This window comes from Calidris pugnax, unplaced genomic scaffold (assembly GCF_001431845.1).
Source record: "Calidris pugnax isolate Ruff unplaced genomic scaffold, ASM143184v1 scaffold41, whole genome shotgun sequence".
Classification (NCBI taxonomy): Eukaryota; Metazoa; Chordata; class Aves; order Charadriiformes; family Scolopacidae; genus Calidris; species Calidris pugnax.
This window is the reverse complement of record NW_015094509.1, coordinates 19,571,419-19,641,106: the sequence shown is the minus strand read 5'-3', so window position 1 is coordinate 19,641,106 and position 69,688 is coordinate 19,571,419. Positions and strand designations below refer to the sequence as shown.

At 43.5% G+C, this 69,688-nt stretch overlaps 4 protein-coding genes and 1 non-coding gene across 7 annotated transcripts in view; 3 read left to right on the top strand and 2 right to left on the bottom strand.

Moving 5' to 3' along the window:
* Positions 1-4,307, top strand: part of LOC106902049 (uncharacterized protein C8orf76-like) — a 14,675-nt gene extending 10,368 nt beyond the window's left edge. The window contains exons 9-11 of the mRNA XM_014965216.1: positions 1-405; positions 2,767-2,899; positions 4,020-4,307. The exon at positions 1-405 is cut by the window's left edge and continues 83 nt beyond it. Coding sequence (XP_014820702.1) covers positions 1-405; positions 2,767-2,899; positions 4,020-4,226 — 745 coding nt within the window. The 3' untranslated portion in view covers positions 4,227-4,307. The remainder of the gene's footprint in view (positions 406-2,766; positions 2,900-4,019) is intronic.
* An 8,187-nt stretch (positions 4,308-12,494) lies between these two features.
* FAM83A (family with sequence similarity 83 member A) lies at positions 12,495-23,217 on the bottom strand. Its single transcript, XM_014965289.1, has 4 exons — positions 22,726-23,217; positions 19,619-19,786; positions 18,024-18,148; positions 12,495-13,041 (listed from the first exon to the last, which is right to left on the bottom strand). Exons 1-4 carry the CDS (start codon positions 23,200-23,202, stop codon positions 12,495-12,497), a joined length of 1,317 nt encoding a protein of 438 aa, XP_014820775.1. The 5' UTR covers positions 23,203-23,217.
* A 2,320-nt stretch (positions 23,218-25,537) lies between these two features.
* On the top strand, positions 25,538-25,610 carry TRNAM-CAU. Its single transcript has one exon. It is a non-coding gene; the product is annotated as a tRNA-Met (tRNA).
* A 937-nt stretch (positions 25,611-26,547) lies between these two features.
* On the bottom strand, positions 26,548-48,767 carry TBC1D31 (TBC1 domain family member 31). 3 transcript variants are annotated; one of them, XM_014965372.1, is made up of 22 exons: positions 48,627-48,767; positions 46,678-46,824; positions 45,985-46,100; positions 43,977-44,155; positions 42,393-42,544; positions 41,808-41,967; positions 41,371-41,571; positions 39,988-40,164; positions 39,094-39,173; positions 38,845-38,991; positions 38,441-38,574; positions 37,298-37,431; positions 36,509-36,688; positions 35,259-35,491; positions 34,500-34,652; positions 33,202-33,337; positions 32,176-32,268; positions 30,301-30,441; positions 29,093-29,287; positions 28,542-28,692; positions 27,525-27,635; positions 26,548-26,845 (listed from the first exon to the last, which is right to left on the bottom strand). In XM_014965372.1, exons 1-22 carry the CDS (start codon positions 48,701-48,703, stop codon positions 26,700-26,702), a joined length of 3,243 nt encoding a protein of 1,080 aa, XP_014820858.1. In that variant the 5' UTR covers positions 48,704-48,767; the 3' UTR covers positions 26,548-26,699. The 3 variants fall into 3 exon arrangements, with proteins under 3 accessions (XP_014820858.1, XP_014820859.1, XP_014820860.1); XM_014965373.1 differs by lacking the exon at positions 48,627-48,767 and adding an exon at positions 47,021-48,141; XM_014965374.1 differs by lacking the exons at positions 45,985-46,100; positions 46,678-46,824; positions 48,627-48,767 and having other exon boundaries at positions 42,393-42,543; positions 43,975-44,089.
* Positions 48,768-49,056: 289 nt separating this feature from the next.
* On the top strand, positions 49,057-63,632 carry DERL1 (derlin 1). The gene is made up of 8 exons (XM_014965375.1): positions 49,057-49,385; positions 50,984-51,095; positions 54,245-54,309; positions 56,618-56,644; positions 58,634-58,729; positions 59,486-59,538; positions 60,695-60,805; positions 60,934-63,632. Exons 1-8 carry the CDS (start codon positions 49,233-49,235, stop codon positions 61,070-61,072), a joined length of 756 nt encoding a protein of 251 aa, XP_014820861.1. The 5' UTR covers positions 49,057-49,232; the 3' UTR covers positions 61,073-63,632.
* The last annotated feature ends 6,056 nt before the right edge of the window (positions 63,633-69,688 follow it).

The following is a 69,688-nucleotide window of genomic DNA, read 5'->3' as shown; positions in this document are numbered from 1 at the left end:
AAAAAAGATCACGTGTCTGCAGCAACTGATCTGCTTACATCCCTTCAACCCCTGGTACTGGAAGTCACTCGCTGAAGCTTATATGAGCCTTTTACAGAGTTTGTCTCCATTAGTCATTCCAGAAACAAATGTAAATCAGTCCGAAGAGGTTACTGTAAGTGATAGTAGTTTCAAAACATCAACTGAAAGAGAGATTAATTTGCAGCCTCGCAGATCAGATGGCCAGAATGAAGGGCCTCGGCCCAGCCTTGCTACAGAAACAAAGAGGGAGAATGCAGTGACTTGTAGCAGCGGCCAAGAACCGGAGAGGATGAATGAAGGAAAAAGCTCAGCCTCCGAGTCCTGGGAGCAGAACACGTCGAAGAAAGTTGGAATAAAGGCATGTGCCTCGTTTATTAGAGCAAGGTAACTAAACATAGTCTTAGAATAATGTTAACTTCTCCTAATCAAGAACAATTTAAAGCATATTTTTCTTAATATTTTCAGTTTACATTTTCAATTGAAGTGTTTGTTTCAGTGTTGGCAACGCTAGCTGAGAAGCACCCTGCTATTCCTTCAGATCTAAAAAGCAAAACCCACTGGTATGGTAGCTGTGAACAGCCTAAATCTGAGTGGAAAGAGTAAACCAGTGTCATGCACTGTTGAGAAATAAAGCATTTTTTAATTACCTTATTATATGAATCTTTTCCAGTAATTATATACAAAAGGGCTTGTTCTTCAACAAATGCTCCTGTTGGAGCTTGGCAGTTTCCTGGTTTGGTATTAAGGATGCAGCAGCAGAAGTGCCCCAAAGGGAAGGCTGGCCAGTCTTCCTTCTGCAACTGCCACCTGCCTTATTTGCTTGAAGCCTCGTGCTTGAGCGAAAATGTATTTTATAATAATACCCCCATCCTGCATAATGGATGAGGTTGAAAAATGAACTCTGTGACAGCTGATTGACAGGGCTGCATTAAAATGCTCTTTCCTTTTCTTCCCTCTCTTCCTAAAACTCTTGCACACAACAAAAATCCCCAAAACATAATCTTTGAAAAAGATAATTAGGAACTGGTTTTGTTAAAATTTTTTCCCCCTTGGATTTTTTTCCCCCTCTTACCTCTCAGTAATGTATTCGTCACCAAATGTATTTAAAGCCATTTTAGGAACTTCCAAAAATATTTACAGAGAACATGTTATAACTGCCCTGTTAAGGGCAGTTATAACTGCCCTGTTAAGGGCAAGATTTAAGAAATGTAAAAAAAGATAGTAGCTTGTAATTGTCCTCAGATTAAGAGATGGTGACTTTAATTGCTACTTGGGATGAGTTACTAGATTTAGTACTGATATTGAATATTAAAGCTACATTTATACTCAGATAATTTGTGTCGCTTGTGTTGGTGTGTATGGTTCAGCTTGGAGACAGTTGCTGGCTGCAGAGTTTCACAATGTGTTATTGTGGTTTATATTTTGAGATACACTTGTCCAGGCAAGCTTCTTCCCTCTCCAGAGCTTAGGCATTAAATAGGTTGTCTAATATTTTCAGGTCTGTTGGATTTTAAGTGAGGTGTGGATGTTGCATAAACATAGTGCAGGGTAAAGTGCACCTGGAAAAGGGATGTTAGGGATTAATATTGCTTTTTGTAGGAAAGAGGGTTCTGTGTTAAAACATCATCAATCATCAATAATTGACTCTTCTAGTTTTGATTAAAAAAAAAAATATTCGGGGGAATGGGTTTGTTTCACTTTCATTGAGGTTTCATTCTTTCTTACATTATGTTGATGCAAATTTGGAAACAAAAATGCTTTACAAATTAAAAATACTTTCAATTTTACCTTTAATTTCCCCATCAAAACTTTACTGAATTTCAAAAGGGTTTGTTGGCTCAGCCTTGTAAATTTTTATGTTTATAATGCTCAAATGAAAACTTTCATCTAACATCTTAAGTGTTCTCTTCATAAAAATACACACCTCTATTATAACACCTGCTTCATTTAACTTCGGTAAATGTGAGTGAGAAAATAAATTGTTCTTTATGTATAAAGCTTGAATTAAACAGTTTCGGTAGCAATACTGCTAAGTCCCAGCAGTTCCTTGGTTGAATATACTTAGGTATTTCCTCAGCTGACATGTTTTACAGTCCTTGCGTGAGGAGGACCCTGGAAACTGCCGTGGCTCTCTCTGGTCAAGTGGTTGGTGATGTGGTCCCTCATCCCCATAAAGCCACGTTGTCAGCACAACTTCTAACCTTCACTGAATCGCAGTGGTGACTTCTGGGGCACTGCCTTGAACAGGAAACTGTGGTGAAAGGTTTTAGAAAATATGCCAGGGTTGGCCTATGTGGGAAGGAATATTTTTCATATTTGTCTAAAACCCCCAAATTTCTAGCTTTTCAGGTAACAAAGATAATCGCTGCCATAGGCAAAAATGCGTTGGTGTCTGTTAGGACTTAATAAGCGTGTGGGACACCTGATGTACTGCAGTTACTGCTGCACACCTGAGCTTCACTGCTGAATTGGGTGATGAATACATGGGGAGGAAAATATTTGTGCAGAGCAAGCAGAGGTACTTGGCGTGTTGTTCTTTCAAAAGCAATTCTCAGTACTTCTGTCACAGCACGGGGGTACCCTGCCCTTAGTCTATTGATAGGGATGTATTCATTTCTTTGCATTTTTTGCTGTTGGCAAAAGGAAGAAGAGGTGTTTTAGAGTATTGTATTTTGGTTGGTTTTAGGTTTGCTGACTTACTCTTTCACCAGCTGTGCCTTTCTTTAACTGCCTTTTTCATTTCAGGCTTTTACTTCAGCTCACCCAGTCGCAACAGTCGTCCTTTGCGCTGGAGAGTAACATAAAAAGTCAGAAAGAAATTGATGACAAAGTGGCTCCACTTGGTTTCAGTGAAAACTCCTTGCTGCTGATGACCAAGGTAAGGGGATGTTTCACAGTGTGAGTTCTCAGGTGGACAGCAGCTGGTTGAGGCACCTTAGCCAGCTCAGGCACAAAGTCATGGACGTGTGACACTCCCCTCGGCTAATTAACTGTGCCAGGAAGCAAGGTAAATTAGCAGGGGTGGGTTGCCCTGGTGGTGCGTTACCCGGAACTGAGTGTGATGCCTGTGTAGTGTGGCTTGTGTCATGCAGGTGTATCTCTGTTCTGCTGACACTATCCTTCCAGGAAGGTTCAGGGTTGTTAAGTTTCTCATGGGACTTGTATTTGCATCATTGCTGTGTGTTTCCTGGGATGCAGATTTTATCTTGGGAATTTTAGATGCTACAACGTGAATCACAAGCATGAAATGGAAGTGGAGGTTACTTTGGTGGCCACAGCAGTATTAAACCCTTCCAGAAAAAAAGTATTAAACATCTTCAGAAAAAGCCAGATACATCCTTTTACATTATTTCTTCGTTCGGTTTTGATGTTTTAGTTTAGTTTCATTTTAAAGAAATACAAAGGAGGAGAAGTTAAACATTGTTAGTGCTATTTGTAGAGTTTCTGACTTTTGTCTTAAGGAACAAAACAGTGATATTCTCACTTTGCTGTCGGTATTGCAGCTTTAAGTTAGTGGCAGCCAAGCCGTTGCCCTACTGGCAGGCAGTCTAGCGGGATTTCATCCATCAGAGGGCAGTAGCACCCAGACTATCTCGGGTTTTGAAAAGGTTGGGGAAAAAAAACTCCTCTCCTTGTTTCCCTCGGTCCGATACCCCCCAGGAGGAGGTCAGAGTGTTGGTGCTGTTGCAAGGTGAGCACTGAATGCGGAGCTGGCGCTGAGATTTCCGCTGCTGCTCGGAGAGTACACATCCCCCTGCAGGAGCGCAGCCAGAAGCCGGGTGGGGGTTGCAGCTGTGGAGCCTGGGCTCTCAGTTCTCCTGCTCGCTGCAGAGTGCAACAGGCAGACAGCTTGAGCGTGACTTGGAGACTTCTCCTGATGGCCTGTGGTTCATGTGTCAAGGGCTTTTCTTGTAAAGCTCTGTTATTAATGTCGTATTTGCTGTTTTCTCTGCAAGTTACGTTCTTGTTTCCCATCTTCTTTCTTACTCTGTTCGCAGGTTATGGGGCAGGATCTTATACCAGAAAAACTAAAAGAGGAATTTCAGGGTGAAGTGAAATGCATAGGCCCTTCAGCGCTGTCATCGTTGGTAACTGCATCAGCTGCAGAGTTTGAAATGAAATGGTTCGGTAATCTCCACGATGATTTATGTCACTTTGATAGTCAATTCTCTTCAGATATATATCTCACACCTTTGGTAACTTAAAGGTTTTGCTGTATTTATTCTCATGTTTCCAAATGACTATAAAATTATATATGCAATAAAGTTTCATATTATATTTTTAAAGAATTCTTATTGTATTTCTTTTAAGAATATATATAAATCTCTGCATTTAAATTCTTAACATCTCATAATTTTCTTTGTTCACTTATTTGTTTGTATTTAAAGTAATAAGGAATCCAGTATAAGTGGTTTTTGCAGGTGTAGAAGTAGCTGTAGTCTTGTCTTCAGGGTGCTTAGACAAGGGAGGAGAAAAACTGTCAACGTTGTTTGTTTGTACTGAGGAGTGTTTAGTCAGATCATATCCTTTGTAAAACCCTACGAGGAGGAAGCTCTTTGCTGTGAAAACTGGCAGTGTTGTTTCTGCATCAAAAAGCTCCTTCTGTTACGCGTTCAGTCGATAATGACACCACTTTGCTTTACTTTCGGAAGCATCAATGCTACGGGCTTGGGGCTTCTACAGAAAAAGGCAGAGATTATCCTGTAGTCTCTTTTGCTCAAAATCATTTATGTTTGAGGCAGACGGGATGAGCTCTTCCCCCATCTTTGCTTAAACTGTGAGAATCAATTTCTTTGTAGCTTTTTGTAAAAACATTCTTTAACCGATATAGTTTAAAAAACAAGAATCTCTTGGCCATAATTTGCTGTGGCTTTTCTTCATGTTTTCTTTCTGAAGTACTAAAGAGTGCTGAAACTTTAAATAACTCAGAATTGAATGGTCATTCACCGCATGTGAACACACTTTGTATCTGCTACTTTAAGATCCTGATTAGGGAATGTGTCACTAGCCCTCAGTAAGGGTAGAGCCCTCTGCTAAGTTGACTGTGAAACCTCTCCAGAAAAATGGAATATCGCCTTCAGCCACGTCAAATTATCTTTGATAGTTTGGTGGCTTAATGCGATTAAACCACATCCTGGTCAGCTCATTACGAAAGATGATGACTTGGCAAGTACACTTGGGTGAGCATTAATGCACTCACAAAGTATTACAGAATATTTGGCTTAGTCATGCATGTGCTTTGCTAGGTGGAAATTTTTGTGTGCGTGTGTGGAACATGATATTGGGGTGGCAGTGAAGCTGCCTGAAGGGCTGGGCATGCTTTTAAAACTCACTGGTGTCAAAAGTTTTCAGTAGAGACTGTCCACAACGTGCTGTAAATTAATTATGACGTTGGCATCAGGGGTAGAATGTCTTACAGCAAAGACAAAGCAAACATGGAAAGCTTAATGCCAAATAGATCAGCAAAAAATTAGAACAGGGACTTCTCCTGGTTTCTTCTTAAACTTAAGGTCATGATTAGCCACATAAAAAGGCGCTAATTGTTTTAGCCACAGCTCTGGAGTAGGGTCAGTAGTTAGGACACCAGAACCAGGTCTGTATAGATATTTAATGGGAACTCACCAAATGATTTGGCTCCACAGTTTAGGAGGTGGAAATAGCATTGGAGCTGTTTTAACAGCAAATGAAATACTTGCCAAATGTTGTCATTTTGTGAGTGAAATGTCCAAAATACACAGCGGGTAGCCAAGGTGATTTGGAACGTTTTTTTGTGTGTGTGCAGGTTGTTTGAATTGAGGTTGTCTCTGAGACTGGGAGTGGAAGGCAAGTGGCAGATCTTAGGAACAGGCAGTGTTTGCTCAAACGTGACAATAAAGCAAAAATGTTGTTTTTAACTACTGCAAAGAAAACAACACAAATGTTGTTCTGAACATGTCGCATAGTTACTGTTCCAAATAACCAGTGTTTATTGCACTGGGGCTAGGAAATATTCCTTTGTCCCACTTGTGCCTGGCTATCTTTCATCTCAGCTACTCCCATTCCTCCTTTTTTGGCCCGCTCCTCGCTTTTTTGGCATGCCCACCTCCAACTCCAGTTTTGTTTCTGATCATATCTCACGGGGGGCTTTGCGTTTCCATCTTGCATTTATTTGAATATCTCATCGTTGTTCCTCCGTTCTGCATAATTCTACATCTGCCTGTAAAAGGTTTATTCATGTTTTGGCTCTTAGGATGTTATTATTGGTATTAGTACATGGCACCAGTGTTCCACGCTGAGTTAAACAGCAAATTTTAGTATTGCAAACTGCAAGTGAGAATCCCTTAACAGTTACTGAGGTTTGATTTTGTTATTTTAACACTTGCTCGTGTTACAGGTGCTTTGGAAAGGATCCTCTGACCCTGGTTCTGAAATGATTGCTGTCTGCAAACACAATCTGATTGTGTGTCTTGCTAATGAGTGTTTGAATACCACTGGTCTTGAGGTGAGAGAACGTGTTAGTGCTGTAACTAGTGACATTAACACGAGTTTCTCCGTCACAGAATTGTAGAATGGTTTGGGTTGGAAGAGACCTTCAAAGATCATCTAATCCAAACCCCACCCGCCACCATGGGCAGGGACACCTCCCACTAGACCAGGTTGCTCAAAGCCCTGTCCAACCTGACCTTGAACTCTGATGATGATGGGGCATCCACAGCTTCTCTGTGACACCTGCTTCAGCGTCTCACCACCCTCATCTTAAAAAATGTTTTCCTTATGTCCAATCTAAATCTATCCTCTTTTCAGTTTAAAACCATTTCCCCTCCTGTCAGTGTGTGGTGGGTGGCATTAGCTGGCTGCCAGGTGCCCACCCAGCTGCTCTGTCACTCCCCCTCCTCAGCACAACAGGGAAAGAGGAAATAAAATGAAAAAAAAAATAATAAAAGGTGAGTTGAGATAAAGACAGTTTAATGAAGAAAGAGCAAAGGCTGTGTGTGGCAGCATAGAAAAACAAAAAACCCAAACCCTTATTCTCTATTTTCCCTCAGCAGGTGATGTCATTGTGAAATGAGTATGTGGATACTCTTTGGGTTGCTTGTAAGGAGTTGAGATGTCTAACGTGGGGTCACACTCATGCTCCCAGCCAAAAGCCACCCCTAGTGCTGGTGATCAAAGGGGTTTTGGGTAGTGCCTACTTCTCCTGCCTTTCCAGTACTTGCATACAAACTAGAAGATAAGGAAAATGCAAGCAAATCCATTTTGGTAACAATTTGGCAACCCAGGTGCAACTCTGCAGGTTTCTGACCTGCTGAGTGTGGTGATGGCGAATGACACAGCTGGTACTGGGTGAGATCACCCCGTTGTCCTGGCGGGATCCACATTCCCTGGGAAGGTGCTAAACTCCAGGGGCAGCATCAGTCATGGAGGAGTGTCAATAGGTGAGGCAAAATGGGGTTTGCTGCTGGCAGAAATTCTGGTAAAGCAGAAGAAAATTGTTGGTAGTTTAGGACTCGATAAAGCTTGAAGTGTAGTTCTCTGTTGGGATGAGTGACGGGATGGAGCTCAGGAGGGGACACACTGACCACTGGCCCCTGGGAGGTTTGTTTGCTGAGAGTGAGTGGTCCCTCCTGCCTCATGTGTGATACGGCATAAGGCAGGGCTGCCTCATGTGGTACATCCCTGGTGACTGCTCCCCATCACCTGCTTGTCCTTCACAGGACAAGTTGGGAGTTGTTTTGGGGCCCTCACTACAAGAAAGACACGGAGATGCTGGAGCGAGACCAGAGAAGGGCAATGAAGCTGGTGAAGGGTCTGGGGAATAAGTGTTACGAGGAGCAGCTGAGGGAGCTGCATGTTCAGCCTGGAGAAAAGGAGGCTGAGGGGAGTTGCTCTCTACAACTACATGAAGGAGGTCGTAGGGAAGTGGGAGTTGGTCTCTTCTCCCAAGTAACAAGTGATAGGATGAGAGGAAATGGCCTCAAGTTGTGCCAGAGGAGGTTTAGATTGGATATTAGGGAAAATTTCTTCACCAAAAGGGTTGTCAAGCACTGGAACAGGCTGCCCAGGGAAGTGATAGAATCGCCATCCCTGGAGGTATTTGAAAGGTGAGTGGACGTGGTGCTGAGGGATGTGGTTTAGTGGTGGACTTGGTCAGTGTTAGTTTGATGGTTGGAGTCAATCTGAAAGCTTCCTTCCAACCCAGACAATTGTATGAGTCTTTGATCAGCTCCCCAGGGAGGGAGGTGCGGCTGGCAGGGCCTAGCAAGGGCCATGGAAGGGGCCACGCAGGAAGAGAAACATCTGGGTGCTCCTCATTTTCTAGGAGGAGCAACAGGGGCAGAGCGGGGTGCTCCCATCTGTGGAGAAAAGCAAGCAGCCTGTGGAAGAGGCAGTTGTTGAGATGCTCCCAAGGAGCACAAGCTGTGAATACGGGGGATGTCCTTGAGCACGTGCTCCTCTGGGTGTGTGTGGGTGAGCAGCGAGGTGTGCTCCATCAGCCCTTGTATGGGCCGGCACCAAGCACTGCTCCAGAGTGCTTTAATGGGCAGCACTGGCAGGACACCAGCAGAAGCACCTCTGAGCCAGAAGAAGACCTGTGGGGCCGGTTCAGGCTGGGGAAGGGACGCGGGGACACCAGAAAGGCCCAGCCTCTTCACTCAGCGTGCTGCTGGGGAGCAAACGCAGGGCCAGCCGTGGGGTGGAGGTGCCCCAGGGACATCCTTCCCTGGCACAGGAGCCATGCCTGCGCTGTGGTCCCTTGGGCCATGCCACTTGCTGCTTCGCGTTCCCCACGGGGAGGACGTGGCACAGCATCCGGGGATGGAGGGTCCCCGTGGCTGCCAGTGCTCTGATGTGGCCCGGTTGCCCTCTGGAAAGCCCCAAGGGCCTTCTCCAGGCTCTGCAGGGGCCTGTGTGGGGCACAAGTTGCTCTCCAGCCTGCTCCAGGGCCTCATCCAGGATCTGCTGGGGCCTGTTGCAGGCCCTGCTGCTCTCCAGAAGTCCCTCCATTACACAAAAATCTAAAAGTCTAAAAGAAGTACCACTTTTACATCTGAATTCACTTCTGAAGACGTTCTGGAGGTATGTATAGGTTACGTTTATTTATGCTTTTTAGCCTCTGTCCCCCATATCTAGATCATCTTCCTCCAAAATAGGTGAGAGATGGAAAATGCAGTAACAAGGATCAGCTGTCATGTTCTAGGTGGTCATCAGAATCTTTTTGGGCAAAAGCTGAGGGGCTGAATCCTCCTGTGCCACCCAGCAGCTCTCCCACAGACCAACCATCATCATCCACCTGTCCAAAGACACGGTCACACTGCCCTGCGGTCAGAGGACGTGCTGGTTCAGGCTGCTCGGGGGGGCCATCAGAAGGATGGCAGCTCTGTGGAGCTGTGAACGCTCAAAGCTTTCCTGGCTGCTGTCCCACAGCCTGCAGGACAACTTGTTTGTCTGCTACTGGTCCTTCTGCCTCGCTTGTGAGGTCCTCCTCTGAGGGAAGGCAGGACCCAGGACTGTCCTCTGCCCAAGGAGGCCCTGAGGGGCTCTGAAGCTGATTTTCTGGGTCTTTCACCTGGGCTCAAAACAGTTCCCTGGCTCCTCCGTGTTCCTTTTTTACTTCTCTCTCAGCACTTTCTGCCTTGTCTTTTGGTTTGTGCTCTGCAGCTTCCACTTGGATTTGAAGAGGGGGCTCCTGGAGCGTAATCTGGGGCCTTTGCAGGGTGTGTCCCCAGAGCTGGACTCCAGGTGGGGTCTCACCAGAGAGAAGCAGAATCACCTCCCTTGACCTGCTGGCCATGCTGCTTTTGATGCAGCCCAGCATATGGTCGGCTTTCTGGGCTGTGAGGGCACATTGTCAGCTCGTGTCCAGCTTTTCACCCACCAGTGCCCCCAAGTCCTTCTTGGCGGGGCTGCTCTCCACCCCGTCACCCCCCCAGCCTGTATTGGTAACGGGGGTTGCCCCGACCCAGGTGCAGGACCCTGCACTTGGCCTTGTTGAACCTCATGAGGTTCACATGTGCCTCCAGCCAGTCCAGGTCCCTCTGGATGCCATCCCCTCCCTCATGTGAATCACCTGCGCTCTCATCTTGGTGTCACCTGTGGACTTGCTGAGGGTGCATGTGGCAGCAGGGTTTGTGCCAGCCCTTCCCTTGCAGCAGCAGGAGGGGGTACGTCAGCGTCCTGCCCTCACCGTCCTGCCAGGCCACTCCTGCAGCTGCCTGCAACCACACATCTCCCTCACCGCTGAGTGATCAGCCCTGAGGGGGCCTGTTGGCATTTTTGGCCGAACACGTTGCTGAAATTGTAAACTCTGATTGCTTTCTGTCAAAACTGACATTCCATTCATTTGATGTTCAGGTTCAGGTGCCGTCTGAACTAGCCCAAGCTGCAGTCTGAACTGCCCCTGATCCAGGGCTGAAATCGGCTCCTCTCTACTCACACTGCTCCTCTGAGCTATGAATCCATTAGCCCTGTTCTCCAAAACTTCTGCGGGCAAACTGTGTCGCTCCACAGACGTGAGAAGAGCTCCTTCAGGGACTCCGTGGGTCACGGCCTGAGGAAATGAAGGCTTCAGAGGTAATGGTCTACAAACTCCTCCCCATATCCCCCTCTACGCCACCCCAGCCAGGCCACAACAGCAGCAGGGAACTGAACCAAATTTAGAAGGAAAATCTTAATTAGGCTGGAGGAACACCTGTGTTTAGTTCTGTTCCCGTTGATTTCAGAAGAAACATAATGTGTTTCCTCTTCACCTGGACTCTGACTGGATGGACCTCATTTAGCTTTTAGAAGAGAAGAGAGTACGGTGCACAAGTCAAGAGAATATGGAGAAACGAAATGATTCTCAAAGGGATTTTAATGAAAATCTTCTCTTTTATTTGAAAGGTTGCCATATATTAGATAATTAAGTAGAATTGTCACAGGAATGAAAATCAACTTTCCCTTCTTCCCAAGGAATCCGAAAAATGTTGCTATGTACAGAATTTACAATTATATGCAATACTTTATTGTTATTCTGGACTCCAAAATGTGATATCACAGGTAAAAACGTCCACACTGAAGCTAGAGCAGGACGTGTCCATCCCACACCTCCCTGAATGTTTTCTGTAGACTTTACGGGTACGCTTTCAAAATGATTGCTCTTCCAAGGATGAGAAACTTTCCTCACCTGAGATCTTGCTGCCACATACAATTTTCATCAGCCACTGCCCAAAATAATTAACCTGTGTTCCTTTTTGAGCAGTTGAGAAGTCAGGCAAAAAGGGCCAGACGTGCAAATGTGTTTCGGTTTCTGTTTCCTGCTGGAGTCAGATGAAAGATGATAAAAAGTAGATGTAAAAAAATAATCTACTGATACATCAGTTAGGCGTCTAGTAACTTTGGGATTTGGATGGAAATCCTTTGTTTCATGAATTTTCTCACTATTTTTTGCCTTTCACTCACAGAAGCTTCCTTGGTTTTCATGGATTATTTGGCAAAAAAGTTTTTGTTTTGGTTCAAGCTGTTGAACCTCTGTAACTCCCTCCTGAACTGTATTAAATGGGCACTACAGACACCCGGTTTCTCTTGAAAAATCAGAAACCTCGAAGAACTCTGAATTAAAGCATCGTTATCTCTAACTTAACATTCAATCAAATGACCACTGAGAGGATTTCTGAGATCCATGTGCTATTAAATGAATTGGAACTCGGTCCTGGTGTGTTACTAGTCGGACTTTGCTTCTTTTCTCAGCTTCACTTTCCAGCCTGAATCTGCACAGCTGCTCTGCAGGAAGGAAAATTGCTTGGAGCTGGTGGGATTGGAGGTGGGTAACAAAGTGTGCTGGAACGCACTGGTGTTGCTAACGAGTAGAAGGGAGCATCCAGTGGCTGTGAGATGTCCTCCGTAACTGGACTTGTCAGTCTCTGTCCACGTTGGCAGGCCCCTTCCTAGAAACCCTGCGACCAGATGTCCTTGTGGTGCACCTCAAGCAGGCAGCTCGGAGACTGTGCTTCCCCAGCAGCTCTAAAGGAGTCCTCCTCCGTCACGATGAAGGTGCGATGGCGGCGCGAAGGCTGACTGCTGCTGCCAGCATCGCCTCCCTTTGGCAAGTGAGTAGCAGCCTTCCGTCTCCTTATGCAAATGCATAAAATGCACAGTGATAAACTGTGATTTACCCCACTTTTGGGTGCCCGGCTGTATGAAAAACAGTTAATCACCTAAACCTACTGCCGCCCAAATATGCTCCAAGGGCAGGTGACAGGCAGCAGCGGTGTTGCACTGTGAGCAGCTTTACTTCCAAGTGTTCTTCCTGGGATTGTGATGCACCCAAGGCTCACACCTTAGCAGGCTTGGCTTTGTAATTAGGGAAACGAAGCATCCGTAAGCAGCAAAACAAAACAAGAGGCTTGAAATCACCCTCATTTTGTGTTATACAGAATTTCTATATTCATCAGTACACAAGCGATTGCTAAACAGGTCCTCACTAGGTTTACTTGCCATGCCAAACAAGGTGGTTATTATGCAAACAGGTTTGCTTTGTGGAGGCATCGCCAGGGCGAGCTTAACCCTGTCCTGTTTGGTTCCTCTTGTCTGAGTCTCATGGGTCTGTAAACGTTCATGTTGTTATACATCACCGGGGAGTTGTCGGGCGCATAGTGCGGCTGGTAGTAGTTAGCTGAGATGGGCTTCTGCGGCGGCGGGGGCGTGAAGGAGACGTAGCCGTGGAAGGAGTTAACTCTGTGGAGAGGTGACTGGGGAGGGAAGGTGTTGCTGAACATGGGAGTTCTTGGGGTTTGCTTGCCCTGGTGGTTGCTGCCGGCCGAGAGGCTGCTGAAGGGATCGGAGAGAGTGTTGGCGCTTCCCTGGTCGCTGTCGGGGAGGCTGCGCTGGGGGGCCCAGCTCTTGCTGAAGAGGAAGGGCATGGTGCGCGGCGGGGACTTGGGCCCCCTCACGGGCTTGGAGAGCGCGTAAAGGTGTCGGAACTCCTCGTCAAAGAGCTCCACAACTTGGCCCGTGAACTTGGAGAGGAGGTTGCGGTGAACCTGGCCGCACAGCCAGGTGAAGCTGGAAGGAGAAACAAGGTGAGGGTTAGGCTCAACGTCAGCCATTGGGAAGCGGACGGTGTGAAAGGCAAATGTGTTTTACTGCTGGAGCTTCTTGTCCAAACACAGGATGTCGCAGCTGAATTTCAGGTCAGTTCCCATCAGTGCTCTTTGACTTGGATCGAGGTTTTGTTATTGCAGCTGCCTCTAAAACCTTCAAGAAACCTTGTGGGGTTATACAACCTCCTACAGGGAGTGGTGATCCACATCTGCTGCAGGACTAAACGGCAGAGAGAACGCCCAAGGTTTGGGTGGCTGCTCCGTGGAGAGGAGTTTAGACCCCTCTTTTGGGTACCTCTCCTCCATGCACAATGCTTAAATAATTCAGGTCGTACCACATCTTGTCTGCACACACGTAAACTGTACCCTCCCTGCAGAATGCCCTGCCAGTCGGGAATTCTCCCTCACTCAAAACTGACAGCAGAAAAACTGGTGAAAAATAACCACCCTTTATCTTCATTTTGCCATACTTTTTCTGCATTGGTCAAGAGAAACTCCCTGGCACATCCCACTCCCTCAAAGGAAACCACTGCACCTGACATATGCTTATTTTCTTCACAACAGAGAAAATGAAATTAGAAATATTTCCTACAGCCTTTCCAAAAATAAAAGTACTATTTTGCTATGAAGTAAGGGAGAAACACTGCAATAGCTTTCATTCCGGTATTCCAGAGATACCTTAGCATACCCCGTAGCTTTTAAATTATTTTTCTTTTATGTACTTCCCTAATCCACTTGGCAAACATAAATTTGTGCTCTTTTTCAAAACCACAAGCCAGGCTGACTGTGCAGTGCGGGCTGCCTTGTGTGAGCAGCAGCAGCAATAAAATGAGCATAGTTGAGAGAATGAAATGTAATTACTTCCTGAGCTGACCGGGGCTCGAGCTGTGCAGCAGAGGATACAGAGCAGCCTTGGATTTGAACCCGGGGTTATTTGGTGTTGGCAAAGCTCTGCCCCGGTTATTCCTGCGTGACTTTATTAGCTACGCTGGATTTGCACAAGGGTTGCTGAAAGCCAGATTGGGCTGTAGGTGTGCGCACTTTACATCTTGTTCTTGTCATGTTTTGACAAAGCTCCTGTGAAGCTCAGTGGGACTGACAGCCCGGGCTGGTGCTGAGGGAATAAAGGCGGGAGATTTACACCTGCCAGGTCGGAGCATTCTTAAAGAGGGCTGGGTTTGGGGCATACAGTGGTTTTATACTGTTGCTTCGGGAGCAAGAGGAGCAGGGAAGAAATCACTAGTTCAGTGCCACTGGGCAACCCTACAATATAGACTGTACATCTTATGGTTGGATCTGAAAATACACAGTAAGTTACTACAGTACAGGAACTTCTCATCCACTGTGTTCAAATCATTCTGAATATGGACAAAACCCTGGGAGCCGGGGTGACCAGCACAGCCAGGTAACTCCCTGCTGTGTGGGTAACATCTGCTGTGCTAGCTCAACATTGCCTTCATTTGCTAAGAAGTGCTCTCAAAACCTTTGCATGTCCTTCACCTAACTGTTAAGGAGATAATAAGCCAGGAACAAATACAAAAACACATGCAATTAGTCTACGATATCTATGCTGAAGGTTACCAGCTCATGAAAGGGATGAGGTTTGGAGTGGCAGGTTTAAACTTTAAGTGCTAGAGATGTATCTAGTTTATAAAAGAAAATTTAAAGAGAAATATAAATCTATTATGCTTATAAATGGCTTCTAAAATCCCAACAAAAACTGTTGCGCCTGATTTTGATAATTTACTCCCAGATGTAACTTTCTGGAGTACCTGATGGACAGATACTCATTTGTGGCTCATCAATCTTATCTGTAACCCTCATAAGCAGAGAAAGTTGGATCCAATTAACAGCCCAAAGATTCTCCATGGACTGATGGCAAATGGATCAGCTGTAAAGTAACAAGGTGAGACCTGCCTGATTTTAGACTTTGTGGACTTCATGTAGTGAGTCACAGCAATTTACTTCTGCACTTTGCTGAAGAACAAAGCAGAAAGTGACATAAAGACTTAAGAGGTTTTCATTGGCTTCATTCTAAAAGGAAAATCACTGTTTAGGTTTTAGGCCCTGCTTTGCTCCTTAGTTTACAATTCCGAGTGCTTTCCTTTTGGGAAAGGCTCAGAGAAGTCTGTTATTGTCACTGTCTGCCCAGAAGGATCATTTTTCTACCAGGCCTCTTTGAGTGAAGCACATCAGAAAGAAGAGAAGGCACAAAGAAATACTGCCTAACTTGGGGCCAGAGCTGTATCAAAATTCAGTCACTAATAGATACTTCTCAGCCATTTTTGGCTTTGTCCCAAACCCTATGTCCTGTTCTGGATGCTCTCATTTACGACTGTCTGAATCAAACCCCACTTCTCCTGTCCAACCCTCTGAGTGTACCCTCTGCGTTGCTGCAGCTGCAGATCATTAGGGATGCTCTCATCCCTCGTGCTTACAGCGTGGCAGTAACGAGCAGCATCACACACACTTAATCTGAAAGTGAAGGACTGTTTTTCAGCAGAGCCCATGTTTGAATTAACCCACACGTTTGTGTTGCCGGCTGGTGGGATAACCTCTGTAGGACAAACCTGCCCCACCTGAACCCATGCTCTCAGCAAAGCACCCCAGTGTCAGATGTCAGATCCTGGCTCTGGAAAGGCTGGTGGCTTTCTGAGTGGCAGCTGGGGAGGTGCTCCTCCACCCTGAGGATCGAGGTCTGTGCTTTCCGCTGTTTCCATTTTGCCTTTTTTAGGAGCACTGAGTTCATGCACTATCTCACTTCAAATTCATTTTAAACAAAAGGAATAACAAAGTTATCATAAGATGGGGGTAGAGTAAGAGAGACAGCAAAAAGAAATACCACATCTTAACCCCACACCACAGACATTGGCAATAAAAATTGAGAGGAAAACTGTAACTTAAAACACATACTCACACCTACCCTTGGGCAGACACATGGCTGGAACAGGCTTCAGAAGCTTCTCAGCTCCACTCTGCCCTGTGTGACCCAAGCAATGACTTTAAAACGTGGTTTTAAAAACCACTCCAGAGCAGGAGATGCCGCAGACTCGGTGGTGGTTCCTTTGCCTCTACCTACTTGCCAGCTTGAGTCCTCTTCGTTACCCATTAGAGAAACAGATGTTGTCCCCAAACACTTTGGGCAGAAGCAGTGAGCCAGGGTCCCTTTTAGAGCAGTATGTCCTGAAGGGCTATTTAATTTCCTCAGCCTCTTCCCCCACCGCTATTTCACTTAGGTGAAATTTGCAGTTGTATTAGTTTTAAGACCTCTTCCAATTTGATTTCCAACAAATACACTGCAGAAGAGTTTGAGTTTGTTTTAGTCAACATCATTCTTGTTTATACCTGCAGAGGTTTGTGGATAAGGTTTAGGGATAGCAGAAAACTTTCAGATTAATAAAGTGAGAGGTAGGAAGCCTGCAGAAGTGCCACGTACTGATAACCAGCTGTAACCCATGGGAATCTGCAAACTGGTGCTGAGCATGCTGAAGGTAAATAGTGTATAGATTTGTTCCTCACCACCCTCTCTGCGTGCTTGCTGGGCAGAGGATCATGTAGTTTGACAAGGCTCTCAGGGTTAAAAGATATTGCAACAACAGTAGAGAATGAAAGAAGTGACTCTGCACAGGACTTTGAGGGTTTCTCTTCCTTGTTTTTTTTTTTTTTTTGTAGGACTGCAAAGAGAAGCCAAAAGGAAGCTCCTGGGCTTCCTTTTGAAGGAAATAGATCTTGTTCTGCCCCTCTTCTCCCACACATCCTTCACTTCCACTCTATATAAATCTGCATTTACTGTTGCATTTCCAAACACCTTTGGTGAGGGATTAAAAAAAAAACCTGAAGGAACATGAAAACCACAGAGCGGCCAATAAAAAAGCCCTGAATGAGCATTCACTCATTTTTGTCTGATGGTTCATTTGGAAATTGAATGAACACTGGATGCCCACCTCTGTGCCGAGCTGAGCTCCTGCAGCCAACACTAACCCCACGTGTTCACCTTTGCCATCGCTTCTACGGTTATGTCATCTTCCTGGTGGCACAGTTTTCAGACTAGATGCATTTAAGCTTCCAAATCATAACCTGGGATTAAGAAAAACAATCTAATCCTTTTAATTATATAATCACCTGTTGTCTTTTTGTATCTGGATTTCTTGGGTACACTCAGTCAGTTGGGGAGCTTATCTATGCAGCCATGAGGCTTAGGAACTTTATTTATTTGATGCAAGCTCAGAGTCTCCTGAAATTCCCTGACTGGAGGATCACAGAATCAGAGAGTGGTCCAGGCCGGAAGAGACCTCCGATCTTAATAAAAAACCCAGTGGTTGAGCTGCTACATCCCATACCTGAAATAATCATAGCAGCACAAAAGCAGAGAGTTGCAGCCTCAGCTCACAAAAAGAGAAAAAAAAAATGGAAAAAAAAAGGGAAGGTACAGCAGTTGCATAGACACATACAGCCTACCTGTTAATGAAACACGAGAAAAAACAGTAAGTCTCTGAAGTATTTCTGTTTTACCTTTAATCACTAAACTTGTCATATGGAGAACAAATCCTCCGACAAGCTGAGTGACATATGATACATTAAGGGATCCCGAGGGAGGTGGAAATGTATCATGTCTCATGATCATAGCATCTGAGGACCCAAACAATGTGGAAAGCATAAAATTAAGCTGTACACATTTCTAGTTCTGCACCAGGGCTGCATGGGCAAAGTTGTTTACGTTAGTTTCTGAGCATTTAATTAAATATCATGCTCCACAAAGAACTAACAGCAGCTTTAAAGCAAGTTAAATGGATTATTGAGAGCTGGCACATATTTGAAAACATGAGGGTTTTTTTTCAAAAAAACCTTCTCACCCATAGAAAAATTTCCATAGCACTTTTTTGTGAAGTAATATTAAAAATCATAGCAGAGCACCTAGACATGAACTGTAGTGGCTTAGCTTACCTGTAAGATCCAGAGAGCACGTATTTCCAGTCAGAGATAAGAAATTTTTCTTGTATCTGTCCTGAAAATTTCCTGCCTGATTTGGCACAATAAACCTCCCCAGTAACACTGCGGACTGAAATATTCTGTAAAGAAAAAAGAATAACAGAGTGAATTACACTTTTTTAAAAATTAAAAATCAGAAGGTAATGGCCCTTTCCCTCCACTGCCTTTAGCTCTTTATGACCCAAATGTCTGCTATGATTTCTTCATGGACCCTTCAGTGTCATTTTTGAAGGTCTGAGGGAAAACCCAGTTGGGCTCTTTCACCTGTCACGGGGTTCCTTGTTTCAGTGGGGATATAAACCTGCATGGAAATTGAGGCAGTAACGTAAGGATAACTGATACTACCCCAACCGAAACGAGAGCGAAGCTGAGAGCAGGCGGTCACCTCCGCCGACGCCCCAGCCCCAACCTGCTCCAGCCGTGAGCTCTTTGGATTAACGTTGGCCGTGGCACAACACAGCAGGGCAAAACCTCTGCTCTTTCAGTCCACCTGGGCCTGCGAGGACTCACGTGCTGCTCTTCTGGTGCAGCCCAGATGAACGCTGTCCTGCAGGATCAGATGCGAGTCCAGGTGTGAGTGGAGAAGCAGGTCCACCTGGCCCATGCGATGCTCTGCACAGTTCCTGTACCTGAGCATGGCATTAAGGCAGGCTGGGCACCCAGGCCTGACGCTGCTGTCCCTACACACACTTGGCAGACTCAAGGCCTTAGTAAATGAGTGCCACCAAGGAGTTGGTTCACACATTGTCAAAGCCTGTGCACTGTAGCAGCATACTTATAAATAAATAGCAGAGGCTTGTTCTTCCTAAGGCATGGGGGGTTACAGACATGCAAAAGCTGTTATGAGCACAGTTTATTAATTTCAGTTTCTTTATAAGTTTGGGGTGGAATTCAGCTGTTGAAACACCACTGTCTGGTGCACATAAGATGCCCTCAGGTCTCCTACCAGCCCTCCAGCTGCCAATCCAGAAGGCTGCTGCCTCTGCCGTATCAGCCATCCCCAGGAAGATGCCACAGGTGCCCTACAGCATCTCAGGCCTGGGAGGTTATTTTTCAGGTCAGTTCCCTCTGGCAGAGATGAAGGCAGCCTAAGCCAACATCCAGCTAAATTTGAGGCATTATCCATAAAACAGAGCTTTAACGTGTTTTATCAGAAACCACCTAATGCAACCAAGGTACTGCCATGCAAAAGAGTTTTCTGTGCCTGCTACCCATGTCTGGCAGCCCACAGCTGCTGCAGTTACTAAACAGAAGCAGCTGTAATACTTCTGTTAGCTCTACTAGGGGACTTTAGCTCTGTTTTAAGACTTCAGAGTCCAGATTAGTTTCACCTAAGAACCTAATGGAGACGCCTTAACTTCTTGTAACATCCACGGGAAAGCACAGGCATCTCCAGAGAGGAAGTAGGTGCGGTAACGCTACCTCTGGAAATCTCTTGCTCCCTTTTAATTACAGGGTGGACTGACCTTAGCGCAACCATGCTTCTAGCTCAGAGTGCCAAAAGTTAGGCAGATGAATCCGAGCCTAAGAGCTTCACAGAGCCACAGTACCTTGAAGAGATCCTCAGCAATTTGCAACTTGTCACACATCTCTGAGAAGAGATTTATATTGCTGTGATCCAGCAGTAGGTAGACAAACACCATGCGCTTGTTGGCTGCCTCCAGGAGGTCACAAAGAATCTCAGTGTCTGTGAAGACATCCATCACGATAGCGAGCACCTAGGGCAAAAAAGCAGAGGCATTGGCACAGTCAATTTACATAACTTGAAGTTGCCTGTGAAGCCACTGAATTGTTGTTTACTTGTTTTTAAAAAACATTCCAACAAACACAAATCTTCAGGGATTTATGTGGATATTTCTTCTGGTTTTGTCTCTAAGTCCCTGAATCCGTGAATCGATGAGACGCGCTGCCTCATTGTTTTATTGCTCATATAAAGCCAATATAGGATACAACACACGCGCTTCAGTTAAGCTCTTTTAATCACGAAACACAAGACGACCCATAAATTGCAGGCGAGATCTCAGCACTAGGAAATCTATTGAAGCGCTAATCGGGGAATAATAAGGATGTAGCTAAAATAAGAGACTGTAGCCCCAGCCAAACAGCTGACTAGCTTTTGTAAGCCACATGCATTTAGCAAGAATCACTGGATGATGCTTTCAGTGTTATGACTTATGCCTGGAATGGTCCTGGTTTTGAATCCTCACTCTGTCACTGGTGGTGGGGCGACAGACTGCAACAGCTCCATCGGTTTTGTTTGGGTTTTTTTAATAATGATTTATAAACAAATTGTTCCAATTTAACCCTGCATCCATGCTTCCCCAGTCACAACTGGCAGAATGGTATGTAAAAGTCTCAGGACTGGGCATACAAGCCCCTCGCCTAAATTCACAGCTTCCAGCCAGTGTGGATGGAGGGAACTATAAATGTGATATAAAGCCACTTCCATATTCTGGCCCTTGGGCTCAGCACTGGGCACAGCCTCCTGGAGGTGCTGGTCTTCACTGAGGTCTGCTATTGCCCATGGAAAGGATCATCTCCCCAGGGCAATTCTGCCCAGCTGATACCTGACTTATCTTCAGAAGGGGCCAATTTCTCCATTGACTAGAAAAGGAACCCTTGCTAATTGCAATCACAGTATATCATCTTCAATCAAAACAAACTTTACAGTATCTTTGCAGATCTCTCTTACTAATTGCTTCCAACTCATGCTGAATCTTACTCCAAAGCCTGTGCCCACACCTGCCAGCAAGCTTCTTCCCATCACCACCACGAGGAAACCCTACAAGACCAAGCACATCCTGCAGGGCCAGCACCCTGCTGAGGCAAGCCAAATTATTCACAAAGCAGCGAGGATCCCACACCTTCCTCCTGTTGCCAAAGCATGATACTTCAGAAAGGGCCTTGCCAGTGCTGGGTAGGTGGCATAATTGCATCCAGTATCTCACATCCACACTTACTGGTAACTCACCTTGTCTTTTGAAATAGCCCAACCCTGCATCCAGCCTCACTGCAGCTCCAGACCACTCTCTCTAGTACTGCTTTCTCAACAGCTGTTCCCAATTTGTGTTTCCACACCTGACTTTCCTCTTACTTACAGCACTTCTCGCTTCTTTTGCCTGAATTTCATTTTATTATTTGCACCTGTTCCACAAATGTGTTAGGATTATAGTACCACTCACCGATCCTTTGCAGTTTGCTATCATACACACACAAAGTTTGATTCTGTGTTTAAGTTGTTAATGGATATAACAAATACTGGGCTATCCAGGATGGACCCTTATTAGATACTAATTAATAAATGCTGCCATTGAAAAACTGTACTCAAAAAGTAGTTGCCAAATTTATACTCATAAGTGTTGCTCCAGCACCCTCTTGTAATGTAAATTAGATGGTTAAGAAGGTCATGTGAACCACGGATTTATATTACATTTCCCACCTTTTCCCCTACAAGTTTTATCCTCTTGGGACAGAAAATTGGGCTGGGTTGATACTTCACCCGATGCTTATTTTATTATTCCAGAGACATTTCTTCTGTTACTGTATATTTCTGATGCTGCCAACTTAAAATGACTGATTTATAATTCCCCTGATGAGCTAAGCACTTGTAGCCTTTGACAGGGGAGCTGCCAACGGGGATTCTTCTCCCCTGCCATTAAGCTCAGGGTTACCAGACCCAGCACTGGCCCTTGCAGGGGAATAGTAAAGCCAAAATCCGTAACTGCAGTGGGCACCGCAGCCTGTGCCGGAGAGCAGGCACTACAGCCTGGCTTTGTTCCTGATCATTTCCCTGTGAAACTGCTAGTGGCATATCCAGTTTATACACGGGGGAAACTCCCAGATGATGGTAAACACGGACCTGAAATGTCAATTTTTTTTTTTTTTTTCCAGGAAAACAGGAGAGCTGCCAGAACACACATGACAGGCTTTTTGCCCCCCTCCGGCTGTTCAGCTTCTGGATTCCCAGCGCATGGGCAGCCCAGCTTGTGGCTGGCACCTCTCTGTGGCCTCCCTGTCACCTGCCTGTTGTCAGGGGCATCATCTGCACCTCTCCCATGTGCCAAGTTACACTGCAGAGTCTCTGTAGGATGCCCACGTGGCATTTTTAGTGACACTGACAACATATTAGGGACAAAAGGTCTTTTTTTCTGAATAATTTCCTTCCTCTGCAGAGGGCTGCTGGCACACCAAACACACATGTCCTTCTCTGGGCACCCCTTCACCCACGTCTCCCACAAATACCTAGAACAATTACTAATGGCTCAGAACTTGCTTTAGCTTAATTCTCATTACCAGTGCAATCATCCAAATGGAGCAACCCATCCTGCTGGAGACGCAAGAGAAGGGAGAGAACCCAGCTGCCCTTTCCACAGCACGTTTGCTCCACCGTGTTCATGGGAGTTTAAAAGAAAAGGGAACACCTTTTCTTTTTTTTTTTTCTTTTTTGATTTGTTAGCAACATAAAAAGGTGTTGGTGTGAGTACAAAAAAGAAAAGCACTGCCTGTGTTCAACAACGGGCTCTTTACAGCCACTTTCTAGAGCAAAGCTACGCTGCAACACGCAAGGCTGGCTCAGATCAAATACTTCGTTTACCTTATCTTTTTAAGAGCAGGAAGACAACAGAGTGCAGAGGGAACAGGAATTCTCTCCCCATACCTGAGTGGTCTTGTTGATGTACCGGCGTATGATGTCCCTAATGTTGCTGTTCTTCTCTGTTTGGAAATACACAGTGGCAGTGGACTTTTCCTTTAAGTAGGGCTTCTCTGCTGTAATCCATGTGTGCAGCAGAGCTGGCTCACTGCTGTCAGAAATGGTGGGGAAGTAAGTCCCTGAAGACCCAGCATCGTTCTGCTTTGACGCACCCGCCCCGTCGGCAGCCGGGGACTCCTGAGCATAATAGGACTCCCTGGCGTTATCCTTGATGTACTGAGCTTCCACCGAGGAGAGAAAATCCACCTCGCCCTCTTTGCTTAAAGTTTCAAGGTAAGAGTCTGTCCCACCGTCCAGGAAGGCGTCGGTGGCCAACCTTATGCTTTCGTTGTGGCTGAAATCTGCTTTTGTCACCTTCGGGGACTGGTTCTTGATATCCTCCAGCCTTTTCCTTATCTTGCCCATGTGTCTGGAGTGGCTCATGGCTCTGTGTCGCAGCAGTCGATCTGCCGGGGAGGCACCATGCATATGCGTGGCGCAGGCAGCGCAATCCTCCTTCTTGTTTGGAGACTGCATTCTGGCGTGAAATCACCTCGGCTGAACGAATTAACTATGAATAAAAATAAAAGAGATCTTATTACCTCAGGCAAATTCACACTCCTTGATTTCGTTGGTACAATTATCTTCAAAAAAAACCTGAAGCTTGCTTCTCAGGTGGTGGTGTTCTTCGGCAACAATCTGTTTCCAGATGGGACACAAGTACAAAGCTGATTAGATTGCTTATCTGAGAGGCACCCACCTCACCCCCAGGGCATACGAAGGATTTGCGTCCAATTACCAGGGCCGTCCGATTTGGTTGTATTTCCCTTCCCGTCGCATCCTGTGAGATGTGAGCGAGGAAAGCACTCAAGCAAGAGCAGGTAGGCTCCCAAGCATCGTTGCACAATCTTCAAAACAGCTTGAGGCTTCTCTGTCTTCCCATGGTATTCGTTAGGGAGCAAAAACAACTCTGACGTTGAACTGGGACGGAGACATCAGCCGTGTCCATATCTTCAGGACAGCAGAAAGGGTGACGGTCTGCACCTACCTGCTGCCAGGCAGGCTTAAAAATAGACCTGAACTTCGTCACTCTGCCCCGTTCGCAGCATGTTGCTATTACCGTAGACGATTCACTCGTTTATTTCTTTAAAGCTGTGTGACTACGCCATCCTATTAAAAGAAAAACACCCCTTCCCAAACATCCTGAATATTATGTGGAGGGAGGGTTGTGAGCTGGCCTCAAAGCATCAGAAATACAAACACTCATCACTTGATTGTGCGCATTTAGGGCTGTTTGGTTGGTTTCTTTTTTTTTTTTTTTTTTTCCAGGCTGCAGAGCTTCTGGAGTCACGTTGTCCCAGTGGCAGCTCGGCTGCTGTGTCATTAGCAGGACGGAGGTTCGCAGCGGGGTGAGAGGCGCAGCGCCCGCGGGGAGCCAGGCCGACCGGAATGACTGCGCGGGGGCGAGGAGGGGCAGGGTGGGAAGGCAGCCTGCCTGAGGTACGCCATAAATACCTGGGTGCATGCTTTTACACAGAGGCACGTGTGACACAGTTTTTCTCACGCAGGTGGGGTTTTTGCCCTCGCCCCGTGCTGCTCTGTGCCCGCGCACCGGCCTGCCACGGCTCCGGAGGGGAGTGACGGGCGAGGGGACACGCCAGGCTGGGCTCTTGCACGGGGGTAGGGGCTGCTGAGGACGTGTCTGAGAGGGGAAAGGGTCCTGCCGCTCCAACCAACACGCTCGGGACGTCTCCAGGGCCACTCAGAATGACACAGGCCCGTGTTTTCCAGGGTGGCTTCTCAGATTCTGGGTCTGTGACTACGTCAGGTGCCTTAGGGGGGAAAAAAGTTACTATACACAAGGATGACACAAACATATATATGAGAAAATAGACAAAGAGTATGAAACGGTTCGGATTTTAACTCCAGAGCCACGACGGGCAGGAACTCAGACCCACCCAGGGGCTGAGGAGAGGTGGTGGCGGGGCCCATCCCTGAGCTCTGGTGTGATTTTAAAAACTATCCCGTCCCTCCCCCCGCCCCCAACATCCGCCCGCAGCTGTCAGACGCGGCCAAAAGTCACTAATTATCTACTGACCTGTTCTGCGCAATTATGCCGAAAATGATGCTGCCTAATTAACCTGGCGTGCAAGATCGCGCCCTCTCAACTCTGATCAGGGCCTCCCTGTGCCCAGCAGAGCTGTCACCCCCCCACCCCAGCCAGGGCCAGCGTGTCACCTCAGCTCCCACATGGTCACCTGGCGTTGCACATGGTCACCTCAATGTCCCACACAGTCACCATGGTCCCCACATGGTGACAGCAGAGCCCCATGCAGGCCACTCAAGGTTGTCACCATGGGGCCTCACACTGTCACCCCAGGGACCCCCCGTCATCACCCTGGGGTCCCACATGGCCACTCCCGTGTCCCACACGGCCACCACAGGATCCCACACCGTCATCGTCAGGACCCACACGGTCACCCTGGAGCTCCACGGTCACCACAAAGCCCCACACCGTCTCCACAAGGCCCCGGTCGGTCACTTGGAGGGGTCCCACAGGGTCACCGCGAGGCCCCGGGCGGTCACCGCGGGGTCCTCGGGCACGGAGCCCGCCGGAGCAGCCGGAGGAAGGGCCGTGCTGGGCCGTTCCTCCGGCCTCTCGTCCTCCCGCGGCCCGGGCTGAGGCGGCGGCCGGGCCCTCGGCGGCACTGACGGGGCGGGAGGCCGCCGGGCGCAGGGGGTGGCCTCGAGAGCCGGCCCGGGGAAAATGCTTCCAGCCGCCTCGTTAGCGCAGTAGGTAGCGCGTCAGTCTCATAATCTGAAGGTCGTGAGTTCGATCCTCACACGGGGCAAAGGCGGGCGATTCTTTTCGTCCCCGATTTGGGATCGGCGGGACGAGCCTGTCCCGGATCCCGCACGGTCTCTCCGGCTGCCTCCGCCGCGACAAAGCCGCGCTGTCACCCGCCGGCTTTCTTGTTGCTGTCGTCATTTATGGAGCTGCGGGTCCGTGGGTAAGGTCCCGTGTGTCCTTCGCTGGCTGAGGGCTCACGGAAATCACTCCCGCACGGTTTGTTGTTTGAACCCGCACTTCGGCAGAGGGATTCCCGCCTCCCGGCAGCCCCGAAACCCCCACCGGGGCCGGGGGTGACGGGTCCCGCTCCCGCCGTGGGGTGCGGGGGTCAGGGCAGGACAGGGCAGCGGCTCCCGCCTGCTGGGAACACCCGGGTTTGTGCCTCTGCAGCTGTAACGCGTTAACAGCCGTAAGCACACACACACAGCCCAAGGTGCTGCCCGAAACCTTAGTGGGTTCTTTTTTTTTTCCCCTTTAAATATAGAAATAATCGGATGGGTTGGCAGTCATCAGAAAAAAAAGGCAATTCTCTCATCAACAGCGACAGTGAAACAGCGGCCAAAAACCAGCCTGGCAGCACGAAATGGTGTCTTTCCCATGAAATTGTCTCACAAGGATGTGTAACTCCAGCAACGGGGGCTCCGCAGCCTCTCTGGGCCGTGTTTTCAGCTTTTGGCTCTCAACAAAAAGGAGTTTTTTCACTAATTGCAAACTTCCCTGCTGTAACTGCTGTAACTTGTAGAATTCACTCACATACCACTCACAAACCCAACATTTTAACAGTTTGTTTCTTCAAGTCACAGCATTCACCAGAACAAATAAAGTATACAAATACTGCAAGTGTAATAAACTCACTTTTTTACTATTAAGTTATTTTGGAAGTAAAACTAGCATTATAGTTACCAAGAAAACAATGACAAAGTTACAAACAACACACATTTTTCTAGCTAGCGTTTTATTTTTATATAAAAATATTTCCAAAGACCTTTAAAATAAACAATCTATGATTAGTCCTTAATCACACTATACATATTTAGGGTTTCACTGATTAATAATTTGAAAGCACAGCTGAGGTCCAGAGCAAACCATCTTAAGGTGTCCACTTTGTAGCTGTGAACCGAGCTGGAGAACGCCCGCTGCGAGCCCGCGAGGCCAGCTCCTGCCTGAGCCGCCTGACTCCTGCCAGCAGCGCCCGCTCCCGCCTCGCCAGCTCTTCTCCTCTTCTCCCTAGGGACACTGACACACAAGAAACTCAGATTAATATTGCAACAGAGGGCTTTCCAGAAACGCTACGAATGGTTACGGGAGAGCAGACACCTCTGAAATCATTAGTACCACCAGATGCGAGACAGCCCTGGGAGCTGCAGAAGCACGTTCTTTGGAAGCAGAGCCCATGTTTTGTTACAAAAACGTCAAATACTGCTGGGTCCCTGTGGCAGGATCATAGATACACCTTTCCCATTGCATGCAGAGTTTTATACAAAAGATACATATGATTTTAAATTGTGCTTCACTGGCCATAGTGGCTAGGACAGCCTGGAGGAAATTATTCCAGACTAACTCCTGACAATAACTCTCAGTAAGATTTTGATGAAAGACAGTTCTACATCTTCTCAACATCCCCAAATCATACATAAGTCTGTAGACAGAAGAAGCCTAGGTAAAATGATCAGGTCAGAATGGGATTAAACCTGGCTGAGGTTTAATAGGACATACTTCAGGCACTTCCTACCTGTGCTGCTCCTGGTAGCAAAGATATTTTTTTCAGGTGTGAAATAGAATACAGCAATAAACTGGTTTATTATCCACTAAACACCTACGCAACTAATAATGACTCAATGGCACAACAAGGTGTTCCAGTAAGGCTTCTGAAATTAAACGTGAAACAAAGGAGGGCCCTAACTTCCAAACTTACCATGTGACGATGACTCCGATGGAGAGAAACCATCCAGACAGATGTTTCCAGACTCCTGCTGGAGTTCTGCCCCTCTCTCTGCACATCCAGCCTTTAAATCACACAGTCTCTCTGTGGGAAACGGCGAGAAGGATTCTTTGTAAATTCAGTGTTTAAATTTCTAGTGAATTTTTCTAGCTTGAGGTGAAACAGTTTTTCTCCAGGAAGCGAAACTGGAACACTCACTCACTCCAGCTAATGGCAAGTACAATTTGCTCAGAATGAGAAGTCAATGTTTCTACTCTATGGGTCAAAGCTATGCATCACTGCTTTTCATTTTAAGAAATTACAGCTCCACATGGGCTGTTTCTTCCTATATAATTAATCTTCTGACAAATGGGCCACTAAGATCATGTGGAATACGGCTACTCGTATTTGCAGTTTTAGGAGGCACCCATTTTAATAATTTGCAGTTACAAATTACTCCATATTAAAAACATTAGGTAAATAAGGGCAAAGTCTGAAAAAGTTCGCCCAAAGCGATACTAATCACCTAATCTTAACACTAATCCCGTGTGACCCTTGCAGAGATGGGGGAATAGGAGAAATATCTGCAAAAACATACAAACCCAGCATTTGAGAAGGACGTACCGGCCAGTTGTGGAAGCCCAGAAATGTTTTTTTCCTGTGAACAACCACTTGGCACAGTCACTTCCTAGCAGTGAGCTTGCCGTTCTTTAAGTTATTTGACAGAAGATCTTTAAGGGAAGCGATTTCAGCATTGGTTTAAGCTGATCTAAACCTGTGCTCCTACCAAAACCACCATGTATATTGCCACATCTGATAGATACCAAACTGAGATTCCTTTCCAAGTCTGGCCTGATACATTGGTTTCATGAAAGAATACTGCCAAAAGGTACCGAAATAAAGGAGTTAAGCATAAGTTTATCCCTAACATTGGACATTTAGTTTGTATTCAGTTGCTGAATGCTTCATGCCAACATCCCCACAGGAGAACTGCATCATCTACACGCTCACCAAAACAGCCATCTTCTCTCTGCAGCTTTTCAGCCAATTCGAATGTGTCATTCATTTTGTCCTCTAAAAACTGCTTCCTGTGCTCGTCTGCAGCAGCTGCAGCCTTCTCCTCTGCTTCCAGTTGAGCTTTTTTCTGTGTAACTTCTTCCCACTGTGCAACAGAGATATTAAATGCGTCTTCAACAGATGTGTTGCAAGAAAAAAGCAACAAGTAAAACCATCTGGATTATTACAGATTACACTTCACCCTAAAATCAAAATATTAAACTGAGTGAATGGTTCTTTTTGAAAAACTTCTCAAACATCTGGAGAAAGGTAAAAATCTTGGGTCAGCAGAAAAAAAAAGAGAGGAACTTAGAGAATTAGGAATATGCTTTCCTAAGCCTAAACCATCCTCAGCCTCTAGTGCTTCCAGAAACTTGCAGTCGAAACAGGTGATTTCTAACAAAATATTTCTTCAATAACGTTCAGTTTTATGCTCTACCACGCTATGGGCAAAAGACAGTTACATTTGTGTCAGTCCCACCTAGAAAAAGAAATCATACAAATACCTTTTTTTCTTCTGCTTCCCTCATGGCCTCCAGCAGCTCAGCCTCCTTCACCCTGTTGTCATGCAGGAGCTTGGCGATCTCTTGGTAACGCTTCTCACAGGCCTGGTCACCACCTTTCAGTTTATGCAACGCTCGCAACCTCCAGTCGGTGTCAAGGCGTTTCTGCTCTGCTTTGGCTAAATTTTCCTCAGCCACCTAATGGAACATCGTTCTTACCAGGAATCCACTTACTCTCTTTCAAGCACACAGCCTGACACACAGAGCAGGTCAGATGAAGTGTTCTCCCGTATCCCTGTTTGATGTCCCCGCCGGGAGACTGCACCTGCAGTGCCCTCCTCCATTCGTTACAGCAGGTTCTCTCATTTATCAGGGCTTTCTTCTGCTTCCTCTTCGTCCTTCTTGTTCTTTCTCTTACTGAGGGTCTTTTTTGTTTTGTGGTTTTGGTTGTTATTTTTTAATATTTTGGAATAAGGCATCTATGCTCTCCATGATTTTGGGGATTTTGCTTTTCTAGCATGGATTTAATATGATTTACAGGTGCCATTAACATAAGATTGATACCTGGATGCCAATACTTCCACCCACATCCATCTGCTTCCAAGAATTGGAGGCTGTTTACAAAAATTCAGACCCATATGTTTATTTCTAGACAAAATATAAATGCAGATGCCAAGCATATGGGCAGTGGGTTAGCTGCAACTATTTTTCCAACTGTGCAGTTACAAGTTCCGAGCTTGAACATCTGAACAATTCCTAATGTCAAGCTACACACATTCATTACTGTGATCTAGAAGACAGCTTCTACAGCCCAATTTCCTGCCAAGTACTACCAACTGAAAGTTCCTTCGAGGCTTACTTTTGGTTTATTATGGTTACAAATAAAACATGTTCCTTAACAGGAGGATGACTTACTCTGAAAAGCACTTCTGAGTCTTATATGCCTTCTGACTTCTGAGAAGTAGAGAAAAATTAATATTCATGGCAGGCCCAGAGAATTTGTTTGGATGCTTCAGTCTGATTTTTGAAAACCTCAAAACTTTAAACATACCATCATAATCCATTCAAATAGGTAGGAAGAAATTAGGTTCCTTTAGAAAATATTTTCATATTAACTTGAACTACTTTATGCAATTAAAATACTATTAACTAGTACTACTTGGTTAGAATACTAACTCCCCAAAATACATGTTAAGATCCAATCATCTTACCTTCTGAGCTTTCTGCTTTTCTTCTCTATCTACTTCCATCCATCTCTGAACAAGATGATCTTCTAGATCCACCTTTCTTCGACAAGCATCCACCTCTTCTTTCATTTCCTTTGTAGCTGCCTCTTGATCTTTGATTAGATGCTGCCAAATGCACCAACAAAAATTATTGTTGCTAAGCTACTAACCCCCATTTGTAATTCTGTCTCTTTAACATTTATTAAAATTTCATTAAAATAGTATTTGAATATATCCACACATCTCATCCCACTACATATCATCACTGTCCAAGAAAGTGATAGTCCCTGCTGTTTTATCCACTTGGAATTACACTAAGCCTGAGTCATCACAGTGGTCCAGCAGGTTGATACTGATGTAATTCCATTCCCTGGGTTACAGTGGATCATAAAAGCAGAATTCCAACTTAAACCAATTAGATACATCACGAAAATATTCTGCACTTTTATGGCACATTTCAGCCAAAACCTCAAAACTTTTCACAAATACAAATCACGTTCCACAGTACAGGGACTTATAATAAACACATCTGCAGCTTGAATACAGAGATGATTTGCCAAAGCAGTACGGATCAGCAGTAGATCTAGAAATAGAATTTTAACTCTCACCACCTTTTCTTCACATTCATCAGGGCACAGAGTTTTCTGGAGAAGACACAGCCCCCTCCCAGGCCTGCAGGCATCCACTGAGCTGTGTCAGCGGGGCACTGAAGCAAAGTTAATATTCATGGCCTTCTAAGCTTGAACATAGCCCCGCGCTGTCGGCAGCAGAACAGTCAGTTCAGGGTACGGGCCCGCAAATCCTGTCTACACAGACTCCTGTGGGCAGACCTACGTCCTCAGTTAGTTAATAATTGCTACCTTTCTAACCTAAATTGATGATCACTGTGGAATTAGTTCCCTTAAACAGCTGACTTTACGTGTACTGGAACACAAATGAGCTTAGCCTGGTTTGTGTTACGTAGCCACAATACAGCTGGCTGTGTATTTAATAAATGAATGCTAAAAGAAATTTAGCCCAGTTATGCTTCACATGGGTTATAAAAAGTCCATGGCCAAAAGCTTTATAAAGCCAAATAGAAGCAGACACATGCTTCAAAATAAGGGTTAGCTCTCTGGATGCCCACTTCTGCTTGCACTCCATCGGATCTGCAGGTATACAAGATGGGCACATGTAGCTTTGGTTTCTAAACACTTACTATTTCTAACCAAATGGACATTACTAAAGCCTTCCATTGGCAGCCTTGCTTTTCAGTAATTAACTCATATTTAACTTTAAATGGTATTGATTAAACCCTTTATTACTGAATAGTGATCTTTCCATCAAAGTCAGTCATCTGAGAAAAGACCTGCACATTCCCCATGAACCATCCATTCCTTTTTGCTTGGTGATGTTCTTGGCAATTAGACATTTTTTCATTAACTACATCAATCTGCTATTCTGTTCTCTCCAGAAAATGCAGATATATCTGGATACCACAGATGAAAAGGTGGGAGTTTCTGGGATGAGGAACATATTGTTATAGACTTATTTCTTATTTACGTGTTCCTCACTTCTCTCAACCAGCTGAGCCCACAGCTAAACCCTGCAGCAACCAAATCATACCTCTGCACAGGAGAAGAATAAAATGGGGAGGATATGGGGTTTTTCTCCCCGAAAAAAATAGATAACAGTGAGTTCTACAAATGCTTTTATTAACAGAGGGTTTACTCTAAAAAAGGTACCAGAGAGAAAAAGGAAAAAAAAAAAAAAGACCCCTCTTTTTCCTCACAAGTCTGGTTTAATGAACACAACTGAATCTGAGAACTGCAAAGGAAGAATTATTAAATATAAACATTTGTATAATTCCCTAGTAATTACCTGTTCAAAAATCTGTCTTTGTGACTCAAGTTCCATCCGTTGTACTTCGACATCTCGAATAGCAGCAGCTGTTTCCTGCTCTCTCATGGATGCCTTGAGAAGAGAAACACATGGAAATAGAGTAAAGGAGAAATTCTCCCTTAAAATACCAGTATCAAGAAGAATGTCCAAAGCCCCAAACCACACCCTACTTCCAAATGTTAACTTGTTAACTTTTTAACTGGTTAACTTTCTGTATACCGTGAACAGTGAAAAGTATTGTATATCAAAAGTACAGGGCAAGGTGGAGAAGAGGCACAGGAACAGTTTTGCATCCAGCCAAGTGTGTTAGGGAATGTCAGGCTTGATCCAGTGCTAATAACCTGCCAGCTGCAACTGTGAATTGCATAAGGAGTCTCTGAACCCAGCAGGTTGCAGAGGACAGTGCAGAGATAAGGCAGAACCTGTGCTGAGCTGGAGCTGATCAATCTCTTGGTGCCCAGTCTGCAGAAACAAACCCACAGCTGCACTCTGCTCTGCAGAGGGTGGTGCTCAGACACGAGGAATGGCCCTGCAAAGACTCAATTTGTGCCCATGAGGTTCCAAAGCTTCCATTCTCAGCATCTGCAGGCCACAGTGCTCCAACCAGTAAGACGGGAGCAGAGCCAGTCCTGGCCAGAGGCCACTGCAGAGCCTCTCAATCAATGGCAGAGTTAATTTGCAATCTGGACATACAGCCCACAGACAGCTGAGAATTCACTAGTCCTTTAAGGAGCTCATTACATTTTTCAACACTGCCAATATACAGATTAATCTGGCTTTTCTCAGGATTTTTGCCAGTTAAAGCAAGCCACTGGAACATAGTAAGTGCCAAATAAAACTGTTAAATTATGCATTTACCACTTAAAGCAGTCCGTCTCGTGCTAAATACACCTCTGGGCTCACAAATCACAGTGTATCAACTGAAATTTTAGTTATACTTTTTTTTTCCGTGTTTATTTTCACCAATAAACCTTGAAGAAAAGAACTGCCTGAGCAATACTCAACCTTTCTTGCAATGTCGTCACCCAGACGTTTCAGTTCCATCTGACGCTGCTCTTGCTGGTATTTCAGAAAACGCCTTCTCGAAGCATCTAGAAATTGTAGTTCCTTTACTTTCAATTCTCTTTTCACAGCAGCTAGTCTTCAAAGCCAAACCAAACAGAAACAAGGGAACTTGTATATATAAGAGGTCAGTACCAATAAGCACAAACTCACACTGCAGTTATCCATTTGTTACTGTGAGCTAATCTCTAATTTATAAAGCTTAGGGCAGTTGCTTTCATACTTGCAAATTGCCCAGTTTTCATTTATGAGACAAAATTAAATTCCCAGACATCCTCTAATGGCAATGCCCCCAATTAAGCTTTGAAGTCCTGTGCTCTGTTTCAGTTCTACTTTAATAAGCACTAGTTTACTACTGCAATGGTCCAGAACTGGAAAGTATTCCTTAGAATAATTGCCACTGACCTGGTACTTCTTTCTGCACAAAATTAGGCCTAACTTCATTTGGAAAATATCAAACTCTTTCAAGGAACAAAACCACAAACTCAAGAATTAGTTTGCAAAGAAAGGCTCACTGCTCTCTTTATTTAAAAAAAAAAAAGCCCCTTACTCTGTAGGTTACAGAGGTTGAATAGAAGTGCCTGTAGACGTGCCACTTTGGGATATGGTCTACATGGTGGATTTGGTAGTGTGAGGTTAACAGTTGGACTTGATGATCTGAAGGATCTTTTCCAACCTAAGTGATTCTAAGATTACTTTCAGTTGATCTAAAAAATTATGTGGATGTTGAAATTCTCTTAAACCTTCACAGCTGCAAGATGTACAAACCAACAGTTCAGCTTCAGTGCTATCACAACCCTTTGCTCAGCAACTGATAGATAAAGCAGTCTGTTTTCTAAATCCACTAGAAAGACAAGAATGTGCACAGCCACTGACACAAGAAGTGACTCCTGGTATTTGCAGTCAGGCTGCCCACAGCGTGAGTCTGAAGCCTCAGTGTGCAAACACACAGCAATTGACTGCTTAAGAGCATTCAAAACCCGAAGAGACCAGACAAAAGGTTGGGAGTTAAGAGAAAAATATGAGGTGACTTGGCCTCTAATCTGCTGTATTCCCTCGGGCACAGCAGTAATACAACCCAGATCACTTCATTCGCACACCAAAATCTGACCCACCAGACCACACTGTTTTCCCACATTACAATTTATACAAATTAGTGGCTATTTCTCCTTCACTCATGGTTAAAAATGTAATAGCAGGCTACGGTAGCCAGGCCCCTAATGCTTCTTCTATTATAATACCTCTGCCTCTGTTCCGCCAGCTTCTCCTCCTCTTCCAGTAGCATTTTTCGCCTCTGTTCTTCAGCTTCTCGGAGTAATTCCTGCTTTCGATACCAGGCTTCATCTTCTGCTTTCCACTGCTGTGCTTTAGCTTCTAATTCATGTGCTAATTGTCTAAATGGAAGGAGATCACACGTTAATAATTCAAGCCAAGTATCAAGAAATTACTTGATTACTTAGAAACGGATGACTGTACAAGCAAAGAACTGCTGAAATGAGATGTTATGAAAGGTACAGCCTCCCCTTTGTGTGCTGATAAGGTACATGAGGAAGAGTTACAGTACTGACTGTTACAGACAACTGGGCATTTCAGATGAGTGCAGGTATCTTCTTCCTCACATTCTTAGCAAAGACTAGTTTCTAAAGGCGCCTTGGCATCACGGCTCCCACTGATTTCAATAGCAAGCTACGAACTACTGGCCCTTCACCAAGTTGGACACAACAAGGTCAATGGAGAGTTCCACTCTGACTTTCAAGTTTGAAGACTCGATGCCCGATATCTTCTGTGATTTAACAAACATTCATTGCTTAAGAAAAGAATACTGGTTTAACTTAAGTGTCAAACCAAGTAACTCATAACTTTTGGCATCTATTTAAAGTCACCTTCCTGAATTTTCTTATTTGTCTCTCTCCTCAAGCATACACATTACAATAGCAGAAGGCAATTATGTCCCCCTGTCCCTCCCAATCTGTTAATGTCTTCAGCTTTCCCATTAATACCTCTCTCGTAAGTATTCAATTTCATCCTGTCTGATCCTCTCCCATTCCTGAGTTTTGTAATCCACAATGAACTTGGGATACTTATTAAATACAGGGTACTGTCCTTTTGTAAGTGGTATGAAGTCATCAAGCATACGCTGCGGATGGATATCTAGTGGTGTAGTCTCCATAAGATGATAAGCTTCCTTAATCACAACGTTAATGTCCAGGTTGTTACGATGATGAAAGAAATACTGTAAGAGACATACTTCCATTTACATACTACAAAAGACTAAGCAAGTTTTTAATAAACCTATTTGGGAATAATTAGGTAAATTAGTAAGATCTATATTCCAAAAACTGATTTAAAAAGGGATTATTGAGTTAGCCCTACCAATTATTAAAATATCACTGGCTCAAATGACTTGACCCAAACCTCTTCAAGTTGTAAAAGTATGCTCAGGTTCTTTTTTTCTCTCTTCAAATGGCAGTTGTGTAAGGGATCTGGAAAGTGAGGTGTGAACTAGAGTGTCCAGCTGCCTGCACAGACACTCCTACCACTGGATAAACCTCCCTCGACCTCTGCTGTTCAGACATGAAGCTTGGAAGCTCCTCCTTCTCTTCTTGACAGGAAGTTCTTCCTGTCAAAGATCTTATTCACCAAGAAAATCTTTAAACTGGTTATTATTAAACATAACAATAATGTTGTCTGTTTGATGTCTGTCAAACTAACTGCTCACAAGCACATTTTCAAGGTGGAACTTTTTGTTTGCCTAAAGAGAGGTTTTCATATGAAAAATCCTCTTCCTCCCATGGAAGGCTAAACATAAGGAAACATTTTCATTTAGCTTCAGAGAATGCAAAATGATACTGCCAAACTTTGCAAATCTAAAAGCAAAATAATGAAACAACACGACAGAACGACTGTGTCTTGTTTCCACTGGCACAAGTCCATATGAGATCCCCCCAAACGAGGCAGAATTATTTTGTGGTTGATGAACTATTGGCATTTACATAATTGCTTCTAGTGGCATTAGAAAGCTTATGAATGCTTTTAAAGATCTTGTTGCATGAAACTGCAGGAAATTGCGCAATATTTTACTCATTTGTTGCATATTTGTCAGGTAGTAGATGATGTTGTTCAGAAACATGTAATAATACAGTAATGTAGAAATGAAATGTCTTCTAACCTCAGAAACAACAGATACAATGTTTTAAAGATCTCCGGAGGTGCATTTTCATATGACTGACTTAAATATGAAGATGTTTACCTCAAAATCTGCTTTTTGATCACAGTGAAGCAAGGGACCTCTGGAACATATAATGTAGGAAACAACAATCATCAGGAAGTACGAAGGATGGTTGGAGAAGATGTTGTCAAAGACTTTCAGCCATTCTTCTCTTGTTAGAACCTCAGAGAACAGTGTTTCTAGAAGAGGCCAAGCATAAACCTACATTATTTGGGAAGATTGATAATAATTCATTAGTACATTAGTATGAAAATAATCCATTAGTGCAATTTTACCATTCCTTTTAAAGAAATAATATGAATTTTTCTGGCCTTATATGAAGCATCTATTGATTTATGAAAGAAACAGGAACTAAACCAGAATATTTGAAGACAAGTTTTATCACCTACTATAAACATTCAAAATTAATATGGGGTGATTATATATACATTTCTTATTTCTTCTGTTTAGATTTGTGAAGCTAAAATCAGCCCTAATGATAAACAGGGATTACAAAACTAATTCATCACACCCATGTCCACTTCAAAAAACAAACAAAAAAGTACATTTATAATTTGATGAGTAGGTTGTTAAGCAATGTGGACTTGAAAGCAAAGGACTTCTAAGAACGACAATAGCATGCATGTGAGATTTATGATCATGGAAAAGGAAAAGCTGCAGAAAAGCAATGATATATTCTTTACACTCCCATACCATTCACTGTTATTTAATGAAAACTTCCTCAAAAAAGAGTTATGTCAAGATAAAAGAATATTGAACTATCATTCACTGCAGTGGCATTTTATATACAAAAGTTGGCTAGGATATTACCTGTGCAGTCACATTATGTTTTATTAAATGCTGAAGTAGTTCCTTGTCATGGTGTGCCAAAACATTTTCCATCATACTAAGGACATTAACTGGAGGATTGGGAAAATACTCAAACCAGTGCTGACAAAGATTAACTGCAAGAGAAAAAAAGCCCAACACAATCCACTGTAATCCACAGTGATAGACTCTTGACAACCTTAAGGATTGGTTACAAAGGGTATGAGTTTAAGAGGTAGTTTTAGGCAGCAAAACCTATTTAGGATATTCCCACCTCTCCTTTTCCCTAGCATTTATTGTTAAACCATTCCCACAGCCCACTGCTCCTCCAGCTGCACTGGCACGAGCGTTTGTGTCACTACACTGTGAACCAGACTGGGGAACTAATCTGGCTCAAAAGTAAAATGTAAAAAAGTCTGTGTGCTGTGGGACTAAGTGGTTGAAGGCAGATGGGAATACTTAAACCGGTATTTCTGTCTCATGAAACTACAGCCTGGATCAAGTAATTTTTAACATACTAAGAATAATTTCCATAAACTTGGATACTTATTCACTAACAGCATGTGTTTGCAAAGTGGGTATGTATGCTTGGCAGCACGTATCTGCTGTAGACTTAGCAGCAGCTGCAACAACTAATTTAAGTGTGAAGCACTTTAATTTAGAATGTTTCTTCAGAAAACAGCCATAGCCAGCTTTCAGCCAAATGGCTAATTTTGAGTTACCACATGCTTAGGACAACGAAACACAGTAAAGCTTTAAAAGAGACCATTCCCTTTTAACTGGGAGTGGGTGAGGGGGTGGGGTGGGTGTGTGTGACTACTTTTGCCATGTCTCAGAGATTTTAGTTATTATGGTATAATTATGGTAGATGCATTTGGTTTTACTGATTAGACTTTAAAAATACTGATAAACTGCTATGTTTTGCTAGGAACACTGCAAAAGGAAGTCTAATATCCTGTTTTTATTTACAAGCAGGTTTTTGTTTTAAGCATCCAGTTGCTACGTATTAATTCCTGGCAACACCTTTAGAAAAGAGCCTGCTGACCTCTTAGGAAATACCTCATTCATTTCATCAGGAAAAGCTCTTTTGCATGGGAAAGCTTAAACACGTTGCAGCATATTTGAGTTTTTAAAATCATTGCTTACCTACTACTGTAGCAACAACTTCAAAGCAGATCAGCTGGTTGTTCTGGAATAATTTTACAAATGGGAATGCTAGCAAAGGAATATAAGGCGTCTCAGCAAAGATAGCAGACCAGTGAGCTAGAGCTGACAAGGTCCTGGATGCAAAGGCAAACAAAGGTGTAGAAAACATCAAGCAAAACCCAAACAAAGATATAATATGCATTTTAGAACCACAACATAGGAAGACTGAACACTTCAAGATATATACAGAATTATATGAGTTATAAAAACAAAATTGCGTGAGGGCACTATTATTTCATTTTAGAGTTTTCCTGACAGCTGATTCCAGCTATTGGATACATTTCAGATCACTGTATGAAAATAAAAATCTATAATATTTAAATAAATATAAATATATCTTTTACCTCTGTAAAACTCTCAGCAGTTTCTGACTTTTGATGGGATACTCATTTTGAATGTTCACAAAAGCACTGTGGGTACCCTTATCTATTAGGCTACTGAATGCTAAGTAGTTTTCAGGAAGTTGTAATAAGGAACGCCAAACAAACATCCTGCAATTAAAATGCAGACTTAGTCAGGCAACTTCTCTTTCATAGTCCAGTAAACACAAGCAATTTTATTTTGTGCAAGCGTGAACATGCTCACAAACGTACCTGTACTTTGCTGGATATTCTCCAAATCCTTTCAGTAAGGCCCGCAGGCGTTTCTTGTTTAATCCACCTGGCAATTCATTCTACAAAAAAGGAAATCAACAATAAATGTAAAGACTTATCTTTCATAATGTCTTTCTTTGCACTCTAATTAATTATAGTAGCTAAATATTGAAGTTCCTGACATAATATTAAAAAAATAAAGTGTACTGCTAATCTGTACATAATCCTGAGTATTTCAAAACCAAAAAGATAATCCAAAAAATCATTCATGTGCTACTGAACTCAAAGAATAGCTGCCATTGATTGCAGGCAGAAGCAAATCAGACCCTAACTGACTAAACTATATATAATTAAATGATAGATATAGCCAAACCATTAAGAATATTGACATAGATCATATCGTGATAAATGTTACGGGACGAGATATATATATATAGGTCTGTGTATATATATGAGAGAATATATGTACATAAGATGTGACACAGAGAGAGAAGATGGCACAAAGATGACAGACGGAAAATAAATCTAATAGTCATGCATCTTCTAAATAATTAATAAAAAATGAAATGGCTTTTAGACAGACATTTTAGAAGCGCCAGCAGGGAAGCGGATCAGATCTAGCAAATATCCAAATGTGTCACAAATTGCTTGAACAACTTCAGAGGTACCCCAAGCCGACCGGAGGCAGCTCCGGCCGCGTCACGCAACACAGGAGTACGGGCTAAGCAGAGAGAGTGAGAATCTCACTACAACTCCTTCAATCCCTTCTCTGCACAAACATCCAAGTGACTCAGTGCCTGAACTTATTCTTTGAAGTACATGGCTAAATGTTTGTTTGCAAATAAATGTAAACACTGCAGACTGGAGCACAAAGTATTTGCAATTTCTTCCTACCTCTTTATTTTCAGGTGACGTGTTCACTTGCAGTTTTAGCAATCTGCTTTGAATTTTGCTTTCTTTGGATTTCCAAGGCCGCTCTGACCTTCCTGACGTCACTCTCATTGTCAGTTTGTTTGCCTCTGATGGACACCTGGACCGATTTTCTACTACTTTGAATGTGGGTGGTGGAGGCTAATATGAACGTGAAAATAACTTAGTTAACATCTTGTAAAACAGATTAAATAGCACTATAATATGATGCTTGGTCTATTTTATATGCTGTATTTTTGAGCTTGATGGTCGTATCGAGAAGAACAGACACACATTCATACAATAAATAAATATACATGGACTGTATACTCCTGAATAAGTTATTACAGTGAATAAAATTGCTGTAATAAGTTAAAAAGACTGTGAGAAGGTTTATGTAGCTTCCAAACCAACTCAAACACCATGTTATTTCCTTGTTTAGCAAACACTAAAATATAATTGGGATAGTATAAATGTGTATCGTGTATCACATTCAGGTTATTTACTTTAGAGTGTTTCTCAGAGTCACTAAATATTTTGCATTTCTATGGCACCAGTTAAAAAGAATACAAAAGAACTTTGCAAACTTTAATTAGTATTCAGTGTCAGGGAGGTATTAATTCAATGTTGGAGATTGTGAAAGCAAGTAACAAAGTGGATGTCCCAGTTCATGTCAAACCGGCAGCAAAAGTGCAAATGGAATGCACGTGTGACATCTTTCCACATCCTTCCTCAGCTCCGACTCCATCATTATCCAAAGCTGGTTACTGTTTACTTCAAAGACGTGGTGATTAAAGATATATGGAATTCTGGATTTAGAAACCCGTCTCTTATTAATAAATTACTTTAATAAAATAAGAACTGGTATTTAGAACGTTTGTTATTTAGGAAGGATTAGGAGTATGATTGTGCCGTAATGATGGATGCTGGTATCCAATAACACAGTAAGAAGAATAAAATGACAGCAACAAAAACACCATTCATGCCCGCAGTTTAAGACAGCATCAGTTGCAAAACATTTCCTATAGGAAACGGAACAGAAGCAGCACAATTATGCTGTTTCCATCTCCCCCAAAACATCATTACAAAGAGAAATCAGTCTGTACAAATTGCTGTAGAAAGAAATACCATCTTCCCCTCCTCCCAACACCACAAACACAGTAATATATATACTTTAAAAGCATCATTTGACCTGACAGGCTGGAGTAACTACAAAGGGAACTCTACAAGCCACTTTTTCTTTATATGTAGTGCTAAATATGTCAGTCCAACACACAACTGCAAACTACTGCTGATACAAAAGTTACGTAGACAAGTACCAACTTTAATGGGATTTACTGCTGTTTTAAGAAATTTAAAACACTCTACCTGATTTCCTTCTTGAGTCAAAGCTTGGACACTGTATAAATTAAGGCTACCATTTTCCATTACTGATGCAATATACCGTCCATTGGGGCTAATTGCTGCTGTGCTGATTCCCTCTTCATGACTCCCAATGTCAAAAAGAAGTTTGCATGTTTCTATATTTATAAATCTCATAATATTATCTTGACTTAACACTCCAAGGACCTGTAAGTTAAAGAGACTCATAAATTGATATTGTCAACGTAAAATAAAACAAGGAGGAATACCCAATGCAGCAATGACATTCCATTAAGCTAAAAGAACAATTGACCAAACATTTAGTACAGTAACTTTCCTTTTGTATGGTATGGGCTCATATCCTCAGTGTTCCCTCAAAAGCCCTCAAACTGTATGTGTTGAACCAATTAACAAAATACTCCCATCTTTGTAAAAAAACTAACCTGATTGGAGCCCCCATCAAAACTGTCAGGGAGGAATTCCAGGTGACGGACAGCTCGTACTTTTGCAGGCATCTGGATTATTCGTATCAACTTTCTTGATTCTAAACACCATAAGTGAAGACGATTTGATTTTCCACCAGCTACAAAAATCCGGCCATCTCTGGATCACAGATGAGGCAAAGTTTCCATCAGAATAATATAATTTAAGTTAGTATTAGCTAAAAAGAGAGAGAGCGTACATTTCCTACTATGCCCTCAAATCACTTTTGAATCTGTTGTAATTCCTGTCATACTCTTCTGAAAGAACAAAACAGCCCCTAAACAATAAAATTTCCTTTTGTAAAGGATATTTTAAACCTTATTTTAGTAGTCATTAATAAGCAACCTACTTTATTTCAACTGCTAAGGGACTGTAATAGAAACTGGTATTGATCCTTGCTGAAAGTATCAGTTACAGCAGAGTTCAAAAGCTTATCACAGTATATAACTCAATACTTCCATAAAACATTACAAATAAGGAAAGAAAACTGTTTTAAAACTACAGTTTTTGTAGTCACCTTTAGAATGTTTAAAATAGCAATTTACCTGGTAACTGCAAAGACCTTATACTGTAATGCAGAACCTTCTACAGGAGTTGGCAACTGGTATTTACAGCGCAGAGTGTCAAATTCCCATGCGAAAACAGAATTATCTTTGAAACAGCTGAGGATGGTGTTACTCAATGGAAGAAAAAAAACCTGGAAGAACGTGGAAAAGAAAAAAAATTGAATATGTTGCCAATAAAGTACCCTTTAAATTGGACCAAAGGGCATGGCAGAATAAAACACAGTAAGAAACCTTGGCAGTATGGCTATTAATATAGTTATAGTAATGAAATGCAGCTGCAAGGCAAGGCTGAGATCTCACAGACAGCGGGTTCCTTTCCCCTGTTACAGCCCAGGCACTGCTCCCCGTTGCACTGGTCCAGAACCTGTTGCACCCTTTGCTAAGGCAGGTAAACTCACTGAAACGACACATATCTTTATCTGTGTTGTTTTTATGAGCATGAAACACTAAGAAAAAAACCGAGCAGTAGGAAAATCTTGTTCACTAAAGAAATCCAGCCACCTTTGGAGGGAAGACATGATAATTATTTTAGCAACATGCATGACACCAGTTTTAATAAAACAAACAAACAAACAAACAAACAAACAAAAACGTATGCGTGATTGTCCACAGTAATTGCTAGGTGACTATGTCAGGCTGACAAAATTTCTGCCTGACCTAGAAAACGGTGAAGACACGCAAATGAATAGCCTTGTTCTCTGCAAAATCAGCAGGGCTTTTTAGTGACCAGCCTGATGAGAACTTTGGTTTGAAGTGGTGTTTGTAAGACTATTCACTGCAGGGCAGCACGTGTGTAAGCAAAGCCCAGGCACTGCGTCGGTACTTTCCGTAGTACTTATGCCAAAGTTTGACATTTGGTGGCGCAGGCAGACCTCTTTAAAGCAGCATAACACTAAGGAAGAGCTATTTAAACCACTACCTGACACAAACATGTCATCCTTCTCATCCCCTATGTTGTTCCAGTGTAAGTGTCTGTGCAGCAAACAGAACCAAAGAAACCACTAGGGTGAAAAGCAGTAATTTCTTTTTGCTGAGTTACTTTTCAGCTTTGTTTGTTCCCACATTCAGTGCTCAGCGTGCAGAGGAAGAACAACAACTTTGGAGCTGAAGAGGGTAGGTGGTGGTGACTGTTTGAAATTACCATTATGACACCAAAACTGGTTTTTTAACAACACCCTTAAATCCCAGAATCATTCAGGTTGGAATCCATCTCTGGAGCACCTCTGAGCCCACCCCCAGGTCACAGATGGGTCAATCCAGAAGATGGCTCTAACTTTCAGGTTAAATTGGGTTAGTCAAGGCCATATCCAACTAAGTTTTGAGTATATCTCTTTAAAGATGGAGGTTCCTTAAAGATTCCCAGCAGATCTCTGCAACTCCTCAGTCACGATTCCAGTGGTCTGGGTGATGTGATAGGATGACAGACAAGGAGATATGCCCAAAGAACTTAGAAAAGATTCAACTGTATTTTCAAAAATATTTTCAAGTACTGTGATTTTAACGCGCGGTGTTACTCCTACTGAGGTATGCTTCTTCACCCTTTAGCAATTGCTCTTTACTTACCTTCTGGATACCCACAGACTGACGAACATTCAGCTTTCTTTTTCTTTGAAAGGTGTCCAAGTCCCACAGTTGTGCTGTATCAGTGGACGTGGTGATGGCATACCTGCCCGAGCCATGGACAGAGATGGAAGACACTGAAGAATCATGCCCCCTCATCCAACTAACCAGCTCCTGGGTTTCTGTAGGAGTTGATGAAAAAAGATGAAGAGGATATGAAAGCCATTCAAAGTGAAACAACTACTACTTTACTCTTTATTGCCAACCCTGTGCCGTGAAACAGACTTTTAACCATACCCAGTATATGACCGTTTACCATCGCAGCCCAACAAACAAGAAAAAAAGGTATCAGTCTTTATGTAGTTATTATGCCTTAGAGAAACATAATCATCTCCTAATCTCCAAGTAACAGACTTCATAGGTTATTCTCAGTTGTGCACAGAAAGCCAACTTGCACAGACTTGTTTAATTTAGCCGAAGAATCAATCTTAAAGTCATGAACGCTGTGAACAGGTAAGCTCAGCATTCCTCACAGGCAGATTATCCAATGTGAACACCAGCAGTAATCTCTAGAAGTTAAGACTGAATGTTCTAGTTAGAATTCTCCACTTGTCTTTACTTGTGGACAGTATGTATGAATGATTATGCAGCATTTACAGGTGCAAGGAAGAAAGGTTTAATGACAGCAGGCTATGACTATAGAAAGGCACAGTCAGAAAGCAACACCTCATTAATTCTTTTGGAGTCCAAAGCATTTTTGTGCCGCGTATTGCATACTAAGGAAATGGCTCCTCTGACTACGCTGTCTCCCACTTGTGACTGCATGACCACTAATCTTCCCCCAGCACCCAAACTGTATTTGTGGCAATTACTCTATTTACATCGGGCAGTTGGCCTCACAGCCCACGGGGTGGTTCCAGCTGACCTACTGCTGCAGCATCAAAGATGGGAAATGGCTATAAAGCAGCTCATAAAGCCTAACAGTCAAACTTTCTGCTGGGCTTACAGACAATTGAGTGCTTAAAACTATTGTCACATGGGAGGATGACGTGGGATTACAGAGTACAGCTTCCAAAGCAATGCATGGAGCCCACCAACTAAGTATTCTCTAATACACCTCTAAGAATAGTTTGCCCAATACTGACTTATCTGAATAATATTTATCTTTTAAAACACTCTTCATTCTTGATATATGGAAATGGCACCATATAAAAATGTTCTGTAGACTAATTAAGAAGATTTCTCTAAGTGCATCCAAAACCTGAGGTTGGTCTTACTGTGATTGAAAGGAGGAGAAAATCACAGAGGATTTCAGACCTTAAGTCTGACTCTTCCTCTAGAGTGGGAAGCAGTGTTACAATAAAATCTTCATTAATAACCTTAGACTCAAACCCATAAATTGCAGATGACATGAGATGCTGCCACTGCACTTTAAGGTAGGTTAAGATTAATTTATGAAGGATGAATTGTCAATGCCTTTCACCATTTAACTTCTAATCAAGAAAGAGACACACAGGTGGCCTGTGAAGTTAATTTTGAATACTGCTTTTGAACAAGGATACAGATCTACTTGCACACTCAAAAGTATTGACAGTTCTTTTAGTGTATATTGTCACTTTGGTTGAATATTTTACTGTAAATCTAGTTAATAACTGGTCCAGTTGCAAACAAACATACTGCCAAATGATTTGGTTTGAATTTACATAGAGCACCTCATTCTAAGCAAACATATATAGGATTGCTTTAAAAAAGGCAACACACATAACTGTGATCCTGTGCTAGACTTCAGTTAAACAGGCACCTGCATTACTCAGCAGGAGCAAGCAACTGACAAAGCAAAGGGTTCATTTACCCCCAGGAATGTAACTCACATGGGCCCTAAGTTTCCTTTTTTGGAAAGATGGCATGAAATACATAGTAAGATTTCCATCAAAAAAAATCTGACATCAAAACTAAAATTGTATAGATTTTCATAGCAATCCAGATAGTAAGCCTTTAAATTTCTCCTTACCTGTATCAAAGCACTTAATGGAATAATCTGCCAAAGCCACCAAGAATTCTGTCTTTCTGCGAAGATTAAATGCCAAAGCAGTGCAAGCCTGCATCGTTCGCTGAACAAGGTTGAACCTATTTAAAAATACACATTCTAATTGTGTCAGGAAATTTTGGTTCATGTCAAGTGAAGTAATGACTTCATCAGTTTTACTATATTTTACTGAAAGGAAAAACAAATTAACTCCAAAGAAGGGAGCAAATAAATCATATTGAATTATAATAAATCTAAAAAACAGTGCTAATATTTTAAAACTTTGTAGTATAAAATTGAAAAGATTGATCAATGTATTTCTGCAAATGATGATACTAGGTCTAGCTTACTGTAATTCATGGCTGATATGATTAACGGATTGGTATCATCCAAAGAATAACTTCTTGTGGTAGCGCTTAAGTTCCACGAAATTGCTGTCTGATCAGTTTAGTTACAAACTTCTGATCTTTTGGAGCAGCGAAACTAATACAATAATATTGAGGGAGCCTACATGAGATACTGCCTTGTAGTTTCAGCTCTGAGCAAACTACTATTTCCACATTCAGGTTTAACTGCAGGTTAAAACCAGACCTGTGGCATGCTGTCCAGGCAAGTTCCATACCCCTCAATGTTACAGACATCAAGACAGCTAGAACGTCTTGACAGAAATATTCTTACCTGTTTCCATTCAAGTCAAAAACATATATATTCCCTTGGTGGTCTCCAGCGAGCAGAGAATCTCCAGAACTGTCAAAAGCCACATTCAGAAAACGTATTGTCTTTGAGTGGTATCCTTTGACACTATGAATTATATTTACTATAACTCTGTGAAGAAAGCAAGCAGAACAACCATGCTTAGAATCATTTTATTAGCATGTATTTCTCCAAGACCTAGGATTAAAATGTTCCTAGCTTATGGTTTTACAATTCTAATAATTCATAGTGTTCTATGAAAATCTTTTTCCATGCGAAACACGTATTTCTAATATAAAAAATACACTAAACAAAGGAAGCCACTCACTATGTTGGATGGCAGTTAGAAAACATGTAGAGCAGATGGGGGAAATCTACTATTCATGATCCTTTTATGTTGATCCTAGCTACCCGATTTTCATTTGTATTATTAATGAATAACACTAATATATACAGTGATATGTGATCTACCAATGTATCTGAAAGCCTAATTCAGCCCTCAGCAAGGAACCTGGCTCTTCATTATCACTGTAAAGAAACACACTAGAAAACTGAGCAGCTCTGAATTACTGTAAGAAACCACGTGGATTAGGCTGGGGTGGAGGGAAAAGCAGTTTTAATACCCTTTCTTCCCAGAGTCTTCAAAAGGATGAAGCAAGCTATTTTTATCATTATTCATCTGAGATATTAAGGAACAAAAGTTGCTGGTTTTACACATTCTATCCTTGTACTGTGCTGTTAGTATCAAATGGAGCCAGATGCAGAACCAAAGCCCAGGTGCAGAATAAACCATAAGAGGAAGGTTTTCGTGGAAGCAGGACATTAAAATTTGGGAGATACGCTATGCCTGCATTTCTTTATTAACGCTGGGCCAACCAATTATTTTCTATTATCAGTTGGATGTAAATTTAGAGTCTAAAACTGTACAACATATTGGCAGGCTGGTTAAAGATTGCAGGGCACTTGCAGAAGACTATGACCGTGGCTATTTAAGATGCTGACAGCTATATGAGCCACTGATTGCCAACAGAGTAGAATAAGCAAACCAGCGCCGGCATCCAACCGCTGGCACATGAACAAAGCGTTAGGGAATGGGGGAAGAGGGGCCACGCAGCCATGGCACAGGCTAGAGACAAAACTAATTTTACCTCATCCTGCTAAACCCATTCTTTTCTGCCATAAAAGGCGAAGGCCATAAAAATGAAATTAGAAAGAAGTTAAGCTGGTTTGTTTAAATTATAATAAAAATTTAGTGACGCTAGGATCTTTGGGGTCATAAAAAAGACACAAAGTATGACTTCTGATTCTCAAAACACCCTGAAAAGTGAGTACTTTTCAGTGCAGCCACAGCATCTCCCAGGATCTCCCTAACACTGCTCTTGGCTTTTCAAAAGTTCCTTTGCCACTAAACTAACGCAGGAGAATAAAGTCAGGAGCTCACGGAGCTGCCCCCAGATCCCCAATGTCAAACATTACACAGGGACCCCAAAGTAGCACTCGTACTGCTGCTCTTCTGCTTGAGCCTACAAAATATTTTCCTAGGATTTAAGACTTTGATCAAACTCTTATGAGAATTCGCCAACGGTATTTTGTTCAATACAATTAAAGTTAGAAAAAAGCTAAACTGGGAGAGTGCCCAGCCCCTCGCTCAGCCAAACTGTGAGCACCTCTGAGCAGGGAGGTCTCACAGCCTCCTGGGGGACCTACTCCACCTTCCAGGGGGACGTTCTCCCCCGTTGTCTACCCGGGCATCCCCAGGCTGTACCTCCAACCTGCAGAAGCTCAGGCGAGCTCCGGCCGGCCCTGTCCCCTCTTGCCCCCTCCCTGCTGCCCCCGGCCTGCCCGCCGCCCCGGCCTCTCCGCGGCGGCAGCGCTGGGAACGGGCCACCACTCCGAACCCCGCCGCCGCCTCCCGGCCCCGCGGAGGCCGTTACCCCCGCCGCGCCGCCGGCCCGGGTTTGCGGTGCCAGATGGGGCCCTGCTGGCGGCCGCCCACGTCGGAGCTCTCCATCCTCGGCCCGCCACCGCCGCGCTCGCCGCCTCCCCTCAGGGCTCCTCCAACGGCCGCCGCGGCGGGCGGGCTGGGAGTGGGGGGGGCTGCACACGTGGTACGGCCCGCTCCCGCTTTCGCCAACAGAGGGCAGTAGGAAGGAGGCAGACGCTCCCCCTCCTCCGATATGGGCCTGCCGGGGAATGGAACAGCCTCACCCGGCGGCCCCGGTGGCTGCCGGGAGTTGTAGTTTCGCCTCCTGGGCCTCAGAGAGGGAGGCCGGTTGCAGGCCCGGCCCGCGGGGACGGCGGCGCCGTCACCAGGCAACGGCGGGTGCCTCCACCCCGGAGGCGGGACTTCCGGCGGGGCGGGGCCGGAAGTGGCGGCGGCTCGGCCGAATTCGGCGGCGCCACGTCTGGTTCGGGGTTCCCCTCCCTGCCCGGGGCAGCGGCAGGACCAGGACCAGGACCCGGACCTTCGCCTCTCCCCTCTTCCTCAGCGGCCGGTTCGTAGCGAGGCCTCGGCGGCGGCCGGGCGGGGCAACGGCAACATGTCGGACCTAGGGGACTGGTTCCGGAGCATCCCGCTGATCACCCGCTACTGGTTCGCCGGGTCCATCGCGGTGCCGCTCGTCGGCAAACTGGGCCTCATCAGCCCCGTCTACCTCTTCCTCTGGCCCGACGCCTTCATCAACCGCTTCCAGGTACGCGTCGCACTACTGATCCCGGTGTGCCCTGCGGTGCCATCCCCGTAAGAGAGCGCGGCCCGGGGCGCGCTGAGCATGCTGGGAGTCGTAGTGAGAGGGGGCTGGTCCCCACCCCTCACCCCTGCGGCCGCCCGGGGAGGGAATGGCGCACCGAAGGGACCCCGTAGGGGCGACCCAGGCCACCTCCAACGGGAAGCCGGGGCCTGCCTCACCGCATAACCTCCATAAGGCCTGCGGGCCTCGGGTTTAGCTGGTGCTTTCCCTCCGCAGGCCCCGGGCTCCCCACCAAGGTGACACAGGCTGCGGTGCCCGGCCCTGCCAGGGTCCCTGGGTGAGGCAAGGGGGGCTGTGACCCTCAACAGGCCCTGTAGTTCGCCTCACGTCTCATTCAGCTCCAATTCTTCCTACATTGTTGGGGGCCGTTGTGCCAGAGCACTCGGTAATGATAGAACCTGTGGCTGTGACTTCAGGTGGCTTGGCCAGCCTCTGTTGTGTGATGTGTGGGCCCGATTTTGGGGTTACAGACAGCTGTGCAACTGTCCTAAACTGCAGGTGGCTCTGGAGATATTAAGGCAGAGCACAAGAAATGCATGTTTCACACCTTCTCGCTTGGAATTAGGAAAAAACCCTTGTGTTTGGGACTACTAGCTTCTGTGCCTGCATGTGGCTGACATAAACTAACAACTGAAGTCCTGAGGTTTCAGATGTACGGTGTTTCTGGGCACTTTAGGTATATCAAAAGTGGTCACAAACTGGACGTAGCTCTTTCCTTGCACTGAGGGATTACAGGTTCAATGTTTTGTATGTGGTGTATAGGGGGAGAGCACCCATTGGATGAACTGAAAATGAAAGTGAAGGAAAAGATCCCAACCTTTAAATTTCTATTATGTGTGTTCATGATATGCCCAGTGAAAAAAGCTGAGTGCAAAAAAAGAAAAAGATAGCTCTCCATTTCATGTATTGTCCCTAAAACATAGTACCTTAAATGACTATTTTTTCCTCTAGTTCCTTCCGAAACTGTGATGTTCAGGATCCCTATACCAATACCAGATGTCAATGTTGCTGGTTAAAGAGCTCATTCATAAGTGCCCAGGTGTTTTCTGTCTTTGCTACATGTCATGCAATTGACTGTGCCCAGTATTGATCATTGGGAGACTCTAAAGCAGGTGCCAAGTGCTCAGAGCAGTGTGTGCTGTCTGCAACAATACGCCAAAGGCTGTTGTGTGAATTCCTTGGCCTCTGTTCAATAGGTAAGAATGGTTTCTTTATGGATGCTTTTAAAACAGGGTAGCATCCTTGCAAGTATATCCCTATTGCCCTGCAGTAAAGATTTAGTACTGTGAAGATGTGATAGAATGACCTGGGAAGTTGTGTGTGATTTCTGTTGTAATCTTAATAGCTTTGCTTATCAGATTTAAAAAAAAAAAAAAAAAAAAAAAAAAAACACAAACCAAAACTGTGAAAGCAGCAGTAATTGGTACTTGGGCTATTTTTAATCTCCTCCTTGATCTTCCAAGTAATTGATAGAAAATTAATAGCAAATAAACCTTTGCACATAAGTATATAAATATACCTTTCTCTTGTGTTCTGAACAGATCTGGCGGCCGATAACTGCAACTTTCTACTTCCCAGTGGGACCTGGGACAGGATTTCTCTACTTGGTGAATTTGTATTTTTTGTATCAATATTCATCACGACTAGAAACAGGTACGTTATCCTTTAAATTGTCTGCACGTGGGGAACTCAGCCCAGAGTTGATTGAGACTAAGTGTTGGCAGATAGAGCTTCTGTTGGGAATGTTTGTGGTGATGGGTTGTGGCTGTTGTGGACAGAATCATGTGAAACCTGGCTCATATCTGTGCCTGCTTACGTTGGTCAGTAGGAAATTGCTCTGAAAACTGATTATCTGTGACTGACTCCTTCCCTTTGGCAGGCAGCCTGGTCATTGAGGGTCTGAATTTGATACTTTCAGTAGGAGGGCTTGGTGCTTTTAGCTGTTGGATTTCAGGAAGCAAGGGATAGAGACTAGAAGATGATGTTACCTTCTGTTTTCTTGTATCTGATGTCCTTTAACGTGGAAGAGTGATAGAGTATATGAAATAATGGGTATATCCGTCTTGAGAAAATAACAATGTCAGTTGTTTTTTTTTTTTTTTTTTTTTTTTTTTTTTTTTTTTTTTTTTTTTTAAAGGCAATGATGCTTACCTGTGTTATTCTATTACTTATGTTGAATTGAGAGATATCCTGGGCAAATGAAGTGTACCCCTCTGTCAAATAGAAATGTGAAAATGTTAAGGAACAAGTTGGATTTTCAGTTAGGGGAAAAAATGAAGAGTGGCAGAAAGGAGATCAGATAATGGATCGTTTCTCTCAAAAAGAGATTGTTGTTTCAGGTGGCTTCAAAATTAGTTTCATTTTGCAGTTGCACAGTTCATTAAAGCTAGACAAAAATTGTTTCTGTTGAAGTAAATAATTATTTGCAAAGCCAAGCTCCTCCTGAAAGCCTTTGTGCACAAGAGTTTCATCGTAGTTCCAATGGAGTGTTAGAACTGATGGTGGAAGTGGAAATGCATTGTAAGGTGATGTTTGGGAAGTCCCACGATAGAGAAGAGATCCCCAGTAAACCTGTCATCCAGAGAGCATTGTGGAATCCCTTTTAAGTCATAGGAAGCATAGCAGGAACAGGGAGGAGTGATGCTAGATCGTATTTGGTTGTTTTCGTAGTGAAAGTAAGTAGTAATTTAATAGCTAGGAATGGCTCCTTTTCTTTGAGCCTTTCTGTAGTAGATTATTACAACAAACACATGGGAGTACACACAGTTACAACATTCTACTGTGCAAGAGTGTAGTAAGAGTTAATGTATGCAAATTATAAGACATCACTGCTTGTACGTACACTTACAAAATGCTATAGTTGTCTATGCTGTGGCAGAAGTCTTATGGAAGAAGTCAATTCTTTCAGCAGTAAATTTAGATTCCTGCTGTACAACACATCTGGGTTTTGAAAGTGGGAAGTCAACTGTGGTGTTGTTTGAATCAATGCATTTCTTCTCTGTTACAGTCATTTTTCTGGGTATAAATAAAGTTCTTGGTTAGGCTGGTGCTTCCTCTCTAAGCAAAAAGCTTGAATCCTTCTGAAAATGGGAGGTGTGTAAATTGCTGATAATCTGTTTACAAGTGAAAATCAGCATAGGTCTATGTCTCCTTTTGTCTCTGAAACTGGGGGAAGTGAAACTTCTGTTTTCAGGGTTGTGCATGGGTTTATGAGCATACGCTGGTGTTGCACGTGAGCTTCAAATTTAGGTGTCAAGAATTACCTGTGTGGTTTTGTACTGTGGTTGTGCTTTCCTAACAAGCTGACCTCTAGCTTCCAGAGGAAAAGGAGATTGATGTGTTTTTGTTTTGTGTCCGTTGGAGAAGAATGTAACGAATATCAACAGAGAAAGCAGAATAGGCAGAGTTCATTCCCCAGCAGTACGAACGATGAGATTAGGAGTCTGCAGCTCTTCCCCCATGACTGGGTTAGACCCTGGGCCCTCCTGAAGGACCCAGTGGGCTAGAGCTCACCTCATCCCTGTGCAGAGCTTTTTGGTAGACTGTGGCTCAGGTTTTTTAGCTATTCATTGGAAAATCAACTTCAGTTGTTTATCTAATATTCTTGCTAGTAATCTCCTAGGTAGCAAGAAGTGAAAAACTTCAAGGGAATGATATCTGCTTTGATTTTTTTCCTATTCTGGAGGAATTCCTGTGCTGGAGTTTCTACAGGGTTAGTTAGTTTCCTCTTTTTATTTGTTTCTATTTGTTGTATGGCAACAGGAAGGAGAAAACTCCAGTTGTGTAGTTCTCCAACTTTACAACTTTCCAGAAGATTTTTTCAAAGTTGTTTTTCCCCCCCCCGTCATGTAACTTGCATGGTTGAACTTAAAATTACTAAAATAGCGATTTTGTTTTACATAGGCTGATTTACTCTAGTTATTCTAAAAAGCTAATGCTTAAAAATAGGTTTTCTTTCTTTAACTTTTGAGGGACGTGTAAAATAGTTGTAGGAAGCCAAATAGTGCTAACATTAAGCAGTGGCCTCCTTTCTAGGCATTTTCATGTTTAATTATCAGCATGTAATTCAGCTTGTTCCTACGGCGCTGTGTTTGTCACTGTGGTTTGGGTCTGTTTCAGCAGTGTTCTCAGTCTCTCCCTGCCTGCACGGAGCTATATGAAAGTTGAGAGGAGTCTTGCTCAAATGGTGAGGTCTGTGCCAGCCCTTTACCACAGTTTGCAAGCTGTGTGCCCTTTTTGTCATGTATGTTGGTTTTTCTGGAGTATAAAAACTATCGTATCTCTTGAGTGTGACTAGATGATGCAAAGAGGATGCAATTTGCCTAAGGAGGGACTGGTTCTCACATGACTGAGTCCTTCAACTTGGTGTCTCTGCTTTTGCTGTGCAAGTGTATTTCCTTATTGTGTGCTTCTGACGGGTAGCTTCTGGTGAAGGATGGGGTCCAACTCTGTTTTGAATTCCTGCAAAGTTAAAACCACTTACCTCCAGAGTTTAAATGTGTTCTTTTTCTAAGCAGAGCTGCTGTGTGTCCACTTAATGCAGTAGGCTGGATGTCTTATTTTCTGGTCCTATAGGTCGTTCTATTATAAGGTCATTTAAAATAATAAGTAAAAAAAAGAAAATAATCCGCAGGCTGCCTGTAGGACAACTGTTATTAACTGAGCTTTTCTCAAACTCCTAAAAGAATTAAAAAAAAAAAAAGTCAAACAAAAAAACTCAAACCAAAACCAACCAAAAAAAACAACAAAAAAGCAAACTTAATTTCTTATTAAGATTTCCTAACGATTCCTTTTATTTACAGGGGCTTTTGATGGAAGGCCAGCAGATTACATGTTCATGCTCCTGTTTAACTGGATCTGCATTGTTGTATCCTTCTACTTATCATCAAACTTTTAGAATGCTTTGATTCTCCTATTTCTGCCTGAAATATGTTCAAAGACCAGGTTTTAGCAACTAACAGTTTTTAAATGTAGAAGATGTTTACAGGTGAGTTTTTAATCTTCCTGGAAAGATAGTGCTTGGCTTGCAGGGAGAACAGTAAGAAATACTAGTGCTAATACAGGTATGTAATCTGGGGACTAAAGTTCTGCTTATATAAAGCTCAGCTCTTCTTGCATCAACTTCTGTGATGTTCTCTGTGTGTTGCTTCACTCGGCCACTGTTTGTGGATTGCCACCTGGGCTGAATTTAGCGTGTTTGAGCTGCCATCTGCAAAGAGGCCTGATCTCTGCCATTCCCTGAGCTGGAAATTCAGGGGTATCTCATGGAGAGATCCCTTGCCTGCGGGGTACAAGTCAGCTGAGTCTGTGAAAGCAGCATAGCAATATCTGCACTGAGACAATTCCCTGAAGAAGCTGGGCTTGTTGGTTTGGGAATGTTGGGAAACAGTTTTTCCATGAGCTGTGCTGTTCTACCTGAGATTTCTTTAGGTCTCAGATCCAAAACTGGGAGGAGTTGTTGGTACACCAGATGGTTTTGCTGCCATCCAAGGGGGATCTTGAGGGGCTGGAGAAATGTTTGGTGGTCAGGAATGTCACGAAGCTGAGCCAGGGGAAGTGCAGAGTCCTGGCCCTGGGGAGGAACCACCTCAGGAGCAGGACAGGCTGGGGACTGATAGTCTGCACAGCAGCTTGGCAGAAAAGGCCTTGGGGTCCTGCTGGACACCAAGTTGACCATGAGCCAGCAATGGGCTTTTGTGGCAAAGGTGGCCACCAGCCTCCTGGGCTGCATTAGGCAGAGCATTGCCAGCAGGTCGAGGGAGCTGGTCCAGCATCCAGCTGCATCCAGGTTCCCAAGTACGAGAGAGATGTGGACGTACTAGAGTGAGTCAACTGAAGGGTCATGAAGATGATTAAAGGGTTGGAGCATCTGTCACATGAGGAGAGGCTGGGAGAGCTGGGATTGTGCAGCCCGGAGAACAGGAGGCTCAGGGGTGTCTTATCCATGTGGGGTCTTATACATGATGGGGGTGGGAGTAAAGGAAACGGAGCCAGACTTCTCTCAATGGTGGGACAAGAGAGAAGAGATACAGAAGTACAGAAAATTCCATTTAAATGTAAGAAAGACCCTTTTTACTGTAAGGGCAGTTGAACACTGGCATGGGTTGCCAAGAGAGGTTGTGGAGCCTCCATCCTTGGAGATGCTCCCATTCTGTCTGCGCTGTTGCTGCCTCCTTGTAGCAATTTGCAGTGGCACAGCTTGTGGAAAAAAGGGAGTGGTGACATCAGTGTGAACCAGATGAGGCTGGGAAAGCTAGTGTGTAGAGATGCTGTCACCTTTATCAATAGACTAAACTTATCTCTACTTGCATTCCACTCTACAGAGGGATTTGCTATTCCTGCTGGTCCTGTTAAACCACAGCAGTAACTAGGAAAACAACGTTGTTGTTTAGATGTTGTTAAGAAAACCATCGGCTTCATTGTGGTTGCAGGCCGTTGGCTGTGAGCTCTTAGATGAATCTGATTGTGACTTGACTTCCAAACTGGTCATTTAAAAGCTTTCAGTTGCTTGTTCCCTATATGATGTAAGGAGCAACCTGGATACATGGCCTGGAAAAACGCTTGGTGCCATTTTATACACATTCATGAACTGTTAAAAGCATTCTGGTCATAGCAAAATTCTTCAGCAATTGTTTCTACTTGGCAGTTACTACAGCAAGTAGATCCTTCAGATTCCAGGGTAGGAGAGTAGTATTAAAAGCCTGCGTTGATGCACTTAAAGGAGTTACTTATTTTCTATGTCTCAATGGCTATGTATTGATTTTTTTTTTTTAATGATCTGGTATTTCCTTAGTTAGAAACTCAACATTTTAATCTTGAAAAAACTAATGAAAGAACCTAGCTGTTAAGCCTGCAATGTGCTTTTATGCAAGGACTGACTGCGTTTGTAGTTAGCCAGTTTCATCATGGAGAGAAGACCAGTGCATCCATCAGCCCTCGGGTAATGACTCGAGGTGGTAGCTTGAAAGGCTACTGAAAAGGAATTATTGAAACTAAGTGTGTAAGACTCTGGATCATGGGAGGTTTTTTATTTTTTTCAGTGGTTAACTTCATACTGCATGGGAACGCTGTTTTAATTTTAAACATTAAGGGCCTTTGCATATGCTTGTGCAGCTTCTTTTTGTCATTCTAGTCTGTCAGGTTTTGCTGCGTTTTCCTTAATGGAGCAATGACAGATAACTGGCTTGGCAATGGACATGCAGGTAAGTGCCATCCAGTTTCTTAAATAATAATCTTATAGAACTTTCTGACTACTTAATGACTTTATAGAGGGCATAAGTGCAGAAGGTAGTTAAGCTAGGCTGGTTTAGTTTTTGTCAAAACAAACTGCTGTGTGTGTTTTGTTAGTTTTTTAGTTTGGGATAGACTCAGCTAATGTCACAAGCCTAGATCTGACTCTGCCGCTCCTAACCAAGTTAGGGAGTCAAGGAGTGAAAATTGGCTCTTGGTGCAGTCGGGAAGTGTTTGGCCCTTTACTAAAATGGACACAAGATGTCACCTCTGCACTGTTTCTTCTAATGAATGTGGATCTGCATTCTTATTTTTTATCTAAAAATGATTCTTGGGTTCATTAGTCTTCTCGAATTTTGTGTGCTTTTTACTTGCCAACAGAAGATCTTTTTGTGACAAATGCAGTTTCAGATTCAGATCAGAGCTGTGAAGTACAAAATCTTCACAAGAATGATTAAAATAGTAGTTCAAAGAACCAGTTTCAATGAGATAGTTCTTATCTCCCCAAATATTAAGGGGGGGAATTGAGGGAGTGTTTCTTGGACACAACAGAGTACCAGAGAACTGCATATCTTCAGCCTGCCTCTGCTGTTCTTCCCTCATCTTATTCTGTCCCTGTCGCCCAAAACCTGCACCATTATCTCTAATATTCTGTCCAATATCATCTTAGCATTTATTAGATTACTTATCAGGCTCCCCTGGTAGACAAAAGTAGCTATCGTGCATCTGCAGTCAGGACGGAGTTCTCTTAAAGGCCATCCATAACTTTGCACTTAAACTTTTTTTGCCGTGGGGAAGATGCCACAAAATTCTTCAAAAGCATGCTGAAGTCACCCGTATATTGTATGAAATTTAGACTGACTGTGTTGATTTGTGTCTTTTTTTTAAAAAGTACTTAAAATGGCTTTATATCTGCATGCAAAGTATTGCTTAAAATAAGGGGTTTTTGCTTGTGTTGAGTGGCTTGCTTGGAAGTGAGAAGACAGAGTAGGAAATCTGGGCCTCTATTCTCATGTCAAATACTTTCAGCAATTAGATATTATTTTTTTTTTCCCCAGTAAAATAAAAATGGTTTAAAAAGACCCTAAGGTTCTTGTGTGACGAGTCCGACTGCTGGTGTGCTGTAGGGCTCGGGGAAGGCTGGGCTGATGCTGGTGTCCCAGCTTTAACGTGGAGCTTGTTAAATAGCGGCACCTCCGAAGAGTTGGGTTTTAACCTCTCTTCCAAACACATGAGCTGGTTCGTAGGGATAAACCAATTGATAAAAATGTTGCTGGCACAGTCTGTCTTCAGAAATGAGCAGATAGCTAAAATAGTGCTTTAGATTTGTTTCACTAGCAATAGTCCCATCAGCTAATACACAAAAAGGAGGTATTTGAAACAATCTCATTTCCTGGCATGGAGCACAGCTTCATTCTGAGCTCGAGCAAGGTGGCTGTGCCAAGGATGGCTGCTGTACTCTGAAATGGTGATTTACTGGAGCACCTCCCCTTGTGGTGCTCCAAGGAGGACGTAGCTGGCAGTTCCATGGAGTAACACTTCATCTGGCATATTATCTTAGCCCCAGATGAGCGTGTTTGGGTTAGTGCCCTGGGTTGTGAATGGAAAGGATTGTGGCATAAGGATGTCACTGACTCTGGTGTAGGTGTGCTGCCAAGCAGCTGGGGGCAGAGGAATTCACCACAGCTGCTCTTTCACTTGGGGCAAGTTGGAGCCCTTTAACATAGTCTTGCGAAAGAGAATGACCAAGTAGATGTTCCTACTAACTTTCTCAATAGCTTTTGAACAGATCCATGACACAAGATGGCAAAGATTCTGGGGCAATCTTTAAAGATTTTGCTGATGGATCATACTTACAAGCCATTTTTGAAGCTTACAGCTCCTGCTGCATGTTTAAGTTTCTCAGGATTCTGTGAAATTGATGGTAACTTTTAATTTTATTTTTTTTTTAAATACTGCAGTTGTTGATGATTCCACTCATCATGTCAGTACTTTATGTGTGGGCCCAGCTGAACAGAGACATGATCGTAACGTTTTGGTTTGGAACGAGATTTAAGGTATGTCAGACAGGATATTGGGAAGGTTTCTGCCCAGAAGACGCACATGAAGGGGGCAAGGGGCAAAATATAAATATTTTCTCTTATTAAAGATATCCCATGCTTTGACATAGCTATATTCTCCTTGAGATGCAGCAAAGACAAATTTCTTTCATGGTCTTCCTTCCATACAGTGTCACTCAGTGTAGCTTTACTGAAAAGAGGTCCTGAAGGCTGAAATTCATCGGTCTGAAAAGAGGAAAAAATTCCTGATAAACATTAACCTGGGTAAAAGCTGAATGTAGTGACATTGTAGTGACACAATGTTGATATTTGAGATTGTTCTTTCCTGTGCAATCCCGTCTGTTTCTGCCAGATCTTGTAGTGAACACTTGTTTGATCGTTTCCAGACCTTTACAAAATCAGAAACATCAGGACTTTGTTTCAGATGTAAGCTTGATGTGAACCATAGAGTGCATCTACTTAGAATGTTTAATTCATAGAATCATCTAGGTTGGAAGGGACCTTTAGGCGAGTCCAACAATCAACCTAACACTGCCAAAATGAGCATGATTTGTCTGAAAATGTTAGTGGTCACTCAGTTTGGAGTATCCTACCTTGTTAGGTAGAATCTGCTTAAGTTAATAAATCAGGATGTGTGTATTGCCTAAAATACTGAGATCATAATCATGTGTATTAGTGCAGCGGGAAATTGAGCAGGTTTATGTCCTTAACTTGTACTTAAAAATTCTCTGTCTCCATTGCATTCTTTTTCAGGCCTGTTACCTTCCATGGGTTATTCTGGGATTCAACTACATCATTGGTGGATCGTACGTATTTACTTATATGGCCAATTTGACGTTATAAAAGCTTTTACAGCTATTGAACTTTTTGATGAATTTAGAAGTAATATTAAAATAAGAGGCTTAAAACTGCGTAATCTGACTGATAATGCTCAGTGTCATATTGTGGTCATTTAAGATAAAAGCGAAGAGAAAATGTGCAGATGAGAACTAGAGAATGTAGACAAAAGGAAAGTAATAAGTATTTGCTTTATTTTCTAGTAAATCTATGCATTAAGCCTTTTCCTTACTAAAGGGTACTACACAGTAAAGAAACATGTCATCCCATATGACACTGGTTTTAGAAACAAATTTAGCTTGACTCTGACAGTGCTGTTACTTCTTTCCCTCACAGTCTTGCCCAATGTGATGGGTTTTTTCAGCTTGTGAAACAAAGGAAAATGGCAATAACAAGCACACAGAGTGCCCTATTAGCATTTGCTGAATTCATTGGTCTGTCTTGGGTTTCTTTGACCAAACTCTGTGATGCAGAAATCTCCTCTGTGCCACGGTCTTTCCCATTGGTGCCCTGCGTTGACTGGGGCCTCTTGGTGCCGCTGTAACATAATTAGTGACAATAACAAGTTTCGTGGTTGATTTATGAAAGGAGGAGATAGTACAGCAAACCCAAATTCTCTTTTCTGGCTGTGCCTCCTACTGACTCACCCGTCACTTGAGAAAACTGCTTGCTGTTAGATACCTGCTGTTTCTATGCATGACGGACGATACTCAAGGGCCTCCATTCAGCAGTGTTTTTGCAAAATTAGGAACAAAACAGTTCAGTCCAGCAGGAGACAGGTTGTCCAGTGAAAACAGCAGTAACTTCTCAAACTCTGCAGACTATTATTTTAGACACTAATAGCTGTACGGTCTAATTCCCTGATGTAAACAAGTATTTAATTGCATTTTCAGTACAGACTCTAGAGAAGGCTTGGAAGGGAGGGTGGAACAGCCTGTTGATGTGTTGGCACTGAAGGTTGGCCCTTCTAAAGTGGCTGCAAAATGTTGAGGGAAGGGAAATTTTCTGTAGCTCATGGCCCCGGCAATGCCTGTGGCAGGTGAGCAGTAGTAACTGGTAGAACATGGTCACTCATTTTCAGAGAAGACAACATATGAAACTTTTTTTTTTGGTCTTGTCTTGCAGAGTCATCAATGAGCTGATAGGAAACCTGGTTGGCCACCTGTATTTCTTCTTAATGTTTAAATATCCAATGGATTTGGGAGGAAGGAATTTTCTGTCCACACCTCAGTTTCTGTAAGCTGGCTTTATTCTTCAGCTCACTGTTTGTTTGGTCCAGTGTTCTGTATTGTTTATCAGACATACATTAGCTGGGATTGTAAGGTGCTTCTCAAACTCTCTCCTTCTCTTCTGGCTTGTCCTAGGTACCGCTGGCTGCCAAATAGGAGAGGAGGAGTGTCGGGGTTTGGTGTCCCACCTGCTAGCATGAGAAGAGCTGCAGAAGATCAGCAGGGTGGTAGAAGACACAACTGGGGCCAAGGTTTCCGGCTAGGTGACCAGTGAAGACCTCCTGCCCTTGGAAAAACAGCAGCTCTTTGGTTTTAATTGGACGTAGAACCAACCCTTCCTGGTGCAGAGCATGCTTAAGAACTGAGCTCTCTGTAGTACTGTTGGATTTCACTGATTAAAAAGAATGTTTCTGGTTCAAGAGAAAATTAAAAACTCTAGAAGGGAAAAATGTAGATCTTGCTCCAGGTTAGCCAGTAGTGTCCGATTTGATTCTGCCACTGAAAAAAGCCTTCTTTATATACAGTATTTTCTGTCTGTCGCAATGGGCATCCGTTATGCTGTCTTGTTCCATGATGTGATGGAACAAGCTAATGGTGTTCTGTCTTGCCTGGTAGGTTAAAAGCTTGGTAAGGTAAGAAGCCAGTGTGAGGCAGATGGATCCAACTAACCCGAAAGCTTAGGAAGCTGGCTTTTTCCATAGCTGTGCTTAAGTCCCAGGATCTCTGGAAACATTATTTAAGTGATATCTCTCTACTGCGTTCATAAAGCAAAGTGCAAATGTCTCATTTCCATTATTAAACTGTGTTTTGAGGGGAGTTTTTTCTTGCTGTGCAGCATTTGTCCTGCCTGCTACAGCACGGGCTGGGCAAGACTAAGGAGAAGAGGGCTTTTGTTGGAAATGGCAATAGCAGGTATTCACAGAACTGAAATCTCTGAACCCTTCATGGCATGTTACAAGGCTTGCTCTGTTTAAACTGAAGTTATCTGGCTTGTCTTTTTTCCCTGAGATCTGTGAATTCTTGACTTCAACGTTTCTGTTTTGGTTGCAGAATTGGGTAGCACAAATACTACTTAAACTAGAAAATGTAACATATCGTTGTGGTTAATATAAAGGGTACTGGCTGCAGCGTTATGTTTGTTAACTGCATCTTCAACTTTCTCTTAAAAGCTTCAAGACATTGAAGAATCAAAGCTGGAAATAAACTTTTCCAGGGCTAAGATCCAATAGAAAGATGACTTCACTGCAGGACTCTTTCATTGTCAAATAACAAATTACGTACACCATTTATCAGTATCTGTATTTTTGGGGTGAAACTTTTTGATGTGGAAAAGGGAAAGATTCTGTACAGTAGTTTTCCTCATACTGGGTTCCCGTGGGCAGAGCACAGGGCTAAGCTCCAGGAAGCTGTAATGCCGGCTTCTTACTGACTCACCACATGGACTTGAGCAAACTTCTTCCTTATCTCAGTTTTCCCAGCTGTAAGGAGGACTTGTGCATGTCTCACAGCATTCATAAAAGGTAGCTGTCCCCAACTCCCCTGGGTGGGAGCTGCTACTGAGCAAGGTAAGGCTTAGCTTCACATAAATGACAGCTCTTTAGCTAGGGACGCGATTGCTCTAAGCTTAACCGAGGCTTCTAAGTTGGAATATAGTTACTCACTTCTTGGTTTATAGTTGGGAGAGCAGCATCGTCAGTAGGATGAGTTTCAAGTCTCTGACTGAGTTTCCCTTTAGCCTTTGTCTGTCTTTTTACTGGGTAGGTAGGGCACAGAAAGCTGTTCTGTCCCACCTTAGGTTTCTCAGGTATCTATAAGTAGGTGAAGTGAATCTGGGCCAAAACATTTTTATAACTACTTTGTTTCTTCACTAAACCTGGGTTCTGAAGGTTTAAAAACTTGTAAATACTATGTGATGTGAAACTGAGTGGAAAATAAGCAGTCAGACTGGAAGTTTTCGGCTGGCTTGAAAAAAAATTGCATGTTCCATTTCTTCACTGCAACTCAATTCTGTTGATTCAGCTTGTGGAAAAATGTAGAAAACTGGTAACAGTTATATTGTGTGCTTACGTTTTACAGGAACTTGGAATTCAGAAATCACCTGCCATTTTTGTCTATTGAGTGATGAGTTTTAAAGATGCTCTTGTCTCTTGATATAAAATGATAGGTAGAAAAGAGGATTGCAGTGTTCTCAATACTAATCTGTCATTGTCCGACAGCTGTTATTTGATGCTGACTTGAACAGTCTGAGAACCATCATTTTTATAAGAGTCATGATGCGGCTGGTCTTTTTAGTCATAGTAATATCACTGTCTTCAAAGCATTTGTCTTCATTTTGAGTCAGGACCTAACAGTTAAGTGAAGATGCAGTAGTTTATGACTCGGCTAAAGCCCTGGCATGCTCATATTGCAGAACATCTTTGTCCAGAAGGCCAGAAGGAAGGCGTGAGGGGGAGACAGCACAGCAGAAGTCATTGTCCTGGCCCAGTGCACCGCTCTGGGTCTTGCTTTCTAGTATGTTCTCCTTCTCTAAAGAGGAAAACGTCTGCAAGAAAAATAGACTTCCGATAAGTCTTGATTAGCTTTTGAGATGCTTCAGCTCAATTTACTTTGGTTTATGGAAAATTCACTTCAGAATCCTGTATTATGAGCTTAGTTTGTTCATTTCTCACTTGCCACTTGACCTGAAGAACTGTTTGTCGTCCAGCATACACTGACAATGACAGTCTCTTGTTAAATGAGTACCTCCTTTCTTATTTTGTACAGATAATTTCCCTTTTTGTAATCAATTTTTGTTGGCAAAGTTTTAAATTAAAGTTTTAATCTCTGTTACTGTCTCTGTTTTGCTAAATCTTATTTTAGCTCAAGACAAGCCTTGTGATCTGCACGTCTCCGAGGACTGTCTGACAGTTCACTGTGACACCATCTCCTGCTGTTGATAAAAGTACTCAAGAAAATGACCTGCTTTTGGGTGGGAGTCCTGTCTTCTCTGATCCGTTGCAAAATCGTAAAGGCATTTTCTTTGTCTTGTTTATCACCATGGGTTTCGACAGTCTGTGTCCTTCCTGGGCTATTTCCATTTTACAGCTTTTTTTTTTTTGTATACTTGATTATTCATCCTTTATTGTCCTCTGGGAGGAAGTAACCTTTCTACTGACCCTCAAACTTTGTCTGATTGATAGAGATCAATTACTCTTTTAGGTGTAAGCTTGGTATTCTGCAGTACCCTCTCTGTCCAGCCAGATGTGCACAGCTGCTAGAATTCACTTTGAGGGTCTTACCTCAGCTGATTTGGAGACGTGCTGAGCATCCTCTGAATGACTCTTCTGGTCCTCACTGTTCATCTGACTGCAGTTTTCCTGTTTGTTGTTACCATAAAGGCACCAAAGAAGATCATGGACTTGGTACATAAGGCACTGTGGGAATTTGTTGTGCTCCTTGAACTGGAAAGTCTTGGTCCATACTAACTGCGCCAGAGACAACAGCATGGCAAGCCTGTGCCTTTCCATTTTGCTCCAGCTGCACAGTCATCGGAAGAGCCAGGAATATGAAATCAAATGCTGCCAAAGTGCTTCATCTTTCATCCCTATCGCTTTGTCTTGGCGACAGCTCCTCTCTCAACACCCCTCGGTAATGCAGTGTTGCCAGTGACTTAATGAGAAACCGGACCTGTTGCTTCGTTCTGTCATCTAATTGTTGCATTAGGAGAACTGAGCGGCTTTGATTTTCAGAATAGCATATTGTTTGCAATATAAGATCCTTTCTGTGTTTATATATCACTGTGTACCTTATCTGGGAGGAAGACTGCTTTTCCTTGATGGTTACGGTGGTAAGCTGGAGAGATACATGCTAATTTACAGTCTGAAGCTTCTGATATTACAAGTCACCTAATGGCTTTGTAATCCTGTCCTGCATCCATAAAAGGAAGATGATTCATATTCTCCTCTGTTCTGTGCTAGGCTTAGGATGGTGGATCAATTTGTACTTGCCATGGTATGGCAGAGCACTAGTTTTGGTGAAGATGTTCTTACCACTTGTGGTAGTAAATGTCTTTTCTTGTTTTGTGTGTCCCTAGAATCTTATTTTGCCCTGGATGATAGTAACAGTGTGACTTGAAATTCAGGGTTGAGTCTATTGTCATGATTTTATTAATTTAAGTTAAGTACATGATGCCTGCATATTAAGGAGAAGTACTTACATCTAAAAGGTGAGGATGTGCTGTTTTCTAGGACTGAAAAGATGAAAAGACTTCAGCTGCTTGTGTTTTTTCAAGCACGTTTTTTGGTGATGAAAGGAGTTTTGTTCTCAGCAGTGGCTCACGCTTTTATCATCTGGAACATGATCTAGGAGGAGTGATTACACCACTTGTGAGCAAAAGTTGCATGAAAGGAGCTGTAACTGTGGGATGCTGGCAAGGCCTCTGCTGAATCTTGTTGTTGTTGGGGGGGAAAGTGATGATAAAACCTTAATTTTGATGCTTGGAGGTGGTTTGGTTTTGCTCCCCTCCCCCAAAGGACAAAGCCCTTGCAAAATGCCATTAGAGCTCAAATCTGCTCTTAAGGCCAAATTCCTCGGGACTGCTAACCAGTCATAAGTCTCCCACAATGAAGACTGTGGGAACTGGAGGCAGTGCTGAAAATCAAAACCACCACAAGCAGTCTCCTTGCATCTCAATATTTCCATTTATTTCTTAAAAGGGATGTGTGTACTTAGTCCCTGGACTGGCCATGGATTGAAGGACAGCGGGTGGATCCCTGTATTAATGGTTTCATGGACTTAATGTAACCAGAGGTGTGAGGATACTGCCTGCATCAACCCTTGGGCTTGCCAAGCTGCCTGATAAATCTCTTCATGTTACAGAGTTCACATCACCTTGCGATAACTAGTTAAATGTGCAAAGTTTCTTTGCAGTAGTGTTTCTCTTTCAAGTTATGGTATTGAGTAGCCGTCGCTAACCCAAAGAGACCCCTCAGCCTGTTTTAAAATCAAAACACGCTCATGTACTCTGCTATGACCCTTTTAGTCATATGGTTTAGTTTTAGGTAGTCCTGCACGGAGCAGGGAGTTGGACTCAGTGATCCTTATTGGGTCCCTTCTAACTTGAGCTACTCTGTGATACTCCAATTAGAAAGGCTTTTTGTAAAACTTATCTTCATTGAGACTGACTTGACCGGCCCCACTCAGCATTGGTGCTGTAAAAACTCTATCAGGCAATCAGATTGAAATTTCATTTCACAATCGTAAGAGGGGAGAACATGAAGGGGTCTTCCCATTGCCCATCCATCCCCGTGCATTGGGGCTTTTCCTCCTGGATTAGGCTGAAGGGGCTGTTGTCTTCTTGCAGTCCACGCAGTGCCCCTCCTGCCTAGGGCTGTTCCTGTACGTAGGAGAGGGTCTCGGAGCAACGCAACCAAAACTGGTGCTGGAGCAGTGGGGTGTGCTGACAGCCCCGGGCTGTGGGCAGTGCCTATTGTGACAGGGGTGCAACTCAGGTTATGGCATTGCTGCTCTTTTTAAAATGAAAACACTGTGTGTGTGTGATATTTGTGGATGTATGCGGTAGACAAGCATAAGGTACTGATTTTTGCAATAAAAAAAATAAATTGGTCAGGAAGGGATCCTGCAATCCTGAGAAATTGGTTTTTAACTGGACTTGAGAACAGGGGGGAAAAGGATTGTATTCCCTGTCTGATCAAAGAATGTTTTTCAAAGTGCCTTTTCCCCACCGTGGGCTCAGAAGTGGCAATCTCCGCTCGGGCTGCAGAGAAAAGCAACGCCTGTCTCTGTCCTCATCTGCTGGATCCTCAGCCCCGCAGCGGGGGGTGAGATGAGACACTACTGGATATTTGTACTGGCAGCTGGACTCAGCCTTTCTCCAGAATGAAGCCTCGAGCACACGCCTGCAACGCTGCTTTACCTGACTTTTTGAGCAGTTGTTTGTTCACTCTGAACTCTCTGTGTTTATCGCTGTTCTGAATTTAAGCAATTGCAAAAAAAACCACAAACAAACAAGGGAAGGTGTGTGCCTTAGGCATTGGCCTCGCTTGTTTCAGGGGCTCAGGAGAAGGAGGTAACTGTAGCTGATATTAACGTTGCAGTATGTTCACTCCGGAGCAGATTCATTTTCTTGAAAAGCTGATTCAAAGCCCAGATGACAGAGGGTTTGGGTTTTTTAATGTATAAAGCTGTTGGAAAGTTAGTCTTGTCCTGTTCTCTGCTCTGTCTCACCCTTCTTCCCCGAGGCACGTGATTTAAGATAAAAATCCAATTAATGTTGAAAAAGTACAGCAAAGATTCTGGGGCAGCATCAAGCAACTCAAACATCCTGAAGCTTTACACAACTGAAGGCACAAAGAGCTTTTATTGTTCTTTCAGCCCTTGTGTTGTGTAAATTCAGAAAACAGATTAAATCTTGCAGGAATTCAGATTCTTAGAAGATCTATAAGGAGGAGAGAAGAATTTTGGAAGAGTTCAAACTTTTGCTGAAATCTGGATTGTGCAGTATAGTGATATTTACTTCTTTTCTATTTTATAGCTCTGTCTTGGCAGTATTTAAACCAAAGTGCAATCTTCACTTGTTCCCAGGGAAAGATGTGCTGCTGTCATAAGTGTATTAGGGTCTGGTTGGGCTTTAGTAGTCCAAGGTGCACGTAGCAGGGCCTCCCCAGAGAGACCAGCACACCTAAACACACCAAAACTATCTGTGGGAACTGAGTTAAGAGGAAGGAGAAGGAGCATCAGGCATGACCTGACGGTCAACTTTCTCTGTTTGACTTTCCTCAGTAGGTTGTGTCGAGCTGGTGGGGCTGTACAACCCAGAAGGGAGTAGGAGAGACAAGGATGAAGAAGTGGCCGGCTTGTTTTGGGGCAGCCCTGGTCTGGCAGCTCTTGGGTACAGCCTTCCCCAGAGAGTTTCAGGGAAGGCTCCCGAGATGGCAAGTGCTGTTCCTGAGGCTGGAGAGGGGAAGGCAGCTCCTAATATGAAAATAAAGGGGGAAACCCCGGTGTGTGCAGAGGGAAGGTTCCCAGCTGGAGAGGAGACTTGCCTGTGGTTGCAGCATGTGCTGGTTTCACTGGAATCATGTCAGAAAGACGTGGTGTGTGTGATGGAGGTGGTTTTTACCATGTGAGAATATTCCATTTGGATGATACTGATGAGGATGAAATGCTTCAGGTTTTTATTTCCAAATTGACTTTTCAGTTAAGTTAGAAGTTACAGTGGGTTTTCTGTTTGCTTTTAGAGCTCAAATCAACCCTTCTAAGTTGAAATCGGAGCCTGCTATTTTTGACTGGGGCAAAACACTTCTGCAGCCTTTGTTTCCAGAAGTGGTGTGGTCACGGCGTGTCGTTGCAATAAGCCAAAAAACAATAGATTTGTGACTCTTGCCTGAGACGGGGCTTGCATGTTGGAAAAAGGCCGAACTTGGATCGTTGTCAGCAGGCTTCAATCTCCTTTTCTTTGTGAGCACGGAGTGTCTGGGGAGGTTTAGGAACCTATAGCTTCTGGGCAGAAAGCTTCCTGGCACACCTGCTGCTCTCATTGGGGTAGTTACAATCAAATTTGTAGTTTTTCTGTATGTTTTGGTTAGAGCGGTATTATTTCATTTAAATCTCCCTTCCCTCTTTTTAACCTGAAACTGCACACAAAGAATTAGGTCCAAATTTAATGTCTCACAGTAGCACAGGAGGAAGAAGAGGGATGTGCTCTGCTCTACTGCATCGTACCAGAGGCAGGGAAGGCTCACGGGAATCAATGGATGCACCTGCAAAATGTAAATCCTCATCACTTCAGAAAACCTGGGCAGGCTGTTAACAGGGACTCCTCATCCATTGCCTGCCGTGACAGCCATCGTATATAAAGAAGAGCTCCAAACTGTTTTCAGAAGTTGAGTCTTGATAGTTAAAATCATGCGCCCAGTAGCAGTGTTGGGTTTATAGCAATTTATAATCTTTTCTTGCTTCCTCTGTTGGCTGTCATGCAGGCAGTAAATTACCAATATATCACTTTATTTTTTTTTCTCTCCCCCGTAGGTGATAACCGCTTTAATACCTCTTCCCTTGCTTACATCCCTCTCTGTTCTCCAGATAGCAGCTACATGTTCTCCCAGATGGTCTGATGAATGTAACTAGTTAAACTCAGAGTAATTGTCCTCAAATTCCAGACATGCTTTTGGAGCCTGCTGCTGCCATGTCAGAAGAAGAGCTTTTGTGCTTTCAGTTTTACCTGTATTTTTTTTCCCAGCTGTGTTAACTGTATAAATGAATTCTCCAAACCTTCTTCTTGTATCTGTTCCACACAGCCACCCTGTGAAGACATGTGTAGGCCATTTTGGGAGCAGGGGGGGAGGACGAAGGGCCATGGCAATGGGGTGTCATTGCAGCCATAAGGCTCTTCCCAAGCAGAGGGGGTGCTATCGTTAGCCGGTGACCTCTGCCTGCTGCTGGGCTGCCTGGCACTGGGAGGTCTCAGCAGGCTCTGGAGTCCTTGGATGGACAATTGCCTTCACAAGAGATGGAATTTTGGGGTTCACGGAGCCACCCATTAAGAAACAGCTTTTCTCCTCTCTAACAATGTGCTTTCCCCCTCTCTTGCACCACCTACTTTGTCTTTTTCAAATAATGGATTCTTTTGTATAATATTTTTTTTAAGAAAAGAAGAGGAAGCAAGAGCAGTTGATACCAGTTGATGCCATTTAACCTTCCTGGGCAGGGTGATAGGATTATTCCCTTCAATGCTACTCTCTCAGAGGTGTACATGGTGTGGTGATACTGTGCTTGACGCTCTAGTAAATCTCTAAGAGCTGTATCAGTCTAATTTTGTGAAAGCAGACAGATAACAGTAGGCCCTACAGCTGTATGATTTGCTTGAGTAGGTAAGTGGATCGGGGGATGT

What these genes read in the sequence shown, in the direction of transcription:
- FAM83A (XM_014965289.1), bottom strand. Translation starts at nt 23,202, where the DNA reads ATGAGCCACTCCAGACACATGGGCAAGATAAGGAAAAGGCTGGAGGAT. An exon ending in TTGCTGAGGATCTCTTCAAG is followed by an intron (nt 18,149 to 19,618) that starts GTACTGTGGCTC and finishes TTTTCTTTACAG; the next exon opens with AATATTTCAGTCCGCAGTGT. An exon ending in GTGCTCTCTGGATCTTACAG is followed by an intron (nt 13,042 to 18,023) that starts GTAAGCTAAGCC and finishes TTCTCCTTCCAG; the next exon opens with CTTCACCTGGCTGTGCGGCC.
- TBC1D31 (XM_014965372.1), bottom strand. Translation starts at nt 48,703, where the DNA reads ATGGAGAGCTCCGACGTGGGCGGCCGCCAGCAGGGCCCCATCTGGCAC. An exon ending in CGTCACCTGAAAATAAAGAG is followed by an intron (nt 39,174 to 39,987) that starts GTAGGAAGAAAT and finishes CCTTTTTTGTAG; the next exon opens with AATGAATTGCCAGGTGGATT. An exon ending in ATCGGAGTCATCGTCACATG is followed by an intron (nt 26,846 to 27,524) that starts GTAAGTTTGGAA and finishes CTTGTGTGTCAG; the next exon opens with TGTCCCTAGGGAGAAGAGGA.
- DERL1 (XM_014965375.1), top strand. Translation starts at nt 49,233, where the DNA reads ATGTCGGACCTAGGGGACTGGTTCCGGAGCATCCCGCTGATCACCCGC. An exon ending in GGTTTGGAACGAGATTTAAG is followed by an intron (nt 58,730 to 59,485) that starts GTATGTCAGACA and finishes ATTCTTTTTCAG; the next exon opens with GCCTGTTACCTTCCATGGGT. An exon ending in CTGTCCACACCTCAGTTTCT is followed by an intron (nt 60,806 to 60,933) that starts GTAAGCTGGCTT and finishes GGCTTGTCCTAG; the next exon opens with GTACCGCTGGCTGCCAAATA.